The 63,467-nt window shown below is 38.0% G+C and overlaps 1 protein-coding gene across 1 annotated transcript; it reads right to left on the bottom strand.

Moving 5' to 3' along the window:
- Positions 1-2,774: 2,774 nt before the first annotated feature.
- Positions 2,775-35,940, bottom strand: LOC120538858 (pituitary homeobox 3-like). Its single transcript, XM_039768421.1, has 3 exons — positions 35,661-35,940; positions 8,985-9,220; positions 2,775-3,810 (listed from the first exon to the last, which is right to left on the bottom strand). The coding sequence occupies exons 1-3, from the start codon at positions 35,743-35,745 to the stop codon at positions 3,286-3,288; spliced, it is 846 nt and encodes a 281-aa protein (XP_039624355.1). The 5' UTR covers positions 35,746-35,940; the 3' UTR covers positions 2,775-3,285.
- Between the last annotated feature and the right edge of the window lie 27,527 nt (positions 35,941-63,467).

The raw sequence follows: 63,467 nt of genomic DNA, 5'->3' as shown, positions 1-63,467 counted from the left end.
ATAGGGGCGCAGACTTACGGCCAACAGTTCGATGTCAATGCAGCAAGTGGAGATTTTAACGTTTACATGTCCAGAGTTGCACCATCTTGTATTGACATAGAGAGCGACACCCCCTCCTTTCTGCTTCCCGCAGGTACTTGCGTCTCTGTCCGCTCTAACTGTGCTAAACCCGGGTAGCTCTATGTTAGCATCTGGAATGTTAGTTGTTAGCCACGTTTCACTAAAACACAGCAAACTGCAGTCTCTGTAGATCCTGACATTTTTCACCAGTGCAGCCAGTTCGTCGATCTTATTTGGTAGTGAGTTCACATTTCCCAGGATCACAGAAGGCACCGAAGGTTTGTAGCGCCACTTTCTTGCTAGATGCTTGGCTTTTGTTTTAGCACTGGCTGTGTTGCCCCGATACCGCCTTCTTACCTCATCAGGTGAATAGGGAACCACTCCGCCGTGCGCATTTGTTCTCAGTGCTAGAAGTTGACTAACTAAACAGACGAGTCTCGGTGTGTAAAAATCCATGTCCAAGTAGTAAAAAGTGTCCAGGGAACGAGTCCACATAAAAGAAAGTGGTAGGAGTTAACAGTGAAATAAAGACTAATAGAGAAGGCTATTGTAATAAGGATAAAAGCAGAGCCAAGAGTATTACTATATTATGGAGTTCACATGGAAAAACTACTGCAGCATATTACTTGTGATTAAGTGGATTTCAACAAGAGTTTTGCAAAAAGGTTTATTGAAAAACACATGCAGGCATATGACAGTTAGTCCTGACAGTTAGCTCACAGATCACAAGGACTAATGACATCCTACTGACAAGGCACAACAGTCAGTGAGAGAGGGCCAGGACCAATTGGGAATTAGAGCAGCTCCTCTTTTGAATCGGCAGCAAAACAAATTGACTGGAATAACAATGTGTTTTAAAGGAGTGTTGCATTCTGGCATGCAATTATGCAAACAGAAAGAATTTTGGGAAGAATTGGCAAATATAGAGCAAATATTAAACACAAGTGCTATTATCTGTTAGAATGTATATGTTTTTAGATATGCGACAGACCACTATAAAAAGTTGGGGCACCACATAGTGACCCCATATAATTGAAAAATAGACATACAAGCAATAATTGCAAAGAATGTCTTTTCAGACAGGAGTTCCATAGTGAACTGATTTAAAAAAAAGTCCAAACTTCCGGTCATATGTCCTCCCGGCAGGAAGAGAAGGGTCCAGGTGGACAGACACCGGAGGTGACATCTGAGATTTCCAGCTGTCAATCAGCCGGTCGGCAGAGGGAGGAAAAGACCAGGCATTAGGACACAGCGCCAACCTCTGGAGCAGAGAGTAATTACAATCACCAGAGTAAAGTTTAATCTCAGATAAACTGACAAGTGCTTATACTCATGTAAAATAGGAGCTTGGGAACTTTGTTGTATGTTATAATTAACTAAAGGATGATAGATAGCACGACCAAAGGAAATTCTCGGTCATCCAGTTTTTGATTGATATCACTTTCTAAAAATAGCCATCAAGCCACAATACAAGATTAGGCAGCTCTGTTGGATTGGCACAGATGCTATACAGCTTTGAAAGAGGCAGATGGCACTCCTCTTTTAATATGAGAACAAAGCATTAGTCGAGGGAGAGACATCATAGGCAGTTCTGAAACCACACCAAAACATCACTCTGTCAGAAGACAAAAGTACAGCACACCCACAAAATGAAAATGCGCTCAAATGGAGAAGGGGCGACAGCCTATGCCATGGTGGCACATACATTTAATGAACACTTGGCTGGATTAAGAAGAATGGAAACTTTAATTTACATGAGCATGTCTCTCTTGGTTATACTTAAATAAAACTAGATAGATCACCTTTATAGTTTCCTATCATATACCATTTTATTACAATTACCAATCGGTTTGATAGATAGATAGATAGATAGATAGATAGATAGATAGATAGATAGATAGATAGATAGATAGATAGATAGATAGATAGATAGATAGATAGATAGATAGATAGATAGATAAAAACAAACTTTGTTTGTCCATAAAGGCAATGCTTAAAAATAATCTTTGAAGCTTATCTCACTGAATCTTGCCTTATTTACTGATATCATCTGCTGTGAATAATGAATAAGATTTGTTGTTTGTTCTTTTGGTTCAGAAACCAAAAGGATATAATCATCCCGGCAGAAAATTCTCCTGGCTTTTGTTACTTTATTTGTTTAGCTCTTTCTGGAGCAGAACATATGTGTCCCTCTTACAAGATAGGTGTTGAGGTTGAGGTAGCCAGCCTCGGCCAGCGCTAATTTGTGTGAGTTGTAGCACTTCAGGGGCAGCGATTTGGGTGCTAAAGCCTGTTGGCATCCCAACAGATAAGCAGCTTGTGAGCAGAGTGGCTTCTGGTCCTTGCTAAGGTATTAAAGCTGAGGTAGCCAGCATCATCCGTCACTGAGATATTGAAGCGAGGTTTGCTTGCCTCGACCATTAGCTGTCTGTGTGAATGTAAAAGACGTAAGTATTATGGGGTGTGCGTGTAAATCAAGGCCAATGATTTAGGCAATTCTAGTATAAATGTGTCCACCAATATAAAAAGAACCTTACAGGTTAAATAAAATACCTTTTGTAAACACAATAAAAGAATTATGCCCTTCCTTAATGCGAATTTTGGACTGGAATCTGCAGGTTTGAGGATATGATATTAATTTAAATTTTTATGAATCTTTAAATATACAATCACACAATATTAAAAAAAAAACAATTTTATTAAAAACAAATATCAATGAAATTACAAAAATGTAAACTTTTCACAACAGTAGATGAGAGATACGTCAGGCTGGCAGTGCAGTCAAAGAACAGCAACTACTTGTTGTCTTGAGTATTAAAAAAAAATCAAAACACTGCTGTCTGGACTAGGACAGAAAAATGGCTAACCCTAAACTGTTGAAAGAACAACACCATTTTCTTTGGGTTTATAGGAAAAACTCTGTAGTCTGGGCTTTCTGAGCCAATTATACAAGTAACTCACCTGAGGAGCTGTTTCTCGTTTTTTTTCATAAAACATTCAGAAAATAATAAATCATTTAGCAAACAGCTGAGTGAGGAATCCAAAGGAATCCTGCTTTTTAAACCCTGCAGTCAAACTTCTCCCTTAATAACCAAGCTGTGTTTCCTATTTATTTTGCTATCAGTGTCTATAGGAAAAGCACCAAAAATGTCACCAAGGACGACTTTATAGCACATTAATTTCAAAGGTCAGTTTTTTGTTGCTTTGTTGCTTCGTCTTCTTGTCTTATACTGGACGGTCCATATTATATTCACAGGGACTCGCTGCTGAGCTCTGCATCATCCCATACCCAAAATGTGTGTGCTGCTTGGTACGCAGTCTCAGGTTTGCCAGACTGTGTCCACCAGGATCCCGACTGTAATTATAAGGAGATGAAGAGGCACAATAAGGTGATGGGGTGACCCCAGTACTTATTGAAGAGCCAGACAGGTTCTCAATGCCTGATGCAACTGAGCTGGGCATCGGCACACTGGTGAGGGAGGTGGGTGGTGGTGGAGGAGGGAACATCGGCTGTGAGGGCAGTGGGGAGACGTTCATGGAGTTGAAAAACTGGAAGCTGGTTTTGGTTGCGATGCCACCACTGTGCAGTCCCTTGGTAGCCCAGTTAGTGTAAGGGGAGTAGCCAGCATACACTTCCTCGTACTGGGGAAGCATTCCCGGGAACTGGGAGGCAAAGCCCGGCTTGCAAATATCTTGTGGCTGGTGACGCTCTTTTTTTCGCCATTTTGCTCTACGGTTCTTGAACCACACCTGGAGGATAAAGAGAAGAGAAGTAATTGGACATTGCTCATTAATGGACCTCAGCTCCACATCTGAAGTAGTGATGTCACTCAACGTGTCCAAGCAATATGCTGGCATCATAACTAAAGTCACAGTAATATAGTCTGATCTGTTAATTCTCTGCACTCATTCCAAATCAATCAATCATCCATCCATTCATCCATTTTCCAACCCGCTGAATCCGAACACAGGGTCACGGGGGTCTGCTGGAGCCAATCCCAGCCAACACAGGGCACCAGGCAGGAACCAATCCCGGGCAGGGTGCCAACCCTAATCAATCATTATTTTAATATATCACTGGTAACCACCATGAGGCACTATACAGATGAAATATCAGATATTCTAAAGGAAACATTTTTAATAGATACATGGGAAATATAAATATGAAGCAGTCACGATTCACAGTGACGGCCCTACATTTCATTTCTCTGAATCTGCTAAATCCATATTCAAAGCCACAACAGCAAAACAGGAGCCAACCCTGAGGGCATTCCAGTCTGTTCTAAGCACAGTCCAGAAACACCAGTGCTGTCAGGCCAGTTCAGAGTCACCAGTTAATCTAAAGGGCATCCTGGGGCTGTGGGCAAAAACAACACTTTTGCAAAAAGTGATTTTCGTAAAAAATCAAATATTTCGGTGTTTTTTTCTGTCCATCTTCTATGCTACGTTTCTGATTTTGCTGCTTCTCATGAGTGTAGAATTTGTTCTTTTTGTGTATGATTGAATTTCGTTAATGTGGTAACTCCTTGTTGTGCTGGAACCATGAACTTTTATTCTTTGTATTTCCTGGTTTGCTGTGGTTTCACAAACAGATGTTAAATCACACATTAATACAATTGCTGTTTTGTCGAATAATTTAATCATTAAAATTACATGTAAGCTGGGTAAATCTAATGATTCTTTTTTGTGTTGCTCCTCTCTATTGAACTATTATTCATGATGCAACTTTCAAAACTCCATAAACTCAATATGTTAAGTTGGGTTAACTCTAATATACTCACAAAATTTCAGAAACATACACTCAGATGTTTTGCAGTAATTTGTGTATTTTTTGTGGTGTTTACTCTCCCATTACAAAATTCCTGGAGCTCCAAGAAACCTGTATTTTAAATTGCATGAACAATAATGTAAATGCAACATTTTGAGAAAGTAAACGGAGCCTTTTTTTAAGTGATGTGTGATTTTCTTTGTGCTGGTCCCCAATAATGCCACAATGCCTTTGTTTGTACTGAGTCACTGACAGGGCCAGACCTAAACAACACGCCAAACTCATTACCACTGGCTGCACCATTTTGCTGTAATGATGCAGTTTTGGTTTTTTTTTTGCCCCTTCAGCCATTTATGCTGAGACAAACAAACAGGTTAGTGTGCAACAAATACCATCAGTTAAAGCTGAAAATTAGGATTTTTAATAAATAGAGTAAAAAAAAAAAGTGGAAACATTTTGAACGTTCCTTATATTTGTGATATAAACTGCTCAAAAAAATTAAAGGAACACTTTGAAAACACATCAGATCTCAATGGGAAAAAGAAATCCTCCTGGATATCTATATTGATATAGACTGGGTAATGTGTTAGGAACGAAAGGATGCCACATCGTTTGATGGAAATGAAAATGATCAACCTACAGAGCCCTGAATTCAAAGACGCCCCAAAAATCAGAGAGAAACAATTATGTGGCAAGCTAGTCCATTTTGCCAAAATTTAATTGCAGCAACTCAAAATTGTACGCAGCACTTTGCATGGCCCCTGTGTTCTTGTATACATGCCTGACAACATCGGTGCACGCTTCTAATGAGATGAGAGATGGTGTTGTGGGGGATCTCCTCCCAGATCTGGACCAGGGTATCACTGAGCTCCTGGACAGTCTGAGGTGCAACCTGGTGGCATTGGATGGACCAAAACATAATGTCCCAGAGGTGTTCTATTGGATTTAGGTCAGGAAAGTGTGGTGGCCAGTCAATGGTATCAATTCCTTCATCCTCCAGGAACTGCCTGCATACTCTCACCACATGAGGCCAGGAATTGTCGTGCACCAGGAGCCACTGTACCAGCATAGGGTCTGACAATGGGTCCAAGGATTTCATCCTGATACCTAATGGCAGCCAAGGTGCCTTTGTCAAGCCTGTAGCGGTCTGTGTGACCCTCCATGGATATGCCTCCCCAGACAATCATTAACCCACCACCAAACTGCTCATGCTGAATGATGTTACAGGCAGCATAATGTTCTCCATGGCTTCTCCAGACCCTTTCACTTCTGTCACGTGCTCAGGGTGAACCTGCTCTCATCTGTAAAAAGCACAGGGCACCAGTGGTGCATCTGCCAATTCTGGTATTCTATGGCGAATGCCAATCAAGCTGCATGCTGCTGGGCAGTGAGCTCAGGGCCCATTAGAGAACATGGGGCCCTTGGGTCACCCTCATGAAGTCTTTCTGGTTGTTTGGTCAGAGACATTCACACCAGTGGCCTGCTGGAGGTCATTTTGTAGGGCTCTGGCAGTGCTCATCCTGTTCCTCCTTGCCCAAAGGAGCAGATACTGGTCCTGCTGATGGGTTATGGAACTTCTATGGCCCTCTCCAGCTCTCCTAGAGTAACTGCTTGTCTCCTAGAATCTCCTCCATGCCCTTGAGACTGTGCAGGGAGACACAGCAAACCTTCTGGCAATGACACGTATTGATATGCCATCCTGGAGAAGTTGGACTACCTGTGCAACCTCTGTAGGGTCCAGGTATCGCCTCATGCTACCAGTAGTGACACTGACTGTAGCCAAATGCAAAACTAGTGAAGAAACAGTCAGAAAAGATGAGGAGGGAAAAATGTCAGTGGCCTCCACCTGTTAAACTACTCCTGTTTTGGGGGTCATCTCATTGTTGCCCCTCTAGTGCACCTGTTGTTAATTTCATTAACACCACAGCAGCTGAAACTGATTAACAACCCCCTCTGCTACTTAACTGACCAGATTAATATCCCATAAGTTTCATTGACTTTATGCTATACTCTGATTAAAAAGTGTTCCTTTTATTCTTTTGAGCAGTATATATCTGCCAAATAATACCAAGAGTATGCGATACACGTTTCACTCTTATTGGGGGTCGTCAGTTGTACATACTTTTGCATCCCCTTTTGGGAATCGAACCTCAGATGTCAGCGCCTCTGAATTGCAATCTGATTATTGATATTTTTGTCTCATTGCGGTTGGGCTAAGCCATCTTGAATTTCCAAAAAGCAGTTTTTCCCAGTTACATTTGCATTATTGCTATAATCCATTATACAAATATTCATGGGCAATGATGGGTACTATGACTAGTAAAATATATTACATTATTTTATAAGTGGAGTCACAGAGAGCTGAGGCATGTGATTAGTGGTTCGTGGCATTGGGCAAGTATTAAATAAATAATCGCACCCTAGATTGTGCAGGTTCAGAATTAGGGGCAGGTGTGTATGAATGTGCTCTGCTCTAAAGATAAAGGGTTACCTGGCTGATCACCCATACACGTGCCAATACAGTTATCAGTCAGGTGCCTCATTTGTGCTGTGGAGGGAGTGGCGCTCAATCAAAGCAATAAAAGTAGCTTGCACAGGGGGTGCCAGGGCTGGGGTGTTTCAGAATGGAGGCAGGTGGTCAGGAGCAGAGCCTAAGGGCAAGGAGGTTGTTAAACTCAAGAAGGGGCGCTCCTACTGATGCCAAGGGACAGGTGGCAGGAGACGTGTGCTGCTTGGCGTGGCGCCCCATGGTTGCCAAGGGTGTGGCAATGAGGACCTGAGCCTGGATGTAATGGTTGACTGCACCTACTGGTGGGTGTCTCCTTTTACTGCAAGGTCCTACATAGGATTAGCATAGGAGAAGCCAAATTTGTGAGAGAAGCATTGGGGCTTGTGAGTTTATAAAGGAACTATCTTTTTATTTTAATATCAATTTTAAGAAATTATTTGTGGATTGATTTTAACATCCACCAATTTGTTTTATTGCATTATTTATATAAGGAAATATAACATTGCACTTTAAAACACTGTTTTTTTGATGGACTTTTAATAAAAACACTCTTAATTTTGCACCTACCCCTTGGCTAGATGTATGTGTCTTCATTTTCATCTCGGTTATGACTAGCAATGGTTGCGGGTTAATGAGGCTCCAAAATGGCACAGCGAGCATGGAGCCAACCTGCACCATCAGAGTGATAATTCAGGTGACACTGGACACATTGCACTCCATTACAGAGGACATTTTAAACCAACACTTACATATGCTGGAGATAATTTGGAGCTGACAATGAACTGAACACACATCTTTGCGATGTTGGAGAAAGATTGAAGTACACAGGAGATTACAGTATGCATAAAGAACTCACAGTCTTCACACAGACAGGAACTGTGAGGTAGAAGATTTAACTGCTGAACCAGCATGTCACCCTCTTTTATATTTATTATATTATATCTCTAAGCAGAACCTCTTCACACAATTGTACCAGAATGAAAATGCGAATGCTTTTTCTTAAAGCCTTGAGGTAGTGGTGTTAACCAGTTTGCTATTATACCACTCCACTTCTAAACCAAATTCTGAAACGATATCTACAACATATACAGTCTGGTCCCATTTTATCACAAATGACTTTTATTATCCTAAAGTAATTTATTTCCATTTTCAAATGACAGAAAACATAAGACAACAATAAGACAGATAGAGTAGTTTTTCAGGTGTTTCTCCATGGGCACTAATTCAGTTCACTAAAGTTTTTATTTTTAGTAGGTGGCAGCCTCACAACTTTAGAGTCCTGGGATCAAATGATAGCCCAGTCACTGCCTGTGTATATATAGTTTTGATGCTTTCTGTGTTGGTTTTTCTCCAGGTACTATTCTGGTCAAATTGCCACATCCCAAGGACATGAACATTATGTTAATGACTACATGAGCAAATGTACCCAGCGACAGACTAGTGCCCAGTCAAAAAATGGCTCCTGACTTGGGTCTGGGACTGTGGGGAGAGGCTGTATCCTCCCATAACTGGATTAAGCAAGTTTCATTTAGGATGAGAGTGTAAGCCCCATAACTGCAATATCCCAATCATTTTTAGCATAGAAGAAAGTCTTGTGAAGAGGCAATCATTTGTTACCATTTTCTGTAAGGTCATTGTGGTGCTTACCCGGATGCGAGCTTCAGTGAGATTGGTCCACACAGCTATTTCTTCACGCATGCTCATGTCTGGGTATCGATTTCGCTGGAAAGTGGCCTCCAGTTCTTGCAGTTGCTGGCTAGTGAAGTGTGTTCTTTGTCTTCGTTGCCTCTTTTTTAGACTCCCAGCTGCTTCACATGAAATCCCTGCCTCTTCAGAGCTGGACTCAGAGCTGGACTTGAACCGAGAAGCCTCATGAGGTTCACCTGAAAATAAATGATGCAATAAAATTAAAAACTCAGTCACACACACATGCTTTCAGTGCATCTTCAGGGCTTCAACATTGATGGTAAATTCACTCCAATCTAGGGGTTGGGGCTGTCACTCTTTTCTTTCCCTCTTGTATTCCCAGATCCGATGATCATAGGATGGAGGATATCCGGAAGTCCTGTCTTTGCTGCCCTGGAAGACATTTAAAACCACTGGAAGTAGGCATTCATAACAGACTTGAGTCTGCATAAGATGTTTTTCCTAGTAGTGAACTGACAACATGTTCATTTGTTTTTGTTTTCATTTTTGGCACAACACCTGCTATTAAACAGGATTCACCCAGTGGTGCCACAACCCTTTTCGTGTCTTTTTTTACTTTTATTATAAGCCAAAGAATATCTTCACAAGAACAGGCCATTCATCCCATGACAGCTCTCTTATTACTATTCACACAACATGTCCAAAATACACTAAGATACTGTTTATGGCCATCCTGCTAGTTAACTCTTTCAGTGTCCCAGCTGTTCTCTGGGTAACTAAAAAATATTTCATTATTTTTCTAAATCTACTGTTAATTGGTTTCCATCTGTTCCCACAAGTGTCACTGAAGAACTGATTGTAGACCAGCATCTGACATGAGCCATCCTTCATAACTCCACCTACATCTGAAAAATGCCACTCCGTCAATCTTTCATCATACTGTATCTCAAACCATTTAGTCCTCAAATAAGTCTAGTCATTCCACTTTGCACTAAAGTTATTATGGTCTCCAAAAATTGTGCACTATATTTTAGATACCACCTCATAAGTGCAGAACCTTTTAAACTTTATGAGCCATGTGAACAGTAGGGGGTGCCACTGAGCTCCCAAACCCCAGACACACATGACCTAACACAACTCTGGTTCTAAAACTTTAAAAAGGATTAATCCATTTAGCTCAATAAAATTATGATTACAGTAAATATATAAACTTTTAAGTTCTCCTTCTCTCTCTCCTCCAATGAGCGTCACCCGCTGCCTCCCAACTCTGACTCATCCATGTCTTGCAATGGGCTCCTTTTATATTGGACCTGGGAGCACTTCCGGGGATGTGATATGGCCATATATCGCAAGAGCGATATATTCATACTAATCTAAGACAGAGGCTACTGGCCAAGAGGAGGGGGAAGTGTGACGACAGGAGTGGGGAGCCGGCGGGGACCTCCTCACTCATGTGCCAGCCTCCACTCAAATCGTTGTATCTCTCGAAACGTTTTGGAGCGGACCTTGACTCTGCTTAGCTAGCGATACTTGTTTGTTTATTGATTTGTAAAGTTTGTCCTGTTTCAGTACTATGCGGGCGAAGCCATGGGGGACGGCTAGTATAATATATAAGAAACTGACCCTTATACGAGTATTTGAATAAGTGGGCTCTGCAATGAACTGGTGTCCTATCCAGGATTGTTTCCAGGTCCCAGTGCCCCTGAATTGGATTAAGTTTGAAAGTATTATGTTATTTATGTAAAATATGAAGCACTGCTTCACACAGGATCACATTTGAAATATTTCTGAGGATCAAGCAGGATTTCAGGCAACAGTTTGTAGGTGGGTACATAATTGTTTCTAACCCAGGAAGCAAAGGATTATGGTGAAGGGAACATTTCAAAGTGAGATGATGTTAAAGTGGTGTCCCTCAGGTGTCAGTGCTGGGGTCACTGCTCTTTTAATACACATAAGTGATCTGGAAAAGAATAAAACTGATAGGTTTGCAGATGATACCAAACAGGTAGAAATGCAGACAACATGGAGTTAGCTGACTCAATACTGAGAGACCTGGACTGCATACAGGCTTGGGCAGATTAGTGGCAGATGAATTTTAATGCAAGCAACATGTAAGAAGGACCTGGGAGTCAAAAGGGACTTGTCATTATCTACATCCAGAAAGTGTACAGAAGCAATCAAGAAGGCTTATAAGATGTTAGGCTATATAGAGCAATGTCTGGAATATGAGTGAAGAGAGGTTATGTTAAGTTAAACAACTCACTTGCGAGGCCTCCTCTGGATTCCTGTGTTCAGTTTTAGTCTCCATATTACAAAAAAAAACACACAATAGGCTGATTCCAGGACTAAGATACAGCTCTCTTCTTCTCTGTATATATAAAATCCAATGTCTGTCTGCTTTTCATGAGAGAACTACTTAATGGATTTAAATCGGGATTTTTTCTATAGTTTGCTTAAACATTCCGGTTGATTTTGCGACCTCTCTCATCGCGCTAAGTATCGTAGTTCGCTTGTGGTACCGATTTATTTGTGAGAATCCAAGAAAGACACAGGGGGCCAAGTGGAGGGGATGCCATAATCACTCAAGCACCAGCTTTGGGGCATATCTTACATCCACTTAGCTAGCGAACGAGACAACTACTTAACAGATTTAGATCAGGTTCTTTCTGGAATTTGCTTGAACATTACGGTTGATTTTGCAACTTCTCTCATCGTGTTAAGAATCATAGTTCGCTTGCAGGAGCGATATATATTCGCGCTAATCTGAGACAGATCCTGTAGGCTGAGGGGAGAGGGAAGAGTGACATCAGGAGTAGGGAGCCGGTCAGGGCCCTCCACGCTGTCCTGTTTCACTTCTAAATGGGGGATGGCTAGTAACTTATATGGGTTTGAGCTATGAGGAAAGTTTGAAGAAGTTGAACACTTTCAGTTTAGTGACTCAGAAATTAAGAGGTGACATTATCCAAGTGCTTAAACTATGGATGGAACAGCTGATGCCAGATGTTACTTTAAAATAAATTCTTCAACAAGAACATTGGAACACAGCTGGAAGCACATTATGGGAAAATGTCACACAAATTTTAGAAAATTTTTCTTTATGCACAGAACCCCAAACACAAAGAAATAAACTATACAGTAGCATGATGGACAATAGGACTTTAAAGACCTTCAATCTTGGCTTGATGTTATTTTATACAATTATAGTAAATAGAATGGCAGTTCTTTTTGGGCTGAGCATCCCATTCTCATCACAATTGTTTTAATGTTTCTTATTCAGCTCAAAACCTCTGTACTGCAGCCTTTGTCTATATTAAACAATCTCTGCCACAAGCCATCTCTAATCTTCATTATTGGGTTAGATGTTGGTAATCACAATATTGTGTCTGTCTGTTTTTTTTATGACTAATTAAAGCTAAGACTAAGTGCTGCATTGCTTTCCTTCTGCATAGATTCAAGGTGGAGTGTGCAGTAAATATATTTGATAATTAATAAGTTATTGTGATTTAGGGATTCAGTTATTCTGACTTTGTTGCCTTATTTTCTATATTTACATATTTACACTTTTGCAAAAATAATTCAAAAGACCTGCACAGAACTGGAAAAGTCTTGGAAAATACAGTTTAACATACAAAAGTGCAAAAAGCTACACATGGACAAAAGTAGCATCATTTATAAATACAAGGTGGCAGACACTGTCCTACGTGAAGCAACCTACGGTTTATGTAAATACAACACTGACATCACCTAGGCAATGTGCATAAGCAATAGAAGAGGAAAATAAAATACAGGGGGTCCTCGGGTTACGACACAGTTCCACTCCTACAACAGTGATGAATTTTGGCGTAAGTCGAAACACACTCTAGCCTAAGTAACTTACTTATCTTAACACATTTGCAAAATCATAATCTAGAACATAAAAACACAAAATCTAAAACTCAGAAAAAGGAAAAGGACATAAATATACTGTACTGTTCACTGTACTGTAGTAACAGAAAAAATTAGTGTAAAAAAAATCCTAACCTTTATTCCTTTTTTAAAGTTTTTATGGGAGTGAGCGTTGTAAACTCGAAACGTTGTAACCCGAGGACCCCTGTACTAGGGTACATTGTAAAAACTGTTGAATATAAATCAGGGGACAAGACTGTTTAATACACTTGAGAGGCCACATCTGGAGTATTGTGCACGGGTCTGGACGTTATGTTATAAAAAAGACTGAGTGCCACTATAAGATGTGCAGAGGATGGCGACCATGTGCATCTCGGGACTACACGTCATGACCTACTGTGACAGACTCAGAGAGCTAAACCTTTGTAGCTGCAAGCAGAGAAGACTGTGTGGGGACCTAATGCAGGTCTTTAAAATTCTCCAAAGAATGGAGATGATCAAGCAGCATATGCTTGATTAAATTGGGAATCAGGTGCTTGAGGATGCCCGTGGAAAATAAGAGTTTTAAGTCCAAGAAGCCCTTCTTCATGATAAAATTTGTGAGAATCTGGAGCAAGTCACGTAGTTATGAACATTAACAACATTTAAAAAGCATTTGGATGAGATGTTGGGACAGCTTAGCTATTAACTAACTAAACGAACCTGAGGACTGAATGGTCTCTTTTTCTTTGTCAGACTTTTTATGCACTTAATTAGCTTGCCACACATAAATCAGCACTTTTACTAGAATTACTTAATATTATATAAGCTGTAATAAAATCCCATCTTTAAATATAAATCACTAGAGACCATATAAAGAACTTCTAAAGTTCGAAGACAAAGACTTTTATATAATCAAACATTTGACAGAATATTCCACTTACAGAGAGAATGAAAGCAAGGAAAGGGCGTATATGGAATTGTATTGTTAATTGGTCAAATTTTTATAAACATTTGAATAAAATTATAAAGAAGAGCAGCCCTCAGTCTTGTCTTAGTCCCACTCTTTTCTTGAACGTTTTTCAACATTTTGTGGTTTGTTAAAGTGTGTGCTTTTGGGGTACTAATAAGCTGTGATATGAATTAATCTTTTTTCAGGGACCTTCAAATACATTGCAGTCTCTGCTCAATAAAGAATACATTGTGGCTATAAGCTTTGATTTTTAATGTTCTTATGGGATAATTACCTCCTGTTAGTTTATACAAATTTAACAGAAGTTTAGGTCTAAGTTAAATGGAGACATTGTGGTCACACCACTTATGAGAGTATCAGTAGCCACAAAAAGAACAGAACAATTTTCTACACCCATTGATTCTGGTACAGAATTGCAAGAAAATGGAGTCTTTTCTGGAAGCAGAGAATGCAAATTAGAAATTATTCTAGAAGGGGAGACCAGTCCATCACAAAGGGGCTCTTCATTCACACGGCCCCTCTCATTCACACCAGAGAGTTCACCTAGCAGTGATGCTTTTAAACAGTGGGGGGAAACTCACAGAACCACAGGACGAACATTTGGGCTTCTTCACCAAGAGGCACCCCAGCAATGATGCAGGCACATGTTTTGTGAGGCTCACCTATTGTATGTCGTGTTCAACATAACACATACTAATGAAATACAAATCTACTTGAATAGCAGTGCATCTATGCTGCAATGTTCAATTTCATAAAATAAAACCAACATCAGTGCTCAATCAACAGAAATGAACACAACAGAAAATGTTCATCAAGTGAAGGAGACTGAATATGAGTCTGGCATCACCAAGTGGACCTGTCGACTCTCCCTTCCAGTCACTAAATAATTTTGTCCATTGCTTAAAAGAATTAAGAGTTAAATAAAAACTTTCTAAAAATAAATTCTATATATGTTTTATTTTCAAGCACATTCACATGATTTAGTTTGATATATTTATGCATCTGCAAAAACTATTCAAAAAGTCTTTGGCAATCCACAGACTTGGATGAACACTTGGACAAGGCAGCTTAATGTAGAAAAGTGCAAAGTGCTTTTCCTTTTGATATCAAAAGGAAATATGAATTATAAATAAAAAGTGTTAAAAATTTAGAATAAATTGAATAAAAGTAAACATTCTAAATAAATACTATATGGACTTTTATTCCAAACCACATAATCTTCAAACAAAGTCACAATAATACAAACAGCAAAGCCTCTCTCATGCTGAATGTAAGCTAATGGCGGACTGTTACCAGTGGGAAACATTTAAAAATGCTTTAAACTAAATCAGCAGAAATTTAAACTTTTACTTCAAACATTTTGTTGAAAAGTCAACTTTATTATAGGTAAAACCTTTGAATAAAAAGGTTGTAATTTTTATACATTAACCTTATCAAAATCAAGGACTATACTAAATGAGCTAAATTTGACTGGAATCTGTTGTTCCGCCCTCAGGCTGCATACTGGGAACAGGCAGATGATATCTGGGGACACCTAAAACTTATACAGCTGATTCACAAAATATTTCACTTTCTGTACATTTTGAGTTATAGATTTAATTTTCAATGGATATATTTTCACCATCAGTCTATATTCAATTACCCATAATGACAAAGTAAAAACATGTTTTCATTAAGGTTTGCAAATTTAATAAAAATCAAAGACTGAAATCTTTTATTTGTATTAGTATTCAGAATATTGTTCAATACTTGGTTTTCTTCTGTAAGTCTCAAAATGCTTTGCACTTCTGGATTTGAACAGTTTAGCTCAATCCTCCTTGTAGATTCTCTCAGACTCCATTAGATTGGATGGGACGTGTTAACTGCCAACTTCAAGGCACTCTGCAGCTTTTCTATGGACTTTAAGTCTGGGCTTTGGCTGTGCCACTCAAAGACAGACAGAGACTTGTCCCGAAGCAACTTCAGAATTGTCTTAGCTGTATGCTTTGGGTCATTGTCATGCTGAAAGGTGAACTGTCATCCCAGTCTGAGATCAGGTGCACTCTGATCCAGGTTTTCTTCAAGGACTTCTCTGTATTCAGTGTCATTCATCCTTTTTGCAGTTCTGACCAGTCTCCCTGCCACTGCAGCTGAGAACCGCCCCAATAACATGACACTGTCACCGCTATGCTTCACTGTGAAGATGGTATTAAGCAGGTAATGAGCAGTGCCTGATCTTCATCAGGCATACTGCAGTGTTTGGGGTTTTGTCTCACCAGACCAGAGAATCTTTTTCTTCATGATCTTTGAGTCCTCTAAACTGTCATATGCCTTTTTCTCTGTCTAGCCACTCTACCATGAGTGCCTAAATGATGGAATGTTGTGGAGATGGTCATCCTTCTGACATGTTCTCCCATCTCAGCAGAGGACTTCTGAATCTAGGTTTGAGTGACCATTGAGTGCTTGGTCACCTCCCAGACCAAAGTCATTCCTACCCAGTAACTCAGTTTAACCAGACAGACAATTCTAGGAAGAGCCCTGGTGGTTCCAAACTTTTTCCATTTCACAATTATTGAGGCCACTGTACTCCTAGGAAAACTTTAGAAATCGTTTTATACCCAAATCTATGCCTCACCACAATCTGATTAAAGATGTGTCTTGAATTCCATGGCTTGGTTTTTGTCCTGAAGTGCAGTTTGAACCTGATATGCATAGGTGTGTACCTTTCTAAATGGTTTCCAATCAACTCAGTTTGCCAGAGATGGACTCCAATCATGATCTAGACACATCACAAGGATAAGTAAAGCAAAGAGAATGTAACTGACCACAATTTGGAGGGCCATAGTAAAGGGTCTAAAAACTGATATGAATGAGAGATTTCAGTTTTGATTTTTTAAAAATTTCCAAACCTTTCTCAAAACATGTTTTTAATTTGTCATTATGGGTTGTTGAGTGTAAAGTGATGGGCAAAATGGCAAATATATTCATCTCGTATTAAATCTACAACAGAATAAAGTGTGCAGACAGTGAAGGAGTCCGGACATTTTCTGGATCCTCTGTAGATTCATCAATACTCGATATCCAAATCTAAACAGCTTTACAATATTATCTTCTACACAGCTTATGGGAAAAATAAAGGCCAGTTTATATATGCTGAAGATTTAGTCTGAGAATTTTGATGGACACATATTTTGATGTGGAAGACAGAAATGTACATGACATTTTATCAAGATACCATGCAGTCCTTTGACAAGAATTTAATGAGACCTAGAGTTAAGCTGAAGTTTTACAGTCAGTTTTTAATGTGACGCTTCACCAAATGTATGATGAACTTAATGTTTGTGTGTGGTTTTCAGATCTGTTTTGAAGTGTAACTGCCCTTTGGGGAAATAGTCTACTGAAAATTTGGAAAGGCAACTGACAGAGAAATTTATAGGAGAAGTGACGCTGCAAAATATGAGGGTTCAGAGCAAGTGAAAATATTTGAGTCAGGATGCAGAAAACAACAGCACTATATAGTAAAAGAAAAAACTAAACTATAATCCTAATGACCTTTTAGAAAACTTGCATAATTAGTTGACTCAGATATTGATGTGACTTAATAAACCTGAGGAAGGCTATGTAGATGAAACCTTGTGCCTCTAACCTTCTTTTCTATTTTTCATTTCTGTGTAGGAAAAGCTTTTACCTTCTTTTTCCCATATTCAAGGTAATTCATAAAGACCTAGCTGAATAAAAGTGATTTCCATCCATCCATCCATTGTCCAACCCGCTATATCCAAGCTACAGGGTCACGGGGGTCAGCTGGAGCCAATCCAAGCCAACACAGGGCACAAGGCAGGAAACAAACCCCGGGCAGGGTGCCAGCCCACCGCAGTAAAAGTGATTTCTTCAACCATAATTTAAGAAAAAGGGTGTGCAGTGGTGTGGCACCTTATCGAGAGCTGGTTCCTGTCTTGAACCCAATACTACTAGGCCTCTTGAATGGATGGAAAACTTCATCAAGTAGGGATAAATATTATCCATTTATTTCGACTTTTGTAACTTTAAAATATTCTATTTGTGCACCTCCCATAACTAAGTAAGTATTATACTATTGTATTATTGTTAAGTGAAATGTGTTCCTTGAATTTACTTGTTACTTTTGGAAGGTGATGTTCTTTTCTGTGTTTGTCTGATGTTACGTCTGCACTAAAGATACAGATTTTATTGAATCATATGAAAGGCAGCATTGCTTCTAATAGGATGACACAGTAGCTACTCTGCCTCACTGTTGTCATAATGAAAGGTGACTTGGAGGTCCGTATCTTTAGAGACCTGGGCTCAACTCCTGATCCATTCACAACCTGCGTGGAGTCTGCATATGCACTGCATGTTACGATGAGCTGACTGCTCATCTCAACATCAAAAATATGATTTTATCAATTAATTTATTGGTGTCCACAACCTGGCTAAGGACAGCTGTCTATGTTGTTTGTGGTGGTGGCCAGTGCTGGACTGTCATCCTTTCAGATCTGGTTCCAGTTGTGGTAGACTCTGTCTCACTAAGGCCAGAGCATGGACAATGCAAACTTAGGAAACTGGCAGGCTGATGTGAGAATATTTAATTTCAATAATGTTTGAATATTTAAATTATGCTTGTATTGATGTTGCCCCAACCAATGCAATGCAGACATAGTAATTTATTATTTTTAAGCATAAATAAAGAAATTGTGTAATTTGAATACAAAACAGATACTTGATTTTAGTCCAGTTGCCTATGCCAGACAATTTAATACAAAGACAGTAGGTGGACATTTGAAATGCATTTATTTTAAACACAACTTTATTTTTCTTTCTTTCTTTCTTTCTTTCTTTCTTTCTTTCTTTCTTTCTTTCTTTCTTTCTTTCTTTCTTTCTTTCTTTCTTTCTTTCTTTCTTTTGCTCCCACAAAGTCACAAAACTTTCCCTTTTTATGTTGTAGAATTATTTTTTCATTTAAATCCTGTCCATTGCTACAACCTCCAGGGGGTCCAGAGTGTGTCCTATAACCGAGTGGGTGCTTATAATTAGCTTGATGATTCGCTGGGCCTCTCTTGTAGTGATATTATCAGCTCAGCACACCATAGCATAGAAAATCACACTGGCCATCACAGAGTTATAGAAGATGTGAAGGATGTCACTTCCCACATTAAAGTAACTCAGTCTCCGCTGTCCTGTCTTATACAATTCCTCTGTGTTCCGAGACCAGTCCAACCTGTCATTAATGTGGACCCCCAAGTACTTGTAGTAGTGGACCACCTGTACATCTACACCCTGAATAGTAACTGAACTAGTATTGTGAAAGTCAATATTCATTTCTTTGGTTTTGCTGATGTTAAGTTGCAGACAATTTTTTTTTGTACCAAGAAACACCTGAGTCTAATACGTGTCTCATCTCTTTTATCAACACACCCCATAAATGCAGAATCATTTAAGAAATTCTGCAAGTGACATGAACTGGGATTATATTTATAGTGTGAGGTGTACAGAGCAAAGAAAAATGGAGACAGGACTGTTCCTTGTGGTGCGCCAGTGTTGCTCACATCCATATCAGAAACACAGTCCTAGAGTCTCACAAACTACGGTCTGTCTGACTGATACTCCATTACCCAGGACACCACAGACTCATCCACCTGCATATCTCTGAGTTTACTACATAACAGGGATGGCTTGATGATATTGAAGGTGCTGGAGAAATCAAAAAACACCTAATCCTCAAAGTGCTGTCAGCTTTGTTCAGGTGAAGAAAAAGCCTTATGGAGCAGATAGATAATTGCATCCTGCACTCCGATCTTTGTCCGATAGGAAAACTGCAGTGGGTTAAGGTGGTCTACCTTAATACTTTCAGACAACTAATTAATGAGCAAAAGTTTGTGAAGAAACACTACTGGGGCTCCTTTATACCAACAGAAATGTGCTTGTGCAATACCTCACTGTGACTGTGACTGTGACTCTGACCGCCAAGTCAGAAGTTTTCTTTTCTTTCATTTTTCATTTTTTCTTCTTTTGTACTCATTGTGGTGAGTGTTCAAACCATAGAGTGCATATTTTATATATTTATTTAGCTATGCATTTATCTATTTATTTAAAGTGCTTCTGTAAAAACTCAAATCTATCTATCTATCTATCTATCTATCTATCTATCTATCTATCTATCTATCTATCTATCTATCTATCTATCTATCTATCTATCTATCTATCTACCAAAGTCACATAGCTGTCCTCCATGACAATTAATATAATTTCCCTTGTGTGAAGAAAACTGGTAAGTGTACTGTAATTGTAAAGACTCTCCATCCATTTTCCAAAACCACTCGTCTGGTCCAGAGTTATGTAGTTAAGTAATGCCTAATTTCACACAAAGTGGAAACCAACTCTGGATGGGTGTGCCAGTCCACTGCATGGCAAACTCACAGACACACTCACACACAGGGCCAGTTTAGACATGTTAATGACACCAACGTTGAAGTCTTTGTGATAAGCAGAAAATACTGAGTCCCTGATTAAAATCTCCTGTACTCACTTGAGGAATGTGCATGTTCATGATGACAGCTCTGAAACTTGAATTCAACCCCAAGGCTCCATAATTATTGACAATAGATATGTGTTCAATCCATCTACTAAAAAGCACACTCAGCACACACTACTGATCCAAGCAGAACATTTCTATTAGGTAGTGTAATGAACTTGTTGAAACGGCTGATAATTCGATTTATTAATTGGAGATATTCCACTGCAGATGATGCCCTGTGTTGAAGGAGAATATGTAAGTTGGGGGCTGATAGTGTGGGGATGCAGGACTTGTTACATGAATCTGAAGCTGAGAGAGATGTATGAAACTGATCTGGCTTAGACGCGGCTTCCAGACTGTTAGGCATTCTGGGACTGAGCTTTTTTATTATATTATACCATTGCTGTGAAACTGATCTGTTTAAATTATTTTGAACTAAATCAGTCATAGATAGGACACCCTGGGATGCTGATGTGTCTTAAGTGAAGCTCAACTTTGAGGTATGACAGTAAGATTCTATAGATGGGGCTCCCGGCTTTCGTTTCATTTGTTTTTAATTGCTGTGTGTGTATGTATGAGAGAGGACGGTGTTTTATTTTCGTGAGGGGTTGACTAAAAGGTGTGGTGGCTTTAAATAAGCCTTGGGTGCTTTGTGCACGTGGAATTCATGGTTAATGTTATTCTTTTGTTCAGGTTTTTGGAATTGATGATTTAGTTGTAATATTTTTTTATTAATGAATAAAGATATTAAATATTTTGTGTTCACGCTATAGCAATGATTTGTGTGGTTTTTGTATTTTTAGAAAAAATTCTGTTGGTATGAGGCACCCCACTTCTTAATAATAAAAAGGATATTTTAAAGGGATTTATTGTAATTGATTTGCATGAATGGTGTAGACTCAAACCAGACCAAAATGTTGATCAACAAAGTGTGAGACAGGTTATATTTGATCTAGCTGGGAAGTTCCAGGTATTACAGTAGCAAAGTTGAATTTTCATTCTTTCTTTTTTCTAACTGTGTTATGAATCTTGCACTTGCAGAATCTGAAGGCATAATCTTGTTAAACATTTAATAACTAGCCATGTGCGCCCAACTACGTGCGTGTGAAAGTTGTCTGTGAAGGGCTCCCAGTTTAAACGCGGCTGCCAATCGTGCACTGAGCCCTTCGTCGCACAGCATTATGATTTTTATAAGGGAAACAAAATTACAAAAGAAAACCCTTGGACATTGATTCGAAAGGAACGGCCTACTCGGAATCACTGTCCGAATAGTAATTATGTGGTGGTGTAGGAGCATTTCTGCTTCTGTCCATTCACAGTCCGTCTCATTTTCACGACACTGTCGTTTCCCCTCACGATCTCTTCTCAACCTTTCTCCAATGTAGCAGGTTGCTTTGTGGCAATCTAAAGACTAAGGCAATATACACGGAGCAATGGTTATAAAAGAGGGACACATAGGTATCCAGGCTCTTTAAAGCATAAATAGGGATCACTTCACTGACATGTGAGCAAGCCACGGTACAACTGTGAGACGTGCAGCACTCGCTGGCTACAACGTAACAATAATAATTTCCGGAATGTGCTGTTACGTTGTCATTCATTTTACCCACTGTCTTTCTTTCATTCATATGTTACGTAGGCACATACCTTTTATCTTCGGCAATCTCATTCTCTAACCAGGCCTCAGGAGCTAACCAGCGTAACACTGTCCACTGCCCCTTTCGTTATTCCGGCACATTGTTGAAATCCGTGAGTAACAACAACGTACTAAAATGGAAGATGGTCTACGCATGTGTGGAATTCGCGGACAAACAAAGATCAAGATCTAAATGAAGATCTCTTTAGTTAATTTAAAGCACAACAGTTTGTTTAGTTTGAATGTCTGTGTTTTGAGGTGTGACTGGAGTACTACAATCTTCAGTAGTATAAGCATGGAGGAGATTCTTAATGCAATGCCTATGTTTTAGCTGTCTCTCTACTGCCATCTAGTGCTTCTTCTTCTAATTCATTCGTGCACAAACAGATCAAGATCCAAATGAAGATTATATATAGCGATTAGCACACAAAAGGCCGATTTTACCAGTTTGAGAGTAACAGGAATAATTTGTATTACTCTGGGTGGGATGTCAAAGAGTACAATTGATGGTAAATTTACAGTAATTTATGTTAAAGCTTCCTTGTGTTGAGCCACTGCAGAAATGCACCTGACGTTGTCTATGTGTGTTCTGGATGTATGCCGCTGCCTGATCAGATGCTCAGCTTTCCATTTTCTTACCATGGTTATTTAAATGCAGAGTGATGAGGTGTCAGGGCCATCCTTGTAGTGAAATTTGAATGGCTGAGCACACACACCATAACAGAAGCCTACAGACTAACATAGGGGTAATTTCAAGATGTCAGTCAACTTAAACAGTGTGGTCCAGGGACCCTGGGAAATCCATGTAAAATGATGAAGAGCACATAAGTCAAAGCTGCTCAGAGGCCTTTTTGGAACATGTGCATAATCTTATATATAAATGTCTACGCATGGAAGTGTGTGTGTCTCTCTGTCCGGCCTGGAAGTGTGAGGCTACCGCATGAATTTCAATGAGCTGGCAAGGTGGCCCCAATTTACCAAGCCAGAGCAAAAAAGAAGTATGAGGCTACAGCTGAAAGAAAGCAACTCTGTTGCCAAAGTGAAAAAGCTGATGAAAGACAAACTCGCTTAGCTGCTACTACACAAGTGAGGTGAGCACATTGGCAAAACGAAACCTCTGAGGAGAAAGCAACTTGTTTAGCCGCTGATAGACAAGGTTGTGGGCACGCAAGCAAAATGAAAAATTTCAATTTTCTTTCTGATGATTTCAGTAGTTTCTAGAAGCCTGAGCTTTTTATAGCATGGGCTGACACACCTAGCAATTTATAAAAATACTTTATTTAAATACCCATTCTAAAAATGGCTGCATCTGCTTAAATTTTACACTCAAAGCAGAATCTAGTAAATGAAATACAAGTTATGTACCCAAAGGTTCATCCATTCACTTTCTTAAGTCCTTCATTCCATGATGGTGGAAAAGTGCAGGAGACAACATTCAGTCTTAAACATTTCGGCTCTACAAGCGCAGTTTGATGGGTTGTGTGGTTCTTCATTGAACCTCCTGCTTGCCAAAGAACCATTTCATTCTGTGAAGGGTTCTTTGCATGTGAAATTGTTTGTTTAGGCTTTGAAAAGATTCCTAGAAATCTGTCATGTATAGTATGGCTCCCTAGCAGGATACTGACAGATCAAGAAAACCTGAACTTAGCCTGTGTGATTGTATGCAGTGAGAGTCCTTTAAAAATAAGAAGCCCACTGGTATTTCACAAATCTCCTACCATCTAGTCATGGCTATTTATGTTAGGGATCGAAATAAATAAAAGTTCTTTCTGAGACATCCATGTGGCTAGTTCTGTTTGGGAACCTAAAATGTTTCCCCTTTGATATCACTCTGAAGAATCTCCTTGGCACCTTTGTTTTTAAATGGAACCAGCAGTGGGTGTGGAGGTCAATCCCATGCTAAAAATACTACGTGTTCAATACGTATCCTTTAGTTTTTCTTTTGTGATTTATTTATTTATTTATTTGACTGAATTTATACAATGCCAGGGTGGCATAGTGCCACAACGGGTAGTGCTGCTGCCTTGCAGTTAGGAGACCCGGGTTCGCTTCCCAGGTCCTCCTTGTGTGGAGTTTGCATGCTCTCCCCGTGTCTGTGTGGGTTTCCTCCTGGTGCTCCGGTTTCCTCCCACAGTCCAAAGACATGCAGGTTAGGTGTGTTGGTGATCCTAAATTGTCCCTAGTGTGTGTGTGTGCGCACACCCTGTGGTGGACTGGCACCCTGCCCGGGTTTGTTTCCTGCCTTGCACCCTGTGTTGGCTGGGATTGGCTCCAGCAGTAGTTCGGATATAGCAGGTTGGATGATAGATGGATGGATGGATATACAATGCCATGTCATATCATTTTTCTAATCCCACTTAATCCTGAGTAGGGTTGCTGGGGGACCGGAGCCTATCCCAGCAAGCGCAGGACATAAGGCATGATCCATCCCCTGGATAAGGCACCAGTCTGTCTTAAGGTGAAGACACACACACACACACACATGCACACGCACACACACACACATTTAGCATTACCAGTCTGCCTACCCTGCATGTTTTTGGATGGTGGAAGAAAACCTACACATAAATGGGGAAAGCATGCAAACTCCACACAGGGAGGACCCAGGACATGGACACTGCTCTCCTTACTATGAGGCAGCAGCACTACCGATGTGCCTTGTGCTGCCTGCCTGCAATTATAATAAAACAAGCAAAAAATAATTGTGATATAAAAGACTGGAATTAGGGAACTATAATAATTTATCCAGTTATATTACTTATTTTTTTCTGCCAAAAAGAAAACCTCTTAATACATATTATTTCTGTTACAATGAGCATCCTCACAAACCAAAGTCTGAAGAAAATTAACTTCATCAGGTATACATTCGCAGAGTCAGGGCATGTGCACCTCCTCAGCTCATATACCTAGGACAAGGCATGCACTTTACAGGGAAAATACATATGTTAAATGAGAACAGAAATGCCAAAAAGATAAATTGGACAGTACAGAACCACTGGGCGATGATGCTGTTAAGACGGCCCTTTCGGTCACTGTCTGGTCAGCGATTTTATTGTGCAATCACCATGTCTCTCTACATATACATTTACATTGTTTCACTTAGCGGACACTTCAGCATAATCGAGTAATATCCTTCTGGAGGGCTGTTTGGGCACAAGTGATTCAGGAGAAGGTTGCAAAATTCACCATAACAAGTGAGGAGCTCTATAACAGAAAGACACAAGACTAGTTAGTGCTTTTATATGACTAAGAAACTCACGCCAATCCCATAATCAATTAGTAGTTACAGAATCGACGAGTCTTCAAGCGCTTATTAAACACCCAACTTCATGCAATTTCAACACATTTTGCTAGTATTTTTCAGAGCAAGTTAAAATGGAAGCAACCCTAATTCTTTATCTTTGCAGTTTTTAATCAAACAGCTATCCTCGAACTCTAAACGGACTTATGACTGTTACATTACATATCGTAAGCCACACTCGCATGATGAGTCCATAACGCTTCACTCCTATTAAACAGTTCTCGACGCCTCATTTTGTGAATACGGCGCATCAGACTCCTTCCACCTCGATTCCTTTCCGCAGACTGCACTTTCTTACAAGTGTTTTAACCTCCACAGCGTCATTCTCTCCGGTATTAGTCCTACAAGTCTCGAGCCAGAGCTCAGGTGATGAGCAGATGCACGCCTATAACTGCGCCCGCCAACTTCATTTTTCCGACACTTTGTTTTCGCACGAATGTTAAAAAAAACAAAACTTTTTCTTCACCCAGACCACCAAAGACACATGAACTGTAAAGACCTTCAGATCTCTACTTGATGTTATCTTCTTATATAATACGCTACCGTGGCTGTTCGTTTGTCTGTCCAGGATTTTAAATCACCTGTAGTTCGCAAAACGATTTACCTATTGACTTGAAATTTGGTACACATATACTATGTGACGTCTACTACCCTCTTTCGGGGTTTTATTACACTTTTTATTTTTATTTTATTTTATTGTAGAATCATCTCTCGACAGCGCGCAGCAGAGCGGCCGTGCGGCGCATGCGTATGGGCGACGTTCTCATACCCTATTACCTTCGCTAATCATTCTTGAGGCAGATTGAACACTTAAGTGCCAACTTAAGTGAAACATTAAAGAAAACTTACTAAGTAATTGCAACACAAAAAGTAACAGTCTGTTTTAACGCGAAAAGATGCCGACGAAGAGAATCAGCGGGCCGCTAAGCTGGAGAAAAGAAGATCTGCTCAAGGAAGCAGCAAGCGCATCAACCTCTGAGGAAACGAATGCTAAACAGAGACAGAGAAAGAGGATGAAAACTAGGAATGCTCAAATCAAGTGTATTCACTGCACGTTATCGTGCAGTATGCCGTTACTGGTCGTAAATAATATCGGCAAATTGGACGAATGTATATTGGATTGGATGGATGTGGTTTTGTCACACTTGTTCAAATGCTCTAGCTAGAAGAGCTCGAAAAAATAACTGTCTTTGTATTAATTCGAAGTGCCAACTATAACCATATTGTCGCCACCTCACGTACGATTAGTTGGCTCTTGTCCTGTCGGTAGGCAGGAAACGCTCAAATAATCCGGTGCAAGTATAAAGCGCCCCATCAAAATGAAATAACGATAAAGAAAACAAAAATGACACGAAACTACATAATGATGATAAAATAAACAAACAAAAAAAAGTTTCAATAATGTAAAAAACAAGTTGCATGCTTTTTTAACGATTCGTCTGGTCATTGGGAGTGTGCACGTTCCTCTCGTGTATGTCAGGGTTTTCCTTCCATATGTTAAATAAATTGCACTTCACGTTTAATTGTCGTTTCCAAATTGGTCTCTTGCGCACAGTGCTTCTTGAGCAGACCTTTGCTACCCTGGACTGAGGTGAGCGAGTCTGAGAATAGTGTGTTACTGGCGGTTCAGCCATTCCCGCACCAGCGGGATACAAAATGGATGAATGGATAACTTTTTGCCCACGCCCTGAACTGCTTGATATGTTTGTATGTAAGTATGCATTTATGTGCTTGTTCATTAACTTAGTCCCATATAATATCCTTACAGGGCTTCATCTCAGGTCATGTCACATGTATTTGAAGAAACATTACATTAAAAACATACCACAACATTCTCAATTTCGAGTAATCCAATTCGGGCTGGCGGGGAGCTGAAGCCTATCCCGGCAGCACTGGGTGAAAAATAGAAGCCATATACCTGAATGTAGCGCAACTCTGCGAGGAAAACAGATTATTTTTAATCAAACCAATTCATATTTAACTGTACTGTCTTAAATGAGTTTGCTTCTTAATATGCATAATTTACATATAGCATTTCGATGATTGGTTCACGGTAGAATGGAATTCACTGATTTGGATTTAATGTGTCCTTAAATTAAAATGAAGGTTTTTCGGGAGTGGTTTCATTCCACCGCTGCGGATTTCTCACTTAATGAACAAGAACACGTTTTAAGAGACATTAATGAGAAAAACTTCAAAATCTCCGGCACTGATGAGTTATGCAGAATGCAATCGAGGCAAGCAAAACTTTCTTCTAATTGAAGAGTATCGCTTTTAATTTCATGTTTTAAGAGTTTCTAGGTCATGTTTTGCCATTTATATCGTTGCACGCCGTTGCATAATTTATTTACCTAAGAATGCTCATTTGTTTTCGTCGAAGGACAGCGAAAACGCCATCATCTATTTATTTTGCAGCCTATATAATCGCGGAATTTCGGAGTCTACAAAAGGTAGCACCGGACACAATGCAGAAACCCAGATGTCATTCATGCCGCGCCAAGTTTGTGCCGACAATTCATCTAAGATTTAGGACGTTAGAAGAAACCTCTCCAAGACACAGAGAGACTGCGCGACATCCATACGAAGAGTGCTCGCATCGGACTTGAACCCAATCTTATGGAGCTGCGAGGCCGCATCGCTACAATGAATAGTAATTCACTATCGCAACTGAGTGGAATTTGTGCCTTTCGTCTGTGTTCTCTTGAATTTATTTCTTCGTTGGACAGATGAATCCTCCCATGTTTTAGTAATATGTTGTTACAGTGAATCCAATTGAATAATGTGACCAAATATGGAGTGCGTCCAGGAATGGCTCTTGTTTGTCTGTCGCTCCTGCAATAATACTTCTCGTCACTCCCATGTCTCTGGGCTGTCAAAATCAGGTTCAGTAAATGGGTGGATGGAACGAGGTCCAGGTCCTTGAGACGATGCAATGTCATATGGAAGAACAAACTTCAACGGAGTTTACAGATAAATGATAACCTAAAGAAGCATCGCGCCATATTAGAGCCTAAAGCCTATAGAGCGCATAGCTATTAACACGCGCACGGAATAATAGATACAGTATGTTTGACTTATTTTTCATTTTATGCTACATGAGAACTATATATCTCACCGATATATACTACTATTTAGCACTCTGATAATAAAGTTCTTTCACTGTATTCATGGCTTCTATTGTTCCTTGTAGTAGATCCAATGCTTGACAAAGAACCAATCAATCTGGGGATGGTTTTCTGCATATGAAAATGGTTCTTTGATCTTTAAAAATATTCCTAGTAAGTGGGAAAAACAAAAAAAATTACTTGAACTGTATAATAATAATAATAATAATAATAATAATAATAATAATAATAATACATTTTATTTATATAGCGCTTTTTCCACGCAGCAAGCATTATTTTAAAGTCAAGAAAATTTTTGATATATTACAAATCAGTTATTTATGGAGCCATGTAATAGGTCTAAAATAAATGCAGGCTTTCTGTAGCCTTTATATGGATAGATCTTTGGGGAATCAAAAATGGTTCTTCCTTGGCATAGCTCTGAAAAACCGCTTGTTTCTATCTATCTATCTATCTATCTATCTATCTATCTATCTATCTATCTATCTATCTATCTATCTATCTTTATAGCAACGAAATAACAATAGGTGGACGAAGAATTTTATTGCAAATGAAAAGCGGTTTAAGTTCTGCTTATCGATATATTTTATTACGATCTTCATCATCATCACCATCGTTATTATTTTTGCTATTGTTAAATAAAATTGACATTTAAGTAACACATTTACGATGACAGTATTGTGGCCTCTGTAATATGTATTGTTACCTTTGAAAAGATCTGTAGAATTCGTACTCTACGGCTGTTTTTCTGGAAGTATGGTCATAGTTTTTATGATGAAAGTTTTGTCAGAATGGTGGCAATTTAATGGTATCACCTCTACGTTTTCACTTTCAGACTTGTTAACTTCGATACAATAAATCAGGTGTCGTGAGGCCCACCATGAATGTTTCTGAACAGTCTCTTGAATCTCGTTGCATTTTTCGTACTTATTTCTCAAATGAACACTGAATAAATTACAGTGTTGTGTTGTTTGATCGGAAAATGCGTTTTTCCCTTTGATGAGCAGAAATCCAAGCTGTTCAATGCCTTCAGACCTCGGCTGCCATCATTGTCTGATCCCACGTATTCTAATACGCGGACGCGAGTCAGCAGCAAACGGGAATTGGCCGCCCGTCCATGACAAGGGCCCCCTTACTGCAGGTGCTCTCAGTGCTCTCACGGAAGGACAATTTTCAGGCATCAATAAACCCAGTAAAAACCCAGCCACATTGGATGAACAAACCATTGTGTTTCTTCGTGCCGGTCCCAAGCCTGGATAAAAGGGGAGGGTTACGTCAGAAAGGGCATCCGGTGTAAAATTTTGCCAAATTAATATGCGGACAAGATGATCCGCTGTGGCAACCCCTAACGGGAGCAGCAGAAAGAAGAAGAATCAACCCAGTAAACGCGTCTTTCAGATGCTGGAGAAAATCCTGCCTCATGCGGCAAGAACTACAAACTTCGAAAAGCCTTTTTAACCAAGAAGCCTGAAGCTGTGACACAGCAAGTCTAAGACATTACTTCTGTTAAGATTTTTATTCTTAATATCAAGCTTTCGCACATATGTATTACAAATGCATTTAATTTATAATTTACTTCAAGTAAAAAAATACACACCTTTTGCATTGTATCGGAATTGTGCATACATTTTTATAACCGCTTTTACTATTAAAAGACTCTTTTGGATTGTATAGACACAGTGCATTCCTAACTATAAATGAAATATATCTGAAGTTTGCAGTTTTGATGTAAGCGCAACCTGATCCACATTAGTGGAATTTCCTCATTATTACCTTGATAACGAGGAAGTGCCAATTATGGCAAATAAGTTAACTGAATTAGTAATTTAGTTTATTTCATTGTGCAACGAGTAAAATGTCTCACATACTGCGAATTTTCTTTTTATTTATTTTTTTCTTGGTTGCTTAAAAAGTAGCTAAACCGATAGTACAGAAATAATATTTGTAGTTAAATTACGTTTGAATGGTGCGGCAAAAAGAATTAGAAAATTACAAATAATCTAAAACTGAAAATCTGATAGCATGTGTCTGTGGTAACGTGACGGTATGAAAACTAATTTTGTGTGAGATCAATCACGTTAAAATGAAACGCCCTTTACTTGAAAGATTAAAACAATGACTTTATTCGAAGGTTTCAAATACATTTTAAATTTGGTTGTATTAGGTGGGCTGGCGCCCTGCCCAGGGTTTGTTTCCTGCCTTGCGCCCTGTGTTGGCTGGGATTGGCTCCAGCAGACCCCCGTCACCCTGTAGTTAGGATATAGCGGGTTGGATAATGGATGGATGGATAATTTAAATGTACGACAACACCGGCTAATAATATAGTATTGCCTTAGAAAGCATGGCCATGGGGTTTACATGTAAGTTTCAACAGTGATATGGGGATCTGGAGAGCCTTATAGGAACGGGTGCTCAACATTTATGTGATTTATTGCTCTGCAATAGCGCTGATATACACTTGATATTTTGTTCTCTTAATACAGTTGGGTTTGATGTGTCCTGTCTACTTAGTCTGATCCTGTCTAGGATCTGGGGTATCACATTCATGAGTGGGAGGCATCATTATTACAGGAAAGGGTGCATTTATGACAAAGGTAAGTGGCAAATCTGGCACCCGAGTTTTAGTATTGTCGAGGCTTGGTCGTGATAGTTATATGGGGCTATGATTTTTTTTTTTTTTTTTAGAGATACTTTATACACATAATAGTGTTTGAATACCTACATGTCTCTATACGGTTACGGTTTTCCTTCTGTGTAAGTGCATATTTTGATATTCTTGAAGGTACAATTTAAGTTGTTTATGAGCTTGTCAAGTTTTTTATTTTCAGCTGTAAAATGCAACTGTTGTCCACTTTTGCCTTCTTTATTTTCCTGTCGATTTTTTGGTTTTATACTCATACCAATTTGCAACAGCCCTCATTCCAAGGCAACATCAATCCTTTAGACTTAGGTGATTCGATGGAGAAAGGCGGTGTTTCAAAGTCATTACATTCTTTCGGTTGCTCGCGTTAGTTTGCCACAGCGGATCATTTTATTCCATATCAAACCTATAACTTTAAAGTGTTACTTATAACTACAAAATATTTACTTTTGTTTTATGCTCTTTAAATAAGCCCTTTCAAAAAAGAATTTCCCGTTCTTTCTTTCTTTCTTTCTTTCTATCTTTCTTTCTTTCTTTCTTTCTTTCAAAGGCTGTAGCAAATATTTGTGTTACTAAAAAATCCTCATGTAATCATCCCGTTATATTCTTTTCCGTATCTTAGACCACCAAGGCGTACATTAAGTTTCCCATGTTATATACTGTATATCAACAGTATGCCGTAGATACTCCGATACACATTTAGATACTCATCACGTGTCTAAAAATACATGCATTGTATACAAAGAGAAAGTGTACAGTATCGCAAGCGCATCGTGAAAATCAATGGATATAAGCATACAATTTAGATGTGAAAAGACTAATGCAAAATTTGGAAGAAAAGGAGGTTATTAACACGATTTTTTTTAATTGGTGGAGGAAAATCAATACATTAAATAGTACACCTGCCTCGCTTAAATGAAACATAATTCACAGATTCGACCAAAAGGATGTCCGTTCCCTAACATAACGCATATTCTTACACAGACAAGCGTCAGCTCTCCGTAAATTAAAAACAAACGTGTTCTGAAGCACTGTATTTCCAAAAACATGTATAGCGAAAGTTAAATATTTCTCCTTGAAAATATTATTTCTGACTTTAAATAAATGCTAAAATGTATATACTCTGCTATCCAAAAAAAGTAAAACCCTCTCCATGTCTCCTAAAAGAAGTTATTTTCTGGGGCTTACAGTTTTTTTTTTGTTTTTTTTTTGTTTGTTTTTTTTTGCATCAGAGTGCCTGTACTCTTAAAAATAAAGCTTCCATAATGACACTATTCTGGGTTCTATGGTTCCTCGTAGCTCCATTGCTTAAAAGAAGTTTGTAATTTTGTGAAGGGCTCTTTGCATACACAGCTGGTTCTTTTTGTTTGCAAAAGTTTTCTAAAATGTGGACAAAACTGAAATATTTAATGTAAGCAAGAAGGACACAGCAGATCAAGAAAACTTGAACTTAGTCTGTGCGTTTGTCAGTTATTCATGGTTATTTATGGAACCTGTTATGGGTCTAAATAAATAAAGGATCTTATAGTACCTTCCTGTGGATGGTTATTTTGGCAACCAAAAACGATTCCCTATAAGGCATCACTTTCAAGAACTACTATATTTTTAAGAGTGTGCATGCACTTTGAATACGGTCACCCAAATGGTTGGGTATACTAAGGCTGTGTGGCTGAGAGGGAGTTGGACAATAGAAATGGAGGTAACCTTAGCAGGTTAGGAAGGTCTCATGTGTACACTGAGCCCGCATAGTGTAAAAGCAGGAAGACTGAATATTAATAAAAATAACGCTGTTTTTCTTCTTATTGTTGTTATTATTATTATTATTATTATTATTATTATTATTATTATTATTATTATTATTATTATGAATGTTGTTGCTGTTGTTGCTTGAATCTCCTAAAGTAAAAGATTAAAAAAAAAACGGTATGTTGTTTTTATTTATGTGTGTATATTTGCATTTAATTTATTTTGAAACATAGGTTTATTTTATTCTATCTCTGCAATCTCAACCATAGATTGATCGCCATTTCTTTCAAAATTAGTTCTTAGGATATTAAGCATAGATAGATAGATAGATAGATAGATAGATAGATAGATAGATAGATAGATAGATAGATAGATAGATAGATAGATAGATAGATAGATAGATAGATAGATAGATAGATAGATAGATAGATAGATAGATAGATAGATAGATAGATAGATAGATAGATAGATAGATAGATTTTTTAAAATAAAGTGCCAAACTGGTTCTTCCTAACGATGCTATACAATGGAACCATTTTTGGTTTCTAAAAGGACTCTGCACATAAAGGTTCCAGAAAGAGCCTTAAATTTATTTAGATCCATAAATCATTAAAAGATGGAAGAAGATTCTTGAAATATCAATGGGTTCCTGAAGTGCCTTTCGTTGCATAGAATAACCCAAACTAAATTCAGGTTTTCCTGATGTGTTAAGCACCCTGCTTGGTTGCCTATTATACATTAAAGATTTCTATTTTGTTCACACCTTTTCAAAGCCCAAATAACCAATTTCATACCCAGAAAATCATTTATATATTGAACTTGTTCTTTGTCAATGGGCCATTTTAGATCAATTGTTTTTAAAGGGATAGATATATACGAGGGACATTCAAAAATGGAATTTCAAAAACAAATCACATCACTTTTTCTACTTAGTCACCTTCGTGTGCGATGCAATTTTCCCAGCGTCGAACCAAAATTTTAATGCCCAATTACGACTCCTCTCGCCTTCACCATTTCCAAAGAAAATATAAAAGTGCGAAAACTTTTTGAACATCCCTCGTAGATAGATAGATAGATAGATAGATAGATAGATAGATAGATAGATAGATAGATAGATAGATAGATAGATTAAAGAAACGCTTAAATTGTTTAAATACTACTTACATTGTATATATTAAATACAACTCTCATTAATACACTTAAATTGATAATTTAACACCGGCGATTTTGAATGGGTATAGATAGATAGACCAGCCTTTAAATAATATAAAACAACTTAGTTTTCACCAGATTACTTTTTTTTTCTTCGCCAGTTGACACCACAAATAGACCTTAAATAGACTTCCAAGCTCAAGTTAAAGTAAAAAGCAAAGCAAATGATCTCATACGAACAATTATAAATATATAATAATTCAAAGTTGTACTACGGTCTAAATAGGTTCCTTTGTACTGTAACAACAATGGCATACCTTGTAAAAAGTAAAGTTTTCAATGTTCTTATTTCACATGTAAGTGGGGAGTATGCGTCCACTTTGTAGTACTGGTTATTTAAATTATTAATAATTGATTAGCGTTTCAATTTAGTACGTTTCGGGCACTATTCGACATTAATACGAAAGACTTGTCAGAATTTGTATTTTCCCTTTACACTGGATGTTGGATTGCGTAAATGTCGGACATATCTTTATAAAACAAGCCGCGTTTCAGTCTCCCCCATCTTCCAGGTATGTCTCTCGTCTCGTCTCTTTATCTCCCTGAGGTTAATAAATCTCAGTCCTGAAGCAAGCCTTCGCTGCCAAATGTCTGAGATAAACAGAAAGATCAGTTGACAGGACGGACTAGTTTAGCAGCCTGGATCACGTTAGAGAGTAACTTTCTTTCAAAAAAATGTTCCCGTTACGCCCAGTAAACAAACAAGAACTCTAAACACGACCACACTGGGCCATAGTGTGCTGCAGTCTGTCGCCCAACTCGTGCAACTTTGTGAGGAATTAATGTTCGTTTTTGCGTATATACACTCTACGCAGTCTTCCTTTATAATGTATTGTTATTGAAACTGGAAACATTGTGCATTATAAAGTACTGTATACCTAATATACGAGATTTAAAACATCAATAAAAAATCGAATGCATGTTGCAAGTAGCATACTAATACAAAGTAATGCTACGTGTTCTACAAGACAGGACAAAGACAAAAGATATGGGTATTGACATCTGAGGTTAGATACGCAGGACAAACACGATAAACTTACATTCATTGGATGAAAGAATTAAATGATAAAATACGTATTTTAAAAAATAAGTCAAAATAGTACTTACTTTTACAAATGCACAAGATATTGCAACTAAAATGTTTGCATATCTTCATGTGTGGTGCCTTGTGCGATGTGTTAATTAGTACTATTCTTTTAAAAAAAATTCTTCAGTTTGTATATTCCTTTGTGGACTAAGGGTTTGTTTTCTTCTCTGAATTGTGTATTGCTGTGTACACAGTAAGATAACCACTGTTAAATTAATTAAATAGTGTTAAGGTTAGCCTTTTAAGTGACATAAAGCAGGGCTTTCGCATCCAGGTAGGCTAGTGTTAATTTAACATAAATGTTTTTGCTGTGCACTGCGGATATTGCATGTATTACTAAACAGTTTTTCACTACGGTCATACGCCACTAATTAATCTGACACAAATCAAGGCCGTTGGACAACGACACTGGATATCTATTTACAAATCATTCCACTATCATTCCACTAAAAAATATATATATAATTTTCTTTAAAAAGAGTATGTTGTGTAGAAGTTATTATTCTCAAAAATAAACTTATTTGAAACCTATGAGTTATCACTTTGTAAATGTTTTTAAAAGCTAATATGCAATACTTACTTGAACTGATCGCTGGTGAAGTCGTGGACAGATCTCTTAAACCCATCCTAGTGTCAGAGCTCTCTGATTTTCGCAGAGTCGCCATCGTCTTTCAAAATGCTCAGTATATAATTGTAGATTCCTTTGTTTTTGTATCCTAGATATGGCCCTCAGACTAAGGCAGAGGCAGTAGCCTGGCTGGATGGTCCTCGTTTTCAGTGAGAGTGAAGTTGTGCATCATAGCTTCCACTCCCCGGGCCCACGCGTTCTGGATGCACTGCTCACTCCGCACAGATTTGGTGCAGCGGCGGCGCAAAGTGCAATTGGGCGTGTCCTTCAACCTTGATTGACAAGAGGGCGCAGTCCTGACTCGACCCGCGAAGTGACGCCAATTCCCGGTGAGGAATATTTTATACTGGGTTGGGGGGGAATGCAAGTAATCTGGAATACTTCAGTAAAAGAAATATCGCAAGCAAAATTCGTATTTTTACAAAAAAGAGGATATCCTTTTTTTTCTTCTGAGTATAACAGACATTAATTATGTAATTCAAGAGCCTGCACTAGCAGTATAGTCATCTAATTAACGTTAAATTAAAGTGACTGATATGAATAGCTTTGGCTAAGAATTTTTAATATGCATAAATTAAGAGCAAAATTATGGTGTGAAATAATACTGATTATGTTGACTTATTTCAAACGTTTTTTCCTACTTCAGTTTCTCAGTTACAATTTACGTTTTATTAAGGCTGGACTATTTTTTCATTAACGTCTTTTCTTTCGTAAAAATTGCCCATTTCACTGAAATTCTATACTGTTGTTTAAACAATATAAAAAATAATTCATTATTTATCTGATAGCCACTGCGAAGATTTAGTGTATTCACATGATCTATCTATCTATCTATCTATCTATCTATCTATCTATCTATCTATCTATCTATCTATCTATCTATCTAATGTTAAATAATATTTTGATATATTGAGATGGAATTTATAAAAAATTAGTGCAATTTCATATAGGTTAATATACGGATATGAATTTTATTACACAGATACTAAAAGCCTGGCTCCAATGATAAGAAGAGAAACACTGACATAAAAAATGAATGTTTTTAGGATTTCCAGGATTTCTGCGTCCTTTGAGCAATTACATTTTTTCCCCAGAAATTAAAAACAAAAAAATAAGTTGCATTTATTTTTAAGGACTGATTAAAAGTTTATAGCAACATCTGTGTGGAATGTTATATATCAGTTTAGTTTGGATTTTATGCAAACACTCTCACTGCAGTTTTGCATTAATTTTTTGCTTTCTTTTTGACCACAGCCTTAATTAAAGCTGAGCCTTGTCATTGAATGCACTTTCCTTTTATTTCACAACGTGTTTTACTCTGGAATACTGTAGTGCACTGATTCAAAGACAGGCTTAAAGCTGAAATTTCTTAATTTAAAATTAATATGTCTGATTATTGTTATAAGTTAGGATGTTCTGAATTGTGTCACCTTCATACAAATTTTAAAAGGTTTATTATAACAATAAAATTTCTCTGCAATCTTAAATGCTTTCATCCGTTAAACACGATTATTCGGTTAAATAATATGGTAAACCGAACTCATGTGATGTGTAATAGATATTCATTTAAAATCAATAAATAATTATTTCTACTTGTGCTCGAAATGGGAGATAATCCGAAATCATGTTAATAATAAATGGACGCACTGAAAGTGAAGTGACTGGCTCATTCACCCGGACTGCCGGCGTATTTGAACTCCTCCGTCGTGAGCAGATCCGAGTGTTGTTGTTATAAACAAGCGGGTAGTTTTATCCATAGCGTATGTCGTGCACAGATATTTTACGGAGATCAAAATACGAGTATAACATGATAAAATTGATGTGAACACTTAAAACAATTAGGCGTTCAACAAGATTAACCTTCTCAAAGAGCCTGGTCTGCTTCAAATTCTAAGCACTGGCAGGTGGTTAAAAAATGAGGTTTCTACAAGTACGCAATTCCATAAAACATTTTTAAACTTATTTATGCAATACTGTGTATGTCCGAAGATGTTACATTTCAGATCAACTCCTAATCATTTTTTTTTTAATTAGGAGGTTTTGACATGAGTATTAATAAATTAAAACATTTGGTCAGATTTAACTTGTTTTATTATTCAGTCTCAATAAGGCTTCGTTGATCGTTGTTTAATATTTATTGTTTGTAAAGTGAATGAAAGTATAGTGCGCAGCAAATGTAGTTGCACATACAACCAACATTATAATATTTTTATTTGTGCACGTTGAGTGCTTCCGATGCTTTGTCAAAATATTAGGGTGTTAACAATCCTTTAAGCGGAAACCTGCAAAGATAATTGTGCTTTCGTTGATGGTATATACTGATCAATTCGTGTTATAACGGGATTAAAAGGTTATGACCAAATACAACAGTACTGGACATTTGCTGCTTATCAGAGGTGAATCGCTTTGGGCATGGGAAAGGAACTACAGTATATAAAGAATGTATTATTATTATTATTATTATTATTATTATTGTTATTATTATTATTATACACTTTCCGTTACCATGTCTGCTAAGATATAATAATGAAATGTATTTAATAGAACACCGTTAACAAGCCAGTGCTGCGAGTACTACAAAATCGCCACATTTCAGGTTGAATAAAACTATACTCTGGTTAAATTTGATAAAAATAAAATTGTTGACGATTTGAATGCATTAGCTGAGTCTTTGTAAAAATTCAATCAAGTTAAAGGTTCAGCCAGTGAAGCATAAGCATTTTAACAAATAACCGAGGAATGCCTATTTTTTATAATTAAAAATGAAAAATGTTTGCCCAGGTTATGTTTTTATTGCGTGTGAAGTTCTCTGACTAATCGTAAACATTCATCATTTTAAGTGGTTGAGTTTTAGTTTGAATTCAAGGTACATACTTAATAATATATATATATATATATATATATATATATATATATATATATATATATATATATATATATATATATATATATATATATATATAATTTTCCTTTTACTTGTGCTCGGCGTATAGATGTAGGTGCATATTCATACAGTCTCTAACGCATAACTTTCATTTATTGTAAATGATCTGTTTATCTGTGTTGAATAGTATACTGTATATGCATATGGCTTGTGGCCTCTGAAACATTATATATATACAAGGGACGTTCAAAACGTTTCCGGACTTTTCTTAACCTTATTTATTAAGAATTTCAAAAACAAATGGAATCATCTTTCTACACAGTCACCTTTGTTTGCGATGCAATTTTCCCAGCATAGTATCAAATTTTAATGCCCAATTACTACTCCTCCCGCCTTCACCGTTTCTAACGAAAATAGAGAAATGCGGAAACTTTTTGAACGTCCCTATATGTATAATAGATAGATCGATAGATATTCATTCGATGCCACCGACAACCCATTTTTTTCTAAATACTGCATTTAAATATTCCCTGTATATAATTTAATGCGTATACAAAATAAAATGCTTTACGCCTAAACTGTAAAATATTTTCATCTTTTTAAGAATGTGAAAGCTGACAAAGAATAATATTTGCATCTGAATCTGAAACGGGGAACATAAAAAGCAGTGCTTATCTACAATAGTTTAGCAGGTTTAGCTATACTTTGTAATAATTTATCTTTTACCAGGATAATCGATTCTCAGCGTGTATGGGATAACCTAAAACTCCCACGATAAATATTTTTAAATATATCAACGTAGAATGTTAAAAAAACTCTGCTGCAATACAAATAAATTTAAAAAGATTATTTTTAAATAAGTGCAACAATATTGTGTTCACTATTTCAAATAAAATGATATTATAAAATAATTCTTTCGACAAAGTAATACTAAAACTTAGTAATATCCAACTTTTACCGAGCAATCACTGCTTGAATTATTAAACCCAAATTAATTCCAACAAAAAAATCTAAAAAAATATTGTTTCAGGTGTCTAGCATATGTTCTATAGTAAATGTTACAAGTTTAAAGAAACCCCCAAAGAACACAGGGTGAATTTATACGAGCTTCAATTTTGCAGCACACCGTTGAAGCTGCTGCTTTGATTCGCGCCAGTCCAACTGGCCGCCATGCACTTCAATGCGCAGTCCAAGGAGGCTTCGCGGGAGCGGCAGAGTGAGTTGGGGAGAGGAGGGGACACTCGTGGTTCTTGGGGAGATCGCGGCAGAGGTGTGGGGCGCGCGCGCGTGGAGCTGTCCGAGTTTCCGGTGGATGACGTCATCGCCCGCGGAGGGCTCTACCCAGACGGAGCTGAGCAGCCTTTTGTTAAGAGGAATGTGATCTTCACTAGCCCGTCAATCACAAGGCTGCCTCCCTGTCTGTCGACTTTTCTATAAGTATCAACAAAACAATAGAATAAAAACACGAAATACCTTTTTGAATTTTTGAAGTACTAAGTGAAACAATGGAGTCACACACTGATTGTCTTTTAATTAGTATTTACTGGTATTAGATATTTCGGAATCCCTAACATTTACTTAAATATGGCCTTAATTGAAGATCAAAGGACTTTCAATATTTGATAGGTATTCATGTTAGAAATGCAGCCAAAATACCTCACCCATTAATGCTGTTAAGGACCTGTATGGCATGGCAGTGAAGGGATTATGAAATCCAAAGCTCAGTAACAATAACAGAGGTCCCAGCAGTTGGGATGTCTGCTTTAGCACAGCAGGTAATAAAAAGTCAAATAACCTATGATCATGTATTAGACACAATGTAGAGTGGGGTATCATAGGTGACGCTGTCATCCATGGCCACTTTCAGGCACATTTAATCCTTAGTTGTTGTTTTTTTGCACTACAGGTTTTTACTCTGTAGGCTGGTCTTTAGACCTGCTAAGATTAGACAGACTACAGCTTCACTAAGAGAACCACTCTTTTCCATTAATCTCACTTTAAAGGACAGGCTGGAAGACAAACAGTCCACAATGATGACCAGTGAACTCATTTTCTCTTAATTTGTCTCTTGATCTATCTTGGTGTAATAGCTAAAAAACAGAATTCTGCTCCATGCACTAGACCTTTGGGGTTTAATGTGTGCTCCAGCTTCTGTGCTAATGCTTAAGACAGTGACTGCAGAACCATAGAGTCCTCTGGACGTGTGCTCACTTTTTATTAACACAGTCTCCTGCAGGTCACACTTTTAGAACATTAGAACAATTCTGATGAGAACACGACAACCTGCCCCACAGGTTCAGCCTTCCTATTTGCTTAGATTGTCCAAAAAACATCAAGTTGAGATTAAAATGTCCCTAAAGTCCTGCTCTCCACCACACTACTTTATAATTTTTTCCATATTTTCCTGTCTCACTCCGCGCTGTCCGTGCAATGTGGCCGCAGAGAGCTTAAAACAACTCGGCACATCCACATAAAAAATGACAAGGGGTGAGTGAGCTTTCTTGAAGGCTTTTACTGGACGTACTTCATTGTAAACTGAAATATACACAAAAGAAACATACAGGTATATACAGGTGTATAACCAAAGACAGTAAAGAATGATTTACAAAGCAATACATAGCAGAGAGTATACATTAAATAATGAAGCTTTAAAAGACACTTACAAGGCAAGTGATTTCCATGGTTGGATCAAGACAAAGAGAAGCGCGTAGACAGAGGTTCAAATTGCTGCGTACCACAACTAACCAGACCCAGGGGTTTATATACCCTAAGGATACGCTTCATACATGACCGAAACAAGAGATAAAAGGGGTGCCTACGTGAGACACATGGGGTGTATTGTATTCAAATGTTTATTATGGGACCTACGTGCTTTGCTTTACGTGTTTCATAGACTTTTATTGCACCACTGTGAGTGTGGGACATGAATGACTGGTGTGTTAATAAATGACAAGATGAAGGGGGAGTACAACTCAACAAATAACAGCAACAGCTAACAAGATGTGGGGCAAAACACATGTCCAAGGTTCTTTGTGTCAAGAAAAACATATTAACATTGGTGCTCAATCTGCCCTTAACATGTTTCCAATCAAGCCCCCATGTCTTGCTGAAGAGTTCATTTTAAAGTAACATCTGGCCTACTGTATTATTTCCTTCCATAACTTTAAACACTTCAATCATGTCACCTCCTAATCGCTGTTTGTTTAAAATTAAGGAGGCTCAGCTCCATCAATCTCTCCTCAAAGCTCGTACCTCTCAGCCCCAGAATAAGCCTAGTCGCTCTTCTCTAGACCTTCTCCATCACTGCTTTGTCTATTTTTTAATCTGGAGACCAAAATTCTACACAGTAGTCCAGCCGAGGCCACACCAGTGTTTTATATAATTTTAACATAACCTCCACTGAGTTGTATGCCACACATCGTGACATATAACCTAACATCCTAGGGCACTTCTCAACTGCTTCTGTACACTGTCTGGATATAGTTAGTGATGTGTCCATGGTGATACCTAAGTCCTCCTCATAAGGGCTACTTCAAGTTTCAGCCTTCCAGACCTCAAGTCAAACAAATCTTAAAAGAATGAAATGAAAATGCAAAAAAGAGGAAGGGCAGACAAAAAAAAAAAATCCTGGCAACCTTTATCCAGAATCTGTCTTTCATCTAACAGTGCTGATTTGGGTTCTATCGCTCCATGAGGCCAGAAAGAAAACATGTGTCTTAGTAAATGGTATGATGGATAATAACAGATCTTAATCAAATCTGCCCCGGTGACTATAGAATTTCATTCCCAATGTCAGATCCGACACCAGACTGCACAAGCGTTCCCAGAGATGAGTGCACTGATAAATAGCTATAAAGGCCAGCTTCGTCGATTGAGCAAGCAGTTTAGTGCACTCCATTCCTGATAACAGTGGCTTGAGGCAACAGGGAGGCAGAAGAGCATCGCCTTGTTTTGTGATTATTTCTGGAATATGCCATTTTTAAGCCAAATGCTTAACCTGATAAACTAGCAGGAATCAAACTGATCACCTCTGCATGCTTATCACCTTGAATCTCTCTGTAAATCCGTTTAATCAATGCTCTGTCTGTTGGGTATGAGCCCAGTGTGGTGTTGTTAAGCGGGTACAAGGGATATTATATGTTTCACAGCAAGAAACCAGCAGTGGGGGCCGCCTGTCAATCTGAGGTCTTCATTAGTGCAAAGAGAACAGCAGAAGGGGGCAGCAGGGGGGTCAGCCTTGTTTGCAGATCTGGCCTCCGTCTTTTGTCAGGTCTGGATTTAGTGCCTATTCAGATCTGCTGGTCCCTTCTGCTTTATTCCAAATTAACAAGGAGTTTAATCTTTTAAAGTGGTATTTAATAAAGTGGATTTCACCCACCATATCAGTGCTGAATGACCTTGGGAGAATTCATGCCTTGAAATTAAGTTGTCAGATTAGGTTTGCAGACGGCCAGAGGAGGCTGCCTGTTGTCAGCTTGCCTTCTGTAGCAGAATTTCAATAATTTTGACAATTTGGGCTTACAATGTTGGAGGCAAATGTAGCGTCCATACCTCGTTTTACTACCCCTGATGTGCCATTAGTCATTCAATATTTTTAATTTTATGAATATGGAATAAATAATTTTATGATTTTTTTCCCTTAAATTTAATCTAATTTCAAAAACAGCTAAATATTTCTATATGTGCCTTGCTACAGGATAAGACAATGAATGGTTTGCTAACAACAGGCCATTCATTACCAAACAACACATCATTATCAGTTGACATACGTAACATTTCTAAAATTTTGCTGGACTTAACTTAGAATATAAATCTTGTTCCATCCTTATCACTTTGTAATAAAAGTTCTTCCTAATCTTTTTAGAAAATTTACCCTTAAATGATAAGTTTGATATTTTTCAAGTCAAAGTTATTTCTTCATGAACATAGTATACAGTATATACATTTGCCACACAACAATGTGTTTTAAAGTTAAGTATTTTCTAACAGTGCAACATTTTGGAGCATGAGGCACCAATGGAAAATAAAAACCTAAAAATTTACCAATAAAGAGGACACAAGTTTCAATATAAGAAAACATGCCTGTCATGTTTCTAGTGCTTGTTTGAGACAACAAAAGAGATCTAGAAATAATCATTTTATCACATATTTCTGGTACTGCTTTTGTTGACATAAGGACAAGCTTTCTATGTGCGTGTGTGAGTTCTCACATAAATATGGAAGTCATTCAAAGCAAAACCAGCCACATGGCATCAACAGTTTACTGTGGTTTGGTCTTCTGAGAGGAAATCACATCCTGTGGGGTGAAAGATTATTGCAGAAGAAGACAAGCACCGAGTTACCCTTTTAAAAATATTGGCTCTTTAAAAGAACTTTATGGTTCTTTACTGGGTTGTGTGGTTCCTCATTTAGCCATTGCTTGACAAAACACCATTTCTTTCTGGGAAGGGTTCTTTGCATATGAAGTTGGTTCTTTGAAATACTTCCTAATATATAGGAAACAAATTAAATCTTTAATGTATGGTAGACTACTTAGCAGGACAATAGCAGATTAAGAAAACCTGAACTTAGCCTGTGTTATTGTACTGATGCAGAAAAAGTCTTTTTCAACTCAGGACCCATTGATATTTCACAAATCTGTTACCATCTCTTCATGGTAATTCACTGTTGAGATCTAAATAACTAAAGGTTTTTTCTGATACCTGCATGTGGATGGGTCTTTTGGAAGCCGAAAATGGTTCACCAATGGCATCACTCTGAAGAACCACTCTGACACCTTTATTTTTTAAGAGTGTAGAGTGCAAAGCTGGTATTTTTCTAAAATGGCTGAATCTCATTATATTGGTGTTTTTTTTGTTAAAGAAAGACATTTTACAATGTGTGTGTTATCACACGATGCAGATCAATACTCAACAACTATATTAGATTGACATTTTTGGTAAGATTTTAAGCTTTTGTTTGATGATCCTCCTTTGTCCCATCAGACTCCTGTATAAAATGGCATGACTGGACATGTATAAACACTTAAACATTAGTTTACAGTTTCATGTGGAAAATGCATATATATTATGTTTGTGAAGAGATGTTTCTGTGTTCTTGTTCTATGATAAACCACTAAGGCAGTTTAAAAATAGGACCAATTGATGAAGAATGAAATACTCACCAGGGGCCTCATGTATAAACCGTGTGTATGCACAAAAATGTTGCGTAAGAACATTTCCACGTTCAAATCGCGATGTATAAAACCTAAACTTGGTATAAAGCCACGCACATTTCCACAGTAGCTCCAACCCTGTCGTACGCAAGTTCTGCGCTCGGTTTTGCAGACTGGCGGCATCCAGCGTCAAAGGAGTGCTACTGTTCCTGTTTGGTTACCCTTTCTTTTTCAGATTCACATCCCTGACGTGGCTTTATAAATACACTGAAATTAACCGCATATTGTTTATTAGTTTAATGCATCTGATTGTAATTAACCTGTAACAATATAATGGTCCACAGAATGGTCAAACTATTCTAAATACCATAGCTGCTTTAGTGTTGTTACTCTCACTGCACCATCTTCTTCTTCTTTCAGCTGCTCCCATTAGGGGTTGCCACAGCGGATCATCTTGTTCCATATTACTCTCACTGCACCACTCTGAGTATTTATATAACTGTATCTGAGTGGGAAATCACAGATCTACAGCAGCTGATCAGAAAGAGAATTATCGGTATACAGCATCAAGTACACGCTGCCTCAGCCATACTGTCTATTGAACTGCTCTCATACGGCAAATGCTTCAGTGCCTTTCCTGTATAGACCACGTGGTTCAGAAACAGTTTCATCCCAAGAACTATAAACGCACTCAATCAGTCCATCAGGTGCTCCTTGTAGAACTGCTTGTACTTATTAGTACAATTACCTCACTGTAAACTTGCACTACAGTTATAATATTGCACAACCTGAGCCACTTTATAAAGCGCATATTTACATATGATGACAATATCATTTTTAAGATAAAATGCAGCAAAATATGTTTATTATATTATGCAGATAAAACTTTAACTTCATTTAAATAATCCATATTGTTAATAATTAAACATGTGAGGACACAGTGCTGCAGTGCTAGTGAGCTGCTTGCTATCCGTTCATGGATTGTTCCTGCCTTACACTGTATATTTGCTTGGGTTGGCTCAACACTGGATTGATAGACGGATAAAATAACTAAACACGTACTATGAAGATATTTCAGCGTTCCTTAAAAGTTTTGAAGAATCAGCGTTCTGAGCTTACAGATGGCTTAACGTCTATTATAGAGCTGATTGTATGGCGATTGCGTATTTGGAGAAAGAAAAGTAAGGACAGGAATTTGAGGTTAGTACGTTTGAAAGAGACAGTGCCTGCTACAATAAAGTATTTTATCAAAGGTCACACACGGCGCAGCAAGCATCTTGCATGAGACATGAACAATCACTGCGCCACCGTGTTCCCATGTTTAATAACATGTTTTTACTCCTATCATCATGAAAATTATATCACATATACATCTAAGTATTTTAGTTATTCAGAGAGCTGTAATATCACGAATGTAATGGATTCTGTGTCCTGTCGGAGGAACAGAGCCCGTTAAGAAGCAAGTAGTGATTCACACACATTGAGCACATAGAAGATCAAATACAAAACAAAGCATTTAATGTGCTACTTTAGTTACGATGGGATTTGAGAAACTAGTAAATTAAACGATTTTAAGATGAAGTTTATGATGTTCTACTTTAATGACAAAATAAACTATGTGATTAAAGTGGAAATCTTGAAATTAAAGTTGACATTTCGTGCTTTTTTCCTACTGTGTGCCTTTTTTTTTCTCTGTACCCTAACAAGCTTTCATATGACACTCAGACGGTGAGCTACGACTCGCCTTTTTACGGCAACTATGATATCTGACAACTTCTTTTTTTTTTCGGGCACTGTGCGACTTTGTGAACTTGAGCTTTCGAGTTTCTCCAACATGCTGTGTAACCCGATCAACTTCCTTTTGTTGTTTATACCACTGTTTAAACCAACAAATAGTACGTTTTTCCTTGCCTCCACTTGGCATTCACTGAAATTCTATTTTCCCTTGTGCTTTTGCCATCCTTTTCACAGAACACTGAGTTTAAGGGCTATTTATATTAATTTGCATATTCAAAGAGGCATAATTCTGGGAGGAGTTGGGGTGGGGCAGCAGGTGTGTGCACGTGCGTTACTTTTCATGCTGATCGGGATTTATGTAGCGGAAGAACATGGAAGTTGGCGAGCACACAGATTTATGCACCTGGATTTTTCTGTGCATATGCACATTCCCGCTTTTGTGCTTATGCTATGTTGTAGTGTGAGTTCTACGCACGGCGTTATACATGAGTCCCCTGAAGACTAGTCAAAATTGTAAATACTTCTAAAGAATCAAAATGCCAATGACCTGTACTTAAACCAAAACTTGTTTTAGAATAAACAAAATAAGGTTCTAACTACCAGAAGATCAAACTAACTGGAAAGATAGATAGATAGATAGATAGATAGATAGATAGATAGATAGATAGATAGATAGATAGATAGATAGATAGATAGATAAATAGATACTTTATTCATCTATCAAAAAGTTCTCTAAAAGTTACATCTCTATATTATATAAAAAAATCCTTCGACTAAACAATACTATTTGGAGAGTAGACTGTTTGGAAGAGAGATTTTTCCAAGTCCCGCGAGACAAGACTTTTGCCTTGAGATTTTTTAAAGTCACACCCTCCTCTCAAACATTTTCAAACATTTTCATCAAGTAGGGTTATCAACAGAAAAATGAGTACACGGGCAATCCTAGCACCTGAGAAACAAGGAAGTTGTATTAACAGCAAAAATGATAATCGGTTACATGGCAAATTGGTCAAATGTGTATCAATATCCTACACTGAAACAGTTGGTGGTGATCGTGTGAAAGATGAAAACAACAACTTACAATATCCCGAAGAAAATCTACAGCTGTTAACACCATCCTGTCTTCCCTGCAATAATTACTGTAGAAAGAAGGATGTATCCAAGAGAGGTAATGTAGTACATCTTCCGCAGATAACATTAGACAACAAAGGACATCTTGATATGCCATTCGTATTAAAACATTAACAGTTTCCCGTTAGAATAGTTTTTGCAAAGACAATTAACAAATCACAGAGCCAAACATTCGAAAAAGTCACTTTATTTAATAGAGAGAAAGAAATTAAATTCAATCACAGGCAGTTATACTTTGCTTTGATGCATATGTAACAATTCCTATGAAAATAAAAATCTGTTTAAATTGTACATCCGCTTCCCCATACGTGAGCGGCAGAACCACAAAGAGGCTAGCGTGTAGCGTAAACTTGGGGGTTAGCGAGTGAAGCAAGCAGGAGCAAAGCCCCTTTATCTAAAGAAGTTTTCCACTTAGTGGGACAAAGAGGGAGACGTGAACCTGACTTAAATAGCATCATGTCAATGATGTCCCGTGACATGACTTTGGGATTTGTGGGTCTGTGTCTCTGTCTGTGTCTGGGCTGATTTTCCACAATATATATATAATTTCGCGGTTTATTTTGATAAAAAAAATGTGTATCCCTGTTACATACCTAAATTAATAAATTCTCTGTGCTTTATAAACTTATTTTAAAATATTACTGATTAGATCCTGCCATGTTTTGAAAAAAGTCTGTACGGATCCTCTAACTGAGTATTTGATTTTTTCCAATTTCAAATAATATAACACATCAGTTTCCCACTGACTTAAAAGAGGAGAGTTTGCGTTCTTCCAGTTTATCAGAATAAGTCTGCGTGCCAACAGTGTAGTGAATGCAATCACAATTTGTTTGTCCTTCTCCACTTTAAGCCCCTCTGGAAGAACCCCAAACACAGCTGTTAATGGGTTAGGAGGGAACTTGCACCCAATCTTGATGGGATAAAGTTTGATCAAATATGACTTACATAATGGAATATGTAAGTGAATGACTGAATGACTGCAACCCTCACCAGAAAAAGTACTTTTAGAAAAGAAGATAAGATGCAATAATGTGAGAGTGAATGAATGAAAATGAATGACACCTTTCTAGACTTTCTCTAGTGCTGTTCTATGCTTCTTGCTAAATGTGGACCAAAACTTCACATGGCAATCTAGATGTAAGGATTTTAATATAAAATGCAATTGATCATTTTTGTTTTTATTAGTGTTGGAATACATTTTATACATATTCAACAGTATTTATTTTCTCAAAACCTCCATTACACTTCTAATAATATTTAACTATTCATTTTTTTGTTTTGTATGTAACAATTTTATGTAAAATACATATAGCAGATAATGGGGACAGATTTTTATAGCACACCTTAAAAAATGGAATGGGTTCACATACCAGGATCAAATACAAGGGGCTTCTTCATGAAAACTATGCAGGACTTTTATTTTAACTGTAATTACTGAACATTTTATCTATAAAGCATTAATACTGGATTCTGCAGACAGTCAAGACTACAGATCCCAGCTATAAAAATGTGACAATTTCTTGAATGACTTGGATTCCCATTAGTCTGAGCATTTTTTCTGACAAAGTCTTTGATTAACTCTTTCTTTTTCATTATCTATCTATCTATCTATCTATCTATCTATCTATCTATCTATCTATCTATCTATCTATCTATCTATCTATCTGCGCCACCTCCACCTACTCAAAGCTTCATGATGCTCCAACAATGATGGACGGATTAAAAGGCAGAAGTCTACGTGACCATAATCACCATCAAGTTCTTCCGTGAGAACCCTAAATCCAAAGAGGACTGTTTCATTTATGTTAGGTAGAATGCTCAGAGGGGACTGGGTGGTCTCATGGTCTGGAATCCCTACAGATTTTATTTTTTCTCCAGCCGTCTGGAGTTTTTTTTTGTTTTTTCTGTTCCCCCTGGCCATTGAACCTTACTCTTATTCGATGTTAATTAATGTTGATTTATTTTGTTTTATAATCGTGTCTTTCATTTTTCTATTCTTTAATATGTAAAGCACTTTGAGCTACTGTTTGTATGAAAATGTGCTATATAAATAAATGTTGTTGTTGTTGTTGTTGTTGTTATTATCTATCTATCTATCTATCTATCTATCTATCTATCTATCTATCTATCTATCTATCTATCTATCTATCTATCTATCTATCTATCTATCTACAAAGAAAAAGGAAACACATAGGAATGCTTAGGATTGGATGATTTATTTCAGGGACCATGATGCTCCAAGACTGGTAAAGAATCCACACATTTTAGTAAATACTTAGGCACCAAATATTTACATGCCAAACCAAAAGAGATAGAACACCAGAGGATTAAATGCATTGAATGACAAACCTGAGCACACATTACTGGATCAAACCAGTTTGGATTTGAACATGCAAGACTTTTAACCCTTTAGATACCTTTATTGGAAAAATTAGAACAGGCTTTTTCACTAATTCATTTACATTTTTTATTTATGGGCATTATGAGAATAAAGGGGATCATGGTAGGCCTTTAGAAGAAAGAGCTACTTTCTCTATATGGATTTTGGTGACCATGTGTACATGTTGGTGAAATGTAATCAATCAATAATTTCATCCATTCATCTGTCAATCAGTCAGTCAGTTCATATATTATTTTTGTTTAACCTCATACTTTACATTTCTTGTGGTTAAGGATTTTGTTGCAAGTATATTTCATCATATGAAACTGCAGCTTCTAGTGTATGTATGTTCCAAAAGTGATTTAAAACAAAGATCTGATCTAACATACATGTAAAGGTCATTTCTTTACCAAATGTAAATATACAAAATCTCCTTTTATTTGAGTCAGACATAGAAAAAAAATACTTTCATTTAGCAAAAATTATATATACTCTTTAGCACTAGCCACTGAAAGCAAGTTTTAGAACCCAACATTTCTTACTTTTTATAAAGAGTACCTCGTAGCTACCCTGCCTTGGAAAAGTGAATAAACTGAAATACCTGTAAAAAAAAATCAGATGTACCAAAAAGTATTTCAATGCCTTTCACTTTGTGACTCCATTCCAATAGTTCTCTTAGAAAAGATTGTTATATCCAGACTTCAAATGTCCATAACCCCATAAAGCATGATGAGAGGTACTGAAGATAATATAATTAAAACTGAATCATGTAGCACAAAAGTTATTATTGGAATTGATTACATTTGATAAGAGTATGCTGTCTCCTTCGTGTCTCTATAAACTGTGCTCTGTTATTCCTGTAACCTTATAAGTTGTTTTGACTTCTTTCTAAAGTTTCGTTCTTGGCAGCAGGAACTGAGGCCTTTGCTTCTATAAACAACTTTAGCAATATGGCCTCTCTTATGTAATTAAGCATTAATTAAGGATTAGCAGGAATGAGGTAAGGTGGTGCAGTGGTTAGAGCTAATGTCCCACAGTTCCAAGGTCCTTATGCATTGTCTCTGTGGAGTTTGCATGTTGTCCGCATGTTCTTGTGTGTTTTCTCTGCAGGTTAGATTCACTGATAAATATTTATTTGTTCCCCATGTGTTTGAGTGATGGATGTGCCCTGTGATTGACTGGCATCCTTCTCCAGGTCGGCTGTTGTCTTGTTAATGATACTGCAAGGACAAGCCTTGACTACACACATGCCTGTATTGGAATAAACAGCTTTGGGAAGTAAATACATGTATAAATATAATTTCAACAACAACAACATTTATTTATATAGCACATTTTCATACAAAAGAATGTAGCTCAAAGTGCTTTACATAATGAAGAATAGAAAAATAAGAGACACAGTAAGAAAATAAAACAAGTCAACATTAATTAACAAATAAGAGTAAGGTCCAATGGCCAGGGGGGATAGAAAAAACAAAAAAAAACTCCAGACGGCTGGAGAAAAAAAATAACACTTTCTGTGTTTGTTGACATGCATGGTTGAATTTATAGATGCAGTAACTGGTGCTTCCACCTAATAGCTGCAGAATCCTGAATTAGATTTGTCATTATTTCTGTGGTGCTGTTGTGGTGTCCTTATTGTCAAGTGGCAATTTCTCCAGTGAAACCAGTTTTTATTCCAAAGATGTGCCTTGAAATGGACTGGCATCTTGTTGAGGGTTAGTTTCCGCCTTGTACTTGATGCCACCAGGAAAGACTCTGGCCTTTGTGACACTGAAGTGGAATAAGCAGGTAGGAAAACCTGATGAATGTGATCACATCCACTTGGAGATTTTCATGCTTGATTATTTTGTAACAGTGAATCTCAGTGGGTTTAATTTGTCTTTTGTGACATTGATCAACAGAAGAAGAATGTTTCATATCAAAGTAAAACAGATTTATGCAAAATGGTCTAAATAAATACAACTATAAAACACAACATATTAGACCACATAAGTATTTATCCCCCTGTAATATGACACGTCTAAGTCATCACTAGTACAACAAATTGATTTTAGAAGTCACAGAATTAGCTCAGTTTGTCTGTAGTCAAGGGCTTTCAATTGATTGTTGAATAAATGCCCCTAATCTAGAAGGTCTGAATATCCCTTGGAGTCCCGTTAAATCAATCATTAACTTAAATCTTGATTATATCAACTGTTGCTCATGTGCTTCACAACAGATTTATTGGAGAATGGCTAAGAGAAAGCCACTGTTATATAAAAGTAACGTCTTGGCTAGAGTTTGTTATAAGGCACATGGGAGACTCAGATGACAGCTGGAAGAAGGGTCTATGAATCTAATGAGACCAAAAGGAGCTTTTTGGCCATCAAACTACATGTATCAAATACACCAGAAGCCCTGGAGGGCTTGTGAGGGTAGAGAAAGAAATGAATGTAGCAAAATATAGGGACATCCTGGAGAAAAACCTAATGCAGTCTGCAAGAAACCCACATCTTGGACGAAGACTTGTATTTCAGCAAAATAACGACATTAAGCATGAAGCCAAAGGTACATGAGAATGGCTTGAAAACAACAATGTTAATGTCCTGGTTCTGGTGTGACTGAGTCTGAGTTTAGTTCTCACTCCAAATAAATATTTGTGGCAAACTTGACAAAGGTTGACATCTGACAGAGCTGAGCAGTTTGAAAGCAAGAATGGGGAAAAATGGCAGTGCAGGGATGTTCAAAGCTGATCGAGACCTGTGCCCACAGATTGAAGGCTCTCATGACTGCCAAAGTGGCATCTGCTAATTACTGACTTGAATACTTGTGATGGGCTGGCGCCCTGCCCGGGGTTTGGTTTCCTGCCTTGCGGCCTGTGTTGGCTGGGACTGGCTCTGGCAGAGCCCCGTGACCCTGTAGTTAGGATATAGCAGGTTGGATAATGGATTGATGGATGGAATACTTGTGAATGTTTATGTGATCAATTATTTTGTGTTTTAAATCTGTAATTAATTTAGACCGCTTTGCACAGATCTGTTTTCATGTTGACATTAAAGAGTCTTTTTCACGTTTTTCAGTGTCAAAAAAGCCAAAATAAATCCATTATGCTTCAATGTTACATAATTCTAATCTAATCTAATTTAATAAAATCTGAATGTTCATATTTCAAGATATTTTATGGTGTCAGAGTAGAAGTTAGTAGAATTGGGCACAAACCTGAAACTATCCCTTGATGGGTGACAATCCATAGTAGGGCAAACAACCACAATCCAGTCACACATGGTCAGTTTAAATCTACAAATAAGATGACCTACCCGTGTTTGAGATATAAGAGTGTGCAGGGAAAACTTATGTGGACAGGGAAGCTCCACACAGATAGCACCTGGCCTAGGATGTGGATCCATGCCTCCGTATTTGTTAGATAGATAGATAGATAGATAGATAGATAGATAGATAGATAGATAGATAGATAGATAGATAGATAGATAGATAGATAGATAGATACTTTATTAATCCCAAGGGGAAATTCACATAATCCAGCAGCAGTATACTGATACAAAAAACAATATTAAATTAAAGAGTAATAAAAATGCATGTAAAACCAGACAATAACTTTGAATAAAGTTAGCATTTACTACCCTGGGTGGAATTGAAGAGTCGTATAGTGTGGGAGAGGAACGATCTCCTCAGTCTGTCACTGAAGCTACTCCTCTGCCTGGAGATGATCCTGTTCAGTGGATGCAGTGGATTCTCCATGATTGACAGGAGTTTGTTCAGCGCTTGTCGCTCTGCCACAGATGTTAAACTGTCCAACTTTACTCCTACAATAGAGCCTGCCTTCTTAACAAATTTGTCCAGGCGTGAGACGTCTTTCTTCTTTATGCTGCCTCCCCAGCACACCACCACGTAGAAGAGGGCATTTGCCACAACCGTCTGGTAGAACATCTGCAGCATCTTATTGCAGATGTTGAAGGACGGCAACCTTCTAAGAAAGTATAGTTGGCTCTGACCTTTCTTACACAGAGCATCAGTATTGGCAGTCCAGTCCAGTCCAATTTGTCATCCAGCTGCACTCCCAGGTATATATAGGTTTGTACCCTCTGCACACAGTCTCCTCTGATGATCACGGGGTCCATGAGGGCCCTGGGCCTCCTAAAATCCACCACCAGTTCCTTGGTCTTGCTGGTGTTCAGGTGTAAGTGGTTTGAGTCGCACCATTTAACAAAGTCTTTGATTAGCTTCCTATACTCCTCCTCCTGCCCACTCTTGATACAGCCCACAATAGTAGTGTCATCGGCGAACTTTTGCACGTGTCAGGACTCCGAATCATATTGGAAGTCTGATGTATATAGGCTGAACAGGACTGGAGAAAGTACAGTCCCCTGTGGCGCTCCTATGTTGCTGACCACAATGTCAGACCTGCAGTTCCCGAGACGCACATACTGAGGTCTGTCTGTAAGATAGTCCACGATCCATGCCACCAGATGTGAGTCTACTCCCATCTCAGTCAGCTTGTCCCTAAGGAGCAGAGGTTGGATGGTGTTAGGTAGCAGCCATCATTTCATAGTCACTCTGGTTAAAGAAATACATGTGATGTAGATTTTCCAACCACATACCAGGACAGCACAGGAAGTCTAGATGAAATACAGATCAATTTGCCAATTTCCCTCTGCTTCTACAACATGGTAATTAATGCACGTTATCAGTAGGACTTCTACTGACCCATCTGATGTACAGTGCCAGACATCACAATACTACCTACAGTATGTATAACTGCATTGTTTTATTGATCTTATATCACATTCTAGTTAATTGCTTTACAAAGCCCTTTCTGATAGTACTCAGTTTGAAAGATGCTATATAAAGCATGAATTTATTGCTTGATTGATTAATTGATTCAATATTCCCTCTGAGATATAGCAATATGTAATTCTGTATAGCAATAACCTTTCTGAATGCACTGCATGAGCAGAAAATCGATGGCCAGGCCAAAGCAGAGTTAAGAACATAAAATGAAATTTTTCACAGCATCTAATAATAAGTCACATGATGGCAGTACAGAAGATAAACTTATATTAGATTATTTTTTTACATGTCCTTGCTCTAAGCAATAAATGTAGTTTTGAAATTAGGATTTTTTCCTGAGATTAAATAAAATTTAACTCTCATGATCTGCAAGTTTTGATCTTGTAACATATGTCACTTGTGTTCTTGAGGGCAGATATAATGTATGCAGTATTCTGCAGTGGAAAAAGGAAACATGCGTGGATGTACATAAATGATAGCTTCCATCTATCCATTATGTTAGGTTTATAGGTTTATAGGGTGTAAATGAATTAGTCTCAACACACAAAAAAGGTTTGGGGCAGCCACCCGTATGTTGTCCCTGGCTGCAAAAGGGTGTGAAAATTGACAAGAAGTGTTCTTGTTGAGTTCCAGACTGAACTATTTTAGTAGTGGAAAAGATGGTTAATTTAAAGGCCAAAACCGGATGTGATGTCATCTGAGGCTGGAACTGGAAGTGACATAATTCTTACCTCCGGAACCAGAAGTGACATCATTCTTGGCACCGGAAACCGGAAGTGACGTTGTTGCAGTTACATCACATAGGTTTTCACGTATCTGGCCTGAAGATGCAACAGAAGTAGGTTTAGTGCACCCCACCACTCCTCTGGCCTGGTAGGTAATTACCTCCAATTGGTCCACTAATCGCACGTGTGTGACAAAGGTCATTGCTGCCTGTGCTGTTCAATATACAATATATCACCATTCCTCTGCGTCATGACTAATGAGTGCATTTACCTGTGTCTTTATTACTTAAAAATTCATTTTCTTTCTTGCACCCAGTGCTGCTGAAATAGTCTATGCCCACTAATACTCTATACTATTTAAACTTACTTCTGTATAACTTCATAAAATCTAATCAGGATGCCAAACAAGCAGTGCACATAAAGTATCTCTATTCAGAGAAAAATACTAATACTGAGTCATTAAACTCTATCAATAGGGTCCATGCAACTGTCTTACAGTAATTTAATATCACAAGGCTTAACTACAGGCATTATAACAAATGCCAAATTGGTAACTTCAATGTAATAATCTTAGTTGATATAAATACCTGGACAAACTCGGCATATTTTAATATATTGGTTCAGAAGCAAATAATTATGTTACATCAAATTAAAGAATGCTAAGACATTTCATCTCAGTTGATTTTATTCTATCAAGTAATTTATATGACAAATTTCCCTGTATAAACTGGTATGATCATTGATGGCTTCAGCACAGTGGCATGGGAAAAAATGTACAGGGACCTGAACCTGTTCTGAAACCCACCAGTGCTCATTCATGACAAATGTCTTTGGGCGACTTTATGTGTGCAAAGACAAATACCAGTTGTCAGAATGATACTAGCATAGGCCTAATTCACTCTCCGCTTTACCGAGTGATTAAATGATGCAGGAAATAAACCATCAAACCTTGGTCAGTAGAATACTAGCCGCCATGAGAAAGCCATCTCCTTACTCATCAGTTAATTTGTCCAACCAGTAGTCTTCTGTATCAACTGATAGTCACCTGCACCAAAGCCTATCAGGTGAGAAGTGCTAGCCGCCGATAAGGCGAGGCACCAGTAAAACCAGGATAAGGTAAGTAACCTGATTAAAACAGAAAGCTGGTTTCTTAAAATCACACATTCACATACTCAAAGACCCCTTATAGCTGCGGCAGGCTGGCTCCCTGCCCGGAGTTTGTTTCCTGCCTTGCGCCCTGTGTTGGCTGGGATTGGCTCTGGCAGACCCCCGTGACCCAGTAGTTAGGATATGGCGGATTGGATAATGGATGGATGGATAGATGGATGGATGGAAGTCCCCTTATAGAGTTCTCCCTCTGAAAAATGCTATCAAACAATAAAGAGTTAAACGTCCTGAATTCGAAAATAAATATGGCAGCCATTTCCCCTGCAGAATTAGTTGAATGCAACTTTTAAAAGTAACTTAGTTACATCATTCTTTACTTGCATAAAAGAAACTGAATGTGTTACATATTTACGTATTATAAAATACTAGCCAACCCGCGGCATACCATACGCCGCATAATCAGGCCGGTTTTTTAATGATTTTTAAGCACAGGGAGAAAAGTAACATTTGAAAAATCGGTAATGTAATAAATCAGAAAGAAAAGCAACATTGTAACAATGCACGGAACAAACAAAAATACAATCGTCCGTGACTGAAAACTGGCGGACCGCCATCATGCCTTCTCCTCCCAGACGGAGGGATGGGGGTGGACGGCGCTCAGGCGTGGAGGCTGGAACGGGAGGAGAGAAGAAGGACGTCCATTCCGCTCCCTCCATGTAAAACAGTTTGCTATGGTGCAAGCGGTCATGCATCGTAACCGAAATCTCGGTTTTTAAAGATTGCTTACTTCATTTTATTTTAACCTCAGTTGTAAAGGATTGTTTTAAGGATCCCATGGGATACCCCTTGCGAACTGTTTTACACGCTGCATATGGTGATTCACCTCCGCGAGAAACATGCCTCTATGAACAGTCAACGTGGCTGGGAGGTGCATGTGGCCTCTACGACAGACGTATATAAATGATACCGTTTTTTTCTGTGTCGTCGCGCCTGAGTTGGTGGGTGTGGCTCTGCGAGTTGTCATCGTATCCAATGGTCTTGGAGTTGGTGGGCGTGGTTCCTTCCTGCGTGCGTCATAGGTGTCTTACTTGTCGTGCTTTCCATGGGTGTCTTGCCTTAGTGAATTATATATATAGATAGATGTTTATACATCATGTTACTTTTTCTTCTTTTGTTTGAAAAACCGCACATTTGGCTGGCCAGCATTTTTTATTACATGCTAAGCCCATATACTTTATGAACCTTTATGAAACTGACCAGAAACGCAGCCAGACTTAATCATTTTCTTGTGTTTAATAGATATATGCAGGGCTTCATATGAAGTAAATAACATTCATCCCCTTTTTACATCCCCAACTTAAACCACCAATGATTCGCAGAATAAGCACTAGCCATTGCCTCACCCATCACAATGTTTCAACATATCAAAAGTAAATAGCTGGGTGAAAACTAAACCGATGCTTTATTTATTAGCTTCTGTTACAAGATTGTATGGCCGATACTTTTTTCTGCTTCAATTGGGCCCTGCAAAGGAGTGGCGTGCCGGTACGTTTGCTTTTTGCTTTATACCCAGTGTTGATGAGATAATATTAACGCAGGTATTTTTCTTCAATAGAAAAAGAATTGCATTAGACTACTCATAACTTTAAGAAGTAATTGTTAACGCATGTTACTTTTAACACATTACACTACTACTCCTCAGATGGTACTGCTGAGTTAAGGAATGTATGTTCACCTGATCAACATAATTTTAAAGATTTTTGAAATTTTGGGGAAGATTATGTCAAACAAGAGAAGGAATAATGTGATTGCCTGAGCATTTGCCTCAAGAAATTAATTTTTGTGGACTCCTCTATACATGGAGTCATGCTTGTTTTCTGATTCATTGTCTCCAATGATGCCATTTAACTCTTTTTTGCACAATTTAATGATATCACAGTGCTTTGACAAAGGAGAACTCCAGAAGATTACTTGTACACGTGAACTTGGATTTTTAAGAAATCAGGCTTCTGCCTTAATCTGGTGTAGAAGGCAAATAAGGAAGCAGAGAACTGAAGAAAAGTTGGGTTGTCAACCAGCTCACCCTGTTTTATGTCCAAAAAAATGAATAAAAATGAATGTGCGGTAGCACAACAAAAAATAGGTGCAGAATCTGCCTTTTAAGCCTCAATGGCTTCTCTAAAGTCTTGCTTTATCGAGAAGGTCTGGGTCTGGATCTTGGAGCTCACTCATTAGGATGTACTGAGACACCATCTTCTGGTAGCCCTTGGATTTATACCACCCCGACCTTAAGGGGCGTGACTGGGGTGCCCCCCTTGGGTGGCTTATTGGAGTTAAGGAGAGGAAAAGAGATGATATGGTTAGTGTTGTCACCCCCTGTTGTTATTGTATACCTTATCCAACCCTGCAAGGTGATCCTCAGATGCACGTGTTGTGACACTGGTTATGTGTGTGTGTATGTGTGTGTATGAACACTCTGACTGTGTATCTACAGAAGTACCAGGGATAATTGGAGCATATATTTTTATAAAATAAAAGTCTAGTAACTTCTAGATAAGCTTGAAGTTCAGAGTCAGGCAATCACAGTAGTATAGAAATGTTATTTTGATAAAAAAAAAAGTTATATTGAATGTACAAAATGGAATTCATTTCCTGATGGCTTTGTAAGCACAGACAATGACAATGCCAGCTACCCTGGCAATTGAGGAGTTCTTCTTGAGCTTAGCAGTAAGTCAGGCCTGTTGCATCTGCTACAAGGCAAGTTTGAGTCTCTGATGTCTGGGGTTCAAATCCATTTCAAAGCCAGACTTTGGAATATGCTAAGAGGCTTTTTTTATTCTTACCAACAAAAGAAGCAATCTTTCCTTCTGTAGCAGAAGTTAAAATGTTATCCTTAAAACACCCTCACGTCCAACAGCAGCTGAGAAAGTTCTTGTGTATGACATCTTTAGTTATTGCTCTGATGTATCTACCAGATGGGCATTATTGAAAATGAGATTTACCGTACTTACTTATTATATTTTTGGCTGTCTCTGACTATTGCTTTTTTTTTAAATCCCCACTGCTTTAAAACAAGTATTTTCTTTAGTCTATTCTGTCTTGTACTAAATGATACCTTACATAGAAATGCTTTTTTGACAGTTAGTTTTCAGTTTTTTAGTCTGCTGAATGATTAGTTACACCGTCCTTTAGCTAATTCCCACAATTTATCCAGTACTGATAAGCAAACCCATCGGGAGAAGTAATACACACAGATTGTGCTACCTGGCTTTTAACAATGGACGTCCACGAGCAATGTCTTTCTGTTTAGGTGATCAACAGCGAATATGTAATGGCTAGGGCACTAGGAATTAAATAATAAGGCTATCAGGTCAATCCCTGCCTTTACATCATGTCCACATCGCTCCAGTTGATAAAATGATGTTTGTTAAATGTACAGCAATGTTATTGTTTCAGGTGCAATTCAGATCTCTAAATGTTTTGCCATTATTCTTATGAAAAGAATAGTCAGGCACAAGTTCAAGATTTCGGGTACCATCCTAGTAACCCCATTTAAATATCTTTAAAAAGTCAACAAAAGGTACAAAATCAAAGAATCTGCCTCTGCCAATAACAATAAGTACTAATGCTATGAATGGTTGGACAGGATCTTGTCTTACACTCTCTCACTGGACAGTCAAACAAAAGATACAACTTCCTTAGATAGGGGAATAAATATCTCTGAGCCCAGAAGGGGCGTGGCTTGTGAAGTTTGCAGGGGCGTGGCCTGATGCTATCCTTTCAAGTGGCAAAAGAATAGACAAGGTTGTGAGCAACACTGCCCCCTCACTTCCAAGGGTGGTAGGGCTTATCTTATTAGTGCCTTGAAGGAGCCCACTATGGACACGTGTGTGACCCTCTTCATAGATACATTTGTATAGTATGCAAAAACACCTACTGTTGAAACCATGTCTGACTGTCTGTCCGGATAAAACAACTTTAGTTCTCAAAAGCCCAATTTGGTACACTTATTCTACTGGGCGTTTCTCAGGAAGGATCAAGTTTCATTGAGACATCTCAGATAGAGAGCACTGGAAATTTCTGGAGCTCCCATTTAAAAACCTTGGTGAATTTTTTAAACTGTCTCTCTAAAAACAAAGAAACATTCTGTGAAACTTCAATTACTGATTCATTTACAAATTTGCTTTCAGAGAGAATATTTCAACTTGTATGTTTTCCTCTTTAACACACTCATTAGCTACTCCTGATAACAAAACAGATCTTCAACACAAGTTATTGAAGAGCCAGTATGGTCTTCTTTCAAAAACTGTTGTTTAAGAGGTTTGAACTACAATTAGCCATAAACCTTCCACAAACAACATCTAGCAACAAGACATCAATCAATGCAATTTTGACATCATCTGAGTTGGAATCTGTTGTCTATGAACCAATTTGGACAACACTTTTAACTAGATGACACTGTAAAAGGTTATTTAATAACATGGATGTTTAGAACTCTTATACGCATTATGGAAGTGCATTGAAGGCTCTGCGAATAATGTAAAACCAGGACAGGTTTTGGTGAGACGCAGGCATTAACTTCTCTTCGTTCTTTCACCCCAGAACAGAGGATGAACCCCCTGAAAATAAGTCTGCCACACAAAATATAAATAGTTTATATATATATATATATATATATATATATATATATATATATATATATATATATATAAAAGGCAAAGCCCTCACTGACTGACTGACTCACTCATTCACTCACTCACTGACTCACTCATCACTAATTCTCCAACTTCCCGTGTAGGTAGAAGGCTGACCTCATCTTCACGAAATTTGGTAGGCGGCTTCCCTGTGCTAACCGAAACCAATGTACGTACTTATTTCAGTGGTATGACGTCACTGTCGGCCACCATATTGAACTTTCCAATGTCACTAATTCTACAACTTCTTGTGTAGGTAGAAGGCTGAAATTTCGCAGGCTCATTCCTTACAGCTTACTTACAAAAGTTAAGCAGGTTTCATTTCAAATTCTACGCGTAACGGTCATAATGGTCAACAACGTCCGCCATGTTGAACTTTCTTATTTATGGCCCCATCTTCACGAAATTTGGTAGGTGGCTTCCCTGCGCTAACCAAAACCAATGTACGTACTTATTTCGGTGGTATGACGCCACTGTCGGCTGCCATATTGAACTTTCCAACAGTCTTTGTTATTTATGGGCCCATCTTCAAGAAATTTGGTATGTAGGTTCCCAACGCTAACTGAATCCTACTTACGTACATATATACGTCCGTAGCCTGCAGCTCGGTCACCGTGTGAGGCAGCGTTGGGTCCCCCATCCCAACGCCTCCCACGTTGTTGGCTGCCTGCCTATATAAGGCCGTCCGTCGCTCCGGTCTCTACATTCCCTTCCTTGCTTTGCCACGGGATTCACGTCTCTCTGCTGATAACTACAGCCTTTTTATTTAATCCACGGCGTCTCTGCTGTTTTATTGTTCATTTATTACGATTATAGTTATTGTGTAGGTATTTTAGACTTACTTTACTTTGTTCAGGTACCCATTTCCTTTATCGTTCCAACCGTACCCCTATTACAATGTCTATCGAGGTGATCACCATCGATCAAAGAACTGTCACTTACCGAGTGGTTTCCATGCCCATTGATGGCACCTGCCTTTTCCATTCTCTTTGTTACATATTGCACGGCCATATCAGGCTCACTCTTGATAATTTGAGGAACATTGTGTCTTATGTATTGAATGACTGGGACAGGTTCAAGGTGTGGACTGATGACGGTACAGGAGATAATTATACTACACAGGAGCATTATAAGAGTGAAATGCTTAAGCCCTTCAACTATGCTTCTGCATGTGAGTTGATGGCTGCCACTGAATTGTTCGGTTGTCGTTTTCAAGTGTACCGAAATGGACAAATATTTTACACCTTTCGAAACCGCCAATGCCTCTTAAACATCTTAGATTGACAGGTGACGATTTCAGTAGTGGACACTTTGATGTTTATGAATGTTTAAACTCTCAAAAGCTGGATGTGATTTTATCGATGAAACCGGTTGTGTGCTTACAACGCTTGGCAGATGCCAAATGTCTCTTCAACACAAGTCCTACAAATACTGTTGTAATTGAAACAAACCATGAAACTCAAACCGATTATGACAGCAGCAATCCAAGCTGTGAGATTTGAAACAAGATTACTGTTCACATGGCCAACTGTACGTTGCATGCTCAAGAGTAAGCTCAGCGCACAGCTTGGTCATGTTACAACCGGAGGGCCGAACTGACAATGAGGTATACAAAGAGATCCTTAACAAATAATTATTGGTATATTTTCCCTCAGTTTAAAAAGGTTTAATTTTCTTCTTAATAAAAATTTTAAGGCAGTACTTCGGCGCTGCGAAGCGTGGGTATTTTGCTAGTATATATATATATATAGGTAAATCTCATTGATATAAAATATGTAATAATTATTTTGATATCTCCACCTTTAATAATGTAATAAAAAAAGTACTGAAAATGCTTCAATTTTCAAATCCATTAACCAAATCACTGTTTGACATCTGACTTTTCTAAAATGTTTTAAACTAAAATGGAAGTACTAATATTGTCCATGGTATTTAATATAAAATAAAAATATTTAAGATATTGTTTTGTAACATTCCACCCTTCCTTCTGTCTGTTGTCTGGGTTGTGAGGAGTCATTTCCTATCCAGCATTGGGCACAAAGTTAGATCCCATTTAGGACAAGATGACATTCCATCACAGGACACATTCATGCACATACCAATACTCACTTATGATTGGCCTGTTCAGAGAAGCTAATTAACCAATCCTGCATGGT

This window comes from Polypterus senegalus, chromosome 11 (genome assembly GCF_016835505.1).
Source record: "Polypterus senegalus isolate Bchr_013 chromosome 11, ASM1683550v1, whole genome shotgun sequence".
NCBI classification, from domain to species: Eukaryota; Metazoa; Chordata; class Cladistia; order Polypteriformes; family Polypteridae; genus Polypterus; species Polypterus senegalus.
Note: the sequence above shows the minus strand (reverse complement) of the source record. Positions and strands in the feature narration are given on the sequence as shown.

Bases quoted from the DNA above. Each gene is read 5' to 3' on its own strand.
- LOC120538858 (XM_039768421.1), bottom strand. From the start codon at position 35,745: ATGGCGACTCTGCGAAAATCAGAGAGCTCTGACACTAGGATGGGTTTA. The intron at 9,221-35,660 runs GTAAGTATTGCA...ATTTATTTTCAG, and splicing joins TTCACCAGCGATCAGTTCAA to GTGAACCTCATGAGGCTTCT. The intron at 3,811-8,984 runs GTAAGCACCACA...TTTATCCTCCAG, and splicing joins TCACTGAAGCTCGCATCCGG to GTGTGGTTCAAGAACCGTAG.